Genomic DNA, 72,089 nt, shown 5'->3' with positions numbered 1-72,089 from the left:
TGAGGGCCAGGGGCTGCTCATTCTTCTCTCACTGTTTGGGGACATAAAAAGCTCAGGGTCAAATTTACAGGCCATTTTTATCTTCTCATCAGGAACATGTGATGTTTTTCTCTGTGTTAACTTTAGCACTGATTTTTATTCTCCTAATATGATTTTCCTTTTGCCTTAATTTGAATCATATTATTCTATTTATAAGTTTAGCACTTTTACCATGAAGAAGTCTTTGAAAATATTTAGTACTATTTACAAATTCAATTCAATTCCTTTAAATATGTTACACTGCATATTTCAATGTAATGAACATAATTTAATATATTAAATTACTAATATATTAAATTACCTTTTAGTACTATGTTTGACTTAACAAATAAAATCTTCCTACGTATTTAAATAACTCATGAATCTAATAAATTAAAATGATAAGTCTGCTGAACCTTATGTTCTTGTGAATATGCCAGTGTTACATACAAACTTGGCAAAATTTTAACTTAAAATGAAAAATATAGGGGAGAAAAAAATAATTTTCTACCTAGTTGTCTGAGTTCTTAGCTGTGACCTCTAAAGACCAAATAGCAAGTGAAAAACAAGCCAAAGTTTATTAACCTATATCCCTTATGTTTACTTGGGAGATACCAGGGAAAATGAGTAATTCAGATATGGCTTTAGAATTTTGGCTCCAAGACCATCTTAATAAGGAAAAGGGAGGTGGACATAGGTCTGGAGAGGACTAAACATTCTACTTGCTGTTAAGGACATTCATGATTCATGAGAGTTAGTCAAAATATCAACATTAGGGCCTCCCTGGTGGCGCAGGTGGTTGAGCACAGCCTCACACTGTGAAGCTCTCTGCAGCCTCTACAGTGTGGGTTCGATCCCTGCCAGCCGGGGAGCTACCCACATGGCCCGGCAGACCTCTCCTGTCTAGCCTGCTGTTCCCTTAGCATGTATTTTTTTTAATTTTATTTTTATATTCTCCATACAATTGCAACCCCCTTATTTTAACCCCAATCTCTCCTTTCCCCGCACCCCCCCATGTGTCTCTGGTTCATAGTTCTTTGTTGATTCTAGCATATATTTTGATAGTTCTTTGTTGATTCTAGCATGTATTTAGCATGTTGATTCTAGATGTATTTTGGTGGGTCTGCCTGTTCTGTTCCTCGCTCTGTCTCTGGTGAATCCTCTTGCCCGCCCACACATTTGGCTTGTACCCCAGCTCTTGTATAAATGAATAAATCTTAAAAAAAAATCAACATTAGTGGGAGTTTTCCTTTTCTCTATCTGATCAGGAGATAAAGTCTTCTGTCCTTTTGTGTTTGGGTCTTGGAGTGACGCTCTCACCTCGTGATGTTATGCTCTCTTGAGTTCTTGTATTTCCACAGGTTTTTTATTTTTTTTATCTGCCCATTTTGCTAGTTGAGGTCTCCCTATTTCCTTACTATTTTTTAATATCTTCACCAGTAGCTTAAGCTATTTCACTCCTCCCACAGGGGGTGGGTGGGGGGGGGAATGTGGATTTATTTGATTTTATTTTCACCTTTGCTGGCTTTTGTAAATGCTGGGCTCCATTCTGTTTCCACTGAGTCAGCAGGGTCCAGGAAGGGCCTAGAAGTCCAGACATTGGTATGGATTAGTAGGGTGGAGCTGGTCGCTCTTCTCTGGGGGTTTCCCTGCATTCTCAGTATGCCTGGCAAAGACAGCATCCTCCCAGAGGGTGGGAAGCCGGAGTGAGTGCAGAGCAGAAGGTACTCCAGGGGGCGCCTCCCAGCTCCTCCACAAGGCTGTCCTGTCTTTCAGGGGTGTGTGCTTGTACACGACTTCTGATCCCTCTGTCCCACGTCCGCTGGCTGGGCCAACAGCCCTACTACTGTTGCTCTACTTAAGACCACCATCCCCAGTTTCCTGTTTCCACCCACCGCTGTTCAATGTAATATGACACTCTTTAGTGTTCAACTTGCTGCAGGCTAGACTGGTCTCTGCTGTCCAAAATATAATCAACCCACTGCTACCTATTGTATTGTGTCTTAGACTTGTGTCTCTCTGGTTTGCTACTTCAAGAGCTGCAACCAGCTGGCAGCTGGAGGAACCCAGCTCTAGCTCACGAAACAGGCAGTTGGATGCTGGGCTCCTGAGGCCGGTAACTAGAGACCAAGAGTGCCCAGCTCTTGCTGACACAGCTGGCGGATGAAGGCAGGCCTCTCCCAGCTGGTGGCAGGAGTCTGGAGTCAGGATTCCTTGACTGGCAACTGGAGACCCGGAGTGGCCCAGCTCTTGCTGACACAACTGGTGGCTTTGGGCTGGGCTCCCCTGGCAGTCATGGATGTCAGGGGTAACCCAGCTCTTGTTGCTGGGAGCTGGGAGTTGAGGACTGGGCTCCTGAGCTGGTAAAGGATGCCAGGACCAGTCAGTCTCTCACTGTCAGTGACTGAGGACAGCACTCCCACGGTTGGCAGCTAGCAGCTGGGTTCCCACAGCTGGTGACTGACTCTTGCTTTCACAGCTGCCGGCTGGTGGCCAGCCTCCCACAGCTGGTAATTGGCAGCTGGGAGCAACAAGGCTGACAGCGGGCTTCTGGGGTGGCTGACTGCTGGGTTAGGGTCCCCCTCCTATGGATGTTGCTCCCAGCACATGTTGCAGCCCTCTGTCTTTCTTACTTTCAGGAGTTACTGACTTTGTTTTGCTGCACGACAGCCTAGAGTTCCAGGAGGAGGCGAGCCTGGAGCTTCATCCTGCCATCATCTGCCTACCCAGCTCTGTGTCTTAATTGCAGTGGTGTTGGACAAATTACACATCACAAAGTGACATACAGCTCTACACCCAAGGTTAGTTTCCAGGGTTTGATAATTATGCTATAGTTTTCATAAAATGTAACCACCGAGGGTAACTTGGGAAAAGGCTACAAATAGATGCATTATTTCTGCAACTTTTAATGAGTCTGTAATTATTACAAAATATAAATTTACACACACACACATAATGAATGAAGATACTTGGTATGCCATTAATAAGAAGACCTGTTTATGCCTCCTGCTATGATGCGATAAGAGGTACAAGACACAACACCGGTACTACGCTTCTCAAAAATGTTTAACCTGATCTAATGAGGAAAAACCCAGACAAATCCTGAACATAAGATATTCCACAAGAACTGGCTTCAATTCTTCAAAAGATGTAGTGCGTGAAAGACAGCAACAAAGACAGAGGAACTAACTTGATGAACAGCCATGAGGATAAAGCTGGTGTGGCACCTAAAGCAAAGAGAAAAAAAAAATCCTTAAATGATTTTGAGACAACTAGGGGAATTTTCTATGGAGGATTTATTATGTGAAATTATTAAATTAAATTGAATCAATTTTGAGTGATAAGGGTATTTGATTATGTATGCGAATGGTAGCATCCTTGGAAATTGCATGCTGAAATATGGAATGATTTAGCATAAAGTTTGCAATCTATTTTTATTTTTATTTTCTTTCCTAAGATTTATTTACTTATGCATACAAGAACGGGGTACAGGCCGAGGTGTGGGGGTGTGAGAGGATTCCCCAGAGACAGAGTGGGGAGCAGAACAGGCAGGCTGACTGAAATACACTGCTGAGGGGAGCAACGGGGAGACAGGAGAGGTCTGCTGTGCCATGTGGGTAGCTCCCTGGCCAGGGATCGAACTCATGTTGCAGTGGCTGCAGACAGCTTCATAGGTTGTGTCTTAACCCCTTGGGCCACTAGGGAGGCCCTACAATCTATTTTTAGAAGAGTGTGTATGTGTTTTCATTTTCTACTACCACAGATTGGGTGACCTAAACAAGAGGAATTTATTGCCTCACAGTTCTGAGACTAGAAATCTGAAATCAAGGTTATTTTCTTCTCTTTTTCTCAACTTGCAGAAGCTTGTTTTCTCTGTGTGTCTATATATATTTCTTCTGTGCATGTCTGTGTCCAAATTTTCTCTTTTTATAAGAACACCAGTATTATTGGATTAGAATTCATCTTCATGAACTCATTTTGATATGATTTCCTGTGAAAAGATTGTCCAAATATAATCATATTCAGAGATGTCAGGATTTAAGACTTCACCATGTGGATTTAGAGGGATACAATTCATCCCATAACTATATATATATATATTTGAGATAAATAAGATATCAAACATTAAAAAGTGGCAAATCTAAGTGAAGTTAGAGAGGCTTTGCCTGCACTATTTTTCAACTCTTCTGTAAAATTTTCTGTAATATTTTTAGTAAGGATGAATAAAAGATATTCTGAAAAAAAAAACTAAATTATCTCATATACACAATTACTCAAAAATACTCTTTGCCCCTTCCTGAGAGAATTATCCTTCTTACTCCATTGATAGCAAGGTGGTCATGTTTCCTGTTGACATAGGTAGCACTACATCCTTCTCATTGACAGAAAAGACAAGAAGCAAAGGAAGAGCAGTATGATGCTGTAAATACTATATGATACCATTTGTTCGAAGCTAGGCTTTCTGAGGATACATGTGTAGGACAAACATAAACACATGAGCTTCAGACAGTGTCTGTCTCTGAGAAGAAAGAAGAGGAAAGACAAGTGTGTTTGTTGATAACTTTCCTAAAAGAAAAGTTTTCCCAGAGATGGTAAAATGCTGCAATTTGTTGAAGCAAGTAAACACAGGTTTTCTATTAGGTCATATGAAATTGCCTCTTCTATATGTAAAAAAAAAAAAAAAAGTGTGTGTGCGTGTGTGTGTGTGTGTGTGTGTGTGTGTGTGTGAATGCAGGTCCTTTAAACTCCTGTCTATGTCCCTAAAATGCTGATATAGAAATCTTAACCTTTCTCCCAACCTAGTGTTTCCCCAAATAAGTCCCTGCTTCTCTCCAACTTGGGGAGATGGCCTGGAGACAGCGGTCTCCCTATTCTCAGGATGCTGGCTTCTGATTAAACCTAACTTCCTTCCAACAACTCTTGGCTCTTGAGTTTTGGCTCATGCGTAGCAAGTAGCCAGACTCCAATTTCCTGTAACAATAATAGAAAAGAAAAGAAAACCAAAAGTAAGATGGCAAATGAAATTAAGCAAATAAATAATTAGCTACAGCTTAAACACAATGACAGTGTTCCCTGTTCTTTCTGAGAAAATGTGTTTTATCCCTACACATAGAAAATGTGTTTTATCCCTGATCTGTCAGCATCACAGAAGGTAGGAAGTTGGGGAGATGCCTGCCCTCAAATATCCTCAGCAGAAAGGTGAAGGAGTCCCAAGTTCATGAATAAACATAATAGATGTTTTCTGAGGTACACACACACACACACACACACACACCCTTTTTGTTGATGTTGTTGCTGACATATAGAAGAGGCAATTTCATATGACCTAATAGGAAAACTGTGTTTACTTATTTAAACAAATTGCAGTATTTTACCATCTTCTATTTCTTCACTAACCAAGAGATAGTGACTTGCAGAAATGAAACATCAAGCAGCCAAAACAGTAGCAGGTAGATTTCTGACTTGCACAGCCAAGGTGTACAGTGCGCAGGTGGATTCCACGCTGATGGCTGGAGACCTGCTTACAGTACTGCCCAGGTTAGAAATACAATGAGTCTCTTATTCTCAGATTCTGTATTTGCGAACGTACCTATTAACTTAAACTTATTTGTGTAGTTCTTCCTGCCCGCTTGTGTCTATGCAAGTGTACTTTACTTTTCTGTCCCTCTCCTAATGAACTTGCTCTTTAAACATATATATATATATATATATAACTTATTTGTAATGATATATATATAACTTATTTGTAATGATAAATAAAAGAAAAAAGAAAAACAAACATTGAGCCATCCAGAGTCTGGGTAACAATCAAACAGAGGAGGCTGTTAAGGGTCAGGTCCCAGGCAGATCCAGGTGCCCAGCATGGTGGGAACTATGCAGACTCCATAATAGGTCAGAAGAAATAAACCCACACTAGCAAGCCACACCCAGGATTGATAATTGACCAATCACCACTGGAAAAGCTGCCCACCAATCAGCACTGACTGGGGACTTCATTAGCCTAAAGCTAACAGAACCCTGTTCTTCTTGCCTATGTAAGGACAACTCCCTAGCAAAGCAACTTGGGTATAAACTGCTGCTCGAATGTGTCATTCCCCAGACTACAGTCCTGAAGCCCCAGATAAGTCTTTGCTGTAAACGGTAAGATTTCTGCACATTTTTGCTGTGACACACAAGTTTAATGCTTCTGCTGTTGCCTCCAAACCGTAAAACTTCAGTTGCAACCTGGTTGCTGTAATTCTACCTGAGTTTTGTATCAGGGTAGAGAGCAACCCCCAAATCAATAAACCATGCACTTTCTCAGTATTTTGGAGACCTGTGCTTAGAGGTGAAATATTTGAGTAGCCCAACTCACGTGTTATCAGCTGAGTGTGATATCATCTTGATTCAGCTCTCACAAAGTAGGATCTTTATATTTTTTAAAGATTTTTAAAAATTTATTTATGCACACAAGAACTGGGGTATAAGCCAGAGGTTTAGGGGTGAGAGGATGCACCAGAGACAGAGTGGGGAACAGAACAGGCAGATTGACTGAAATACACTGCTGAGGGGAGCAGCGGGTGAGGCAGGAGAGGTCTGCTGTGCCCTGTGGGTAGCTCCCTGGCTGGGGATCAAACTCATGCTGCAGTGGCTGCCAATAGCTTGATAGTGCTGAGACTTAACCCCTTGTGCCACTAGGGAGGCTCCAAAGTAGGATCCTTTTTGAGATCTATTTACTGCCACATTTTGTGCATCTTGTTGGCAATCTCAGTGTTCATAAATAGCCCTAACTATAATGCTGAAGGGTTACCTAGTGTCTCTAAGTCCAAGTTTCTTGTGCCTGATAGAGAAAATATGTGTGTTCCTTAAGCTTCTTTCAAGCATGAGTGTTGTTGGCTCTGAGTTCAATGTTAATCAACAACACAAAATAGGGTATCTTTAAGCCAAAACACAAAAGTAGGATATACAGAGATGAGTTGATGAAAATGTGGCCAGGAGTTTGCAGGAACCTAAGCTCTTATTTCCCAAGGGGGGAAATAATTCAGTATTTGTTACTTCAATGGCCAAAGTAACCTGTATTGAATAAGAAGAATCAACTATAATTGGAAAGAGCTGCTTCGAGTGACAGACCAGACCAGATTCAACCCCTGAGTTTCAAATACCAAGAAGTCCTAATTTGGATTAGTAGTGGACGGCCCATACAGTTCTTATTCCAGAACTGTAATTGACACTATGCAGTGCAGGCTAGCACATGGTTCCCAAATACTGGAGCTAAATTTGGTGTGGTTGGAACAGGACCATGCGTCAGCAAAGGAGTTTCATGGATAATAAGCTATTCTGAGGCAATACTTAGTGCAAGAATAGACGTGGCCCCAGAATAAACCCGCAGTAAATAGCATCCCAGTTGACCTTTTTATTAAATCCATAGTTTATAGAGGAAAGGAAAAAAAAAAAACGGAATAGCAATTTAAAGAAATACTCATATTTATAAGATTTATTTATTTATTTATACAAGAACTGGGGTATAGGCCAGATGCACGGTAGGGTAAGAGGATTCACCAGAGACAAAGCGGGGAGCAGAACAGGCAGACTGACTGAAATATACTGCTGAGGGGAGCAGCGGGTGTGACAGGAGAGGTCTGCTGCGCCATGTGGGTATCTTGCTAGCTGGGATTGAACCTGCACTGCAGAGGTTGCGGACAGCTTCACAGAGCTGCGCTCAACTGCCTGCGCCACCAGGGGAGGCCCAGAAATACTCATATTTATAGTATACTATATTGGAAGCTCCAGTCATACACAGGGACTTGAGGTTAGCAATGTGTCCAGACTGGAGACCAGTGAAAAGACTCTATCCTCAATTTTGTAAAATTTTCTGCTTTAGCAATTCTGATGCTCACTGCTGGCCCATATTAGGTACTTGATAAATACTGGTAACATGAATGGGGCTACTGTCTATCTATTTTTCTTTCTACCTCCATCCCTTTTAATAACATATTTCTGCAGCCAGGAGTTAATATTAACTCTTAACATTTCTGATTAAGAGTTAAATCTTGGCAGCTGAGAGATCTTTGCTGTCTAACTTTAAGCAAATTATAATAATTGATTGATATGCCGAGTTTATACATTTGTAAATTTGGAATAGTAATAGTATTTAATGCAGATATGAGGTAGTACACTTAATAGGACACCCAGAATATAGTCATTGTTTGGTAAATACTAGCCAATATGATCAGAAATCTTCATAACTGTCATTGATTTTCTCTTTTAAGAATATGATATCTGGGGGTGATCAATACAAAAAAGGGCAGTTTCCTCTTCCCACGGGGGCTAAATTTGAACTATCTGAACTCTTCTGGACCTCAACCAGACACCACTTCATCTGGCATCTTTTATAATATCCTTTATAATAAACTTGTAAACCTGAGAGAGAGAGAGAAAAAAAAAGGGACGGAGGGAGGGAGACAAAGGATATTTGGTCTATTTACAGCTGTTCACATTTAGAGAACTTTATAGACAATAACTTGGCTAAAAAAAAAAAACAATGTGTTAGTTGGATTCCGTTTGTTCAAACTAAAACAGCAGGTACATTCACTGTTGGTCAACAAGCTTCCTGGAGAAACAGAGTAAGTGACACATTTTTTTTTTTTGGTTTGTTTCTTACTTCCTTTTTTTTTTCTTTCAAGAAATATTTTCTAAATGTGATGCGTTTGGGGAATCAGATATCTTACAGCAAGGCACCATCCCTAAGTTACTAACTTGTAATGTGTTCTCTGTATTTTTAATTCTCTCAATTCAAGCACTTCACAAAGCCTGGAGAATTTCTTGCCTGGGGAATTTCTGCAGAACTGAGAGCAAAAACCTAGAGTTCTTCCTGCCTCTTACAAAAACCTGCACACACAGGAAGCACTGATGGTGGGTGTCCCTGAGAAAAGGGGAGAGAGAGACAGACTGCAGGGAGAACATGGGCAGGGTGGAGAAGGGGAAATATTCTTCTGGACTCTGGAAGTGAGAGAGCTTTCAGCAAACCTGTCCCTGTGCCAACACACATTGGCATCTGCTAAGATGAGGCATAGAGGTCTAGTCTAGGCAAGATTCCTTTGTCCACAAGAGGCAACGCATTATTAGAGCCATGGAACCATAATAGAGCCACAAGACAAGTCCTATGCACTGCTGGTACAGGAGACTCCCTGGTAGTGACGAATGCCCCACCCTCATCTCAGCAAGATGAGGGGCTAAATACCAGATCCAAGTTATCTAAGGGAAAGCAAAGGACCAAGTTCCTGCATAAGGACTTTGGGATCCAAGATTTTTAAGACTCACACAGCAAAAGGAGAGACTGAGAGATTTCCTAACAGGGGACATGACTGAGAAATTGTCACCAGTGGCATGTGGCTATACCACTGAAAACATAATTAGTTTGGTCTAAATGCTATCAAATATTTTAAGGTGTTTGACTTTCTTTAAAAAATGACCCTCAAAAGGTAAGAATTATGAGAAAATCAAAACCAAGCAAAGTTTAAGTTATCTGTCACTGCAATTCATGGTCTAGGCTGGAAACAAAATTTTGTTAAGTGGAGGCTCCACTTCAGTGAGAAATGTTCCAAGAAAATATTTCCAATAAAAACTGCAAGTTAACACTTACATGAAAATCCTACAGGAAATTCCATTTTGGAGATTATTTTCCTCTCTTTTGCATTTCTGAAATAGAAGATTTTCATAAAAAGAAATGTGATCACCAGATCAGAAATGAGATGATTATATCAGACTAAGGTTGACTCATTATAATAACAGCAACCTTAATGATACCATCATTGGTTTTACTCTCTCATGTTATTTTAAATATAGAATCATATTCTAAAGACAAATTTCCTCGTTTTAGTGTTATATTTAGTATGCTAAATTTCATCATGATGATATTAAACTGTCTAATTAAACATGTTAAATAAACATGCCCATATGGGCACATGAATTTCCCTCCTCCCAAAGATTAACAATTAAATTTATATCTATTTTTCTGCATAAATTGAGCTAGAAAAATGAGCCATTAATATTTTTTAAATCTTTACACTTTTTTTTTGCTGAATATCTTTGAAATAAACAGATCATCAATTTTCTATTTATCTCTCTCCCTCATATTACCAGCTACCTAAAAGTTACTCAAAAGGATATATATTAAGATGACTATTGATGACACCAGAGTAGTTTCAAAGGTGTTTACTTTTTGGTTAAATAATAATTATTCATCGTCAGCCACAAAGAGAAATGTACATTAACATACATGTTAAATAAATAGTTCTCAACTCTGCATTATTGCTACTGATAATGTATTTTTTTTTAAATTTATCTATTTTCAAGGAAAAGAACTTCAGCTTTTATTTCTAGGGCTTCTTGCTTGATATTTTATATGTAAGCCATGGAGTATCTGGAAATAAAATCCTAAAAATCTAAATTATCATTGTTCATAGATTAATGTTTTATAAAGTTCCCCCAAACACTGATTTAGTAAATACTGAACTATTGCTCCTAAGGAAATAAAGGGTTAGATTCTTGAGAGCTTCTTTGCGGATTTTTGTCAACCAACATGCTTTGCGGTGCGTAGAATCCTTGGAAAACTTTCTTTTTTTATTATTATGAAATTAATTAATTATTTTCTTACATTGCTGCTCATTTTTGTACAGTATTTAATTTATCCCCCTGGGATACCATTTTATAGTCTGTGGGAAAATGTAATTCCTGAGATCAGTGTTGGCTTTTATCAATCAATTTCCTCACTGTCAGATCTTATTTCCGTAAGTGTCTCGAGAGTTAGGAAGTTCAATTGGAGATAAACCTTAATACCTCCTAAATGAGTAAACAGACACTATCTTTTAGAAAAGGTAGAAAATTAACCACAGTGTGCTATTGTTTGCCCAGGATATACCATATAGGAAAAAAAAAGTGGACTCAATACAGAATGGTGTTCAACCCGCCCCACCCCCTCCATAGGCTCATAAGTCTACCCGTCCACCAGTCCTGGACACAAGGTAGTCTAGCCACTCCTCTGCATTTAATTAAAATAGTCTTTGCTAAACAATTGTGCTCTATCTTTAAAAGTATATCTGTTCACCTGACACTAGATGTCATGTGAAGACAAACCTGGTCTTTCCCTTCATAGAGCTCAAGGCATGTCTATTTGCTGCTCAGCTCCACACCCTCTTCTGCCTTTCCCTGTGCTGGAGCCACCACAGACAGAAAAGCCAGTTTGGCTCTTCATGGGGTCTGGTGGAGCTGACACTTACAGGGAAAGCATCAGACAAAGTCTCAACTGAGGAGGGCTAGCAAAAACTTTCTGATTTCATATTCATGTTGTTTTAGAGTGGGTTTCAAAATGATCTACAAGTCCCCACAGCTAAAACAGAAGAGCTGGGCCTCCCTGGTGGCGCAAGGTGTTAAGCAAGGCACTATGAAGCAATCTGCAGCCTCTGCAGCATGAGTTCAATCCCTGGTCGGCCAGGGAGCAACCCACATGGCGCAGCAGACCTCTCCTGTCTCTCCTGCTTCTGCCCTCAGCAGTGTATTTCAGTCAGTCTGCCTGTTCTGTTCCCCACTCTGTCTCTGGTGAATGCTCTCACCCCCCACATCTCAGGCCTGTACCCCAGCTCTTGTATGCATAAATAAATAAATCTTAAAAAAAAAACATCAGAAAAGCTGAAACAGAACACAGAACAAATGTTGGGAACAGGCTCATTAGGTCTTGGAATCATCATATCTGTGCTGGGTATGTGTTGATTCTCTTCACATTTTGATGTGCTGCTCTTGAAAGCTTTAGAATAAATTAATTGATAGCAAACCTCTCAAACACCCTGCAATCTTTAATCCTACCATGGTGTATTAAAAGTTTATATGAACTACTCAGTATTTTTTCCTGGGTTTTGGTGTCTAAATAATTACAGAATGTGTATTTCTGGCTTTGTGATGATTTTCTAATATACACAAAACATGGAAATATGGATATTTACCAAAGATCTGTATACCTGGCTTTTCAGACTGGGACAGCTGGGTTTGCCTACGTCATCACTCCGCTGATTGGCAGGTGCTGTTTTAGGCTGTTGAGTTTTTTCTTGGGGAGATGCAAAGTCATCATTTGCAAAGTGGATTTCATCATTAGGACCATGTGTCTTTAATAACATCTTAAGAATTCTTTCAACAAAGAAAAGTATCTAAAGCCCATCAGACACAGCCACTGCCTGCTCAACATACTTGTCAACTTGGGGACTGAGTCCAAATACCTCTGGCATCAGTTGGAAATGGCATTTCAAAGCAGAATCCAAATAGCCAGCCCCCCAAAATACGTCACAATATTAGGGAAATAAGATTTCTTTATCAACAGAATCAAAATCAATCTGAAGAGAGATGCCAGATTAATAATTGTCACCAACAAGAATCCATATCCCCAAACTTCAAGAAATACTTCAGAAATACATTTTGTGTTTGGGCTGGTCCTGGCAAGGGTGAAAGTTCAGTGGCTTTAAGACGACTGAACAGATGGCAGGGAAGTCCATCTGGTGATCTGGGGAGCCCTGGAGAAGCCATGGAAGGAAAAGATCTCTTCAGCTAATAAATACTTGTCTGTCTGTCCGTCTGTGTATCTCTGTGTCCCGTTTGTGTCCATGTGAGCAAGGCATTCATTCTTAGTGTATATTACTGCTAAGAAGTTGAGAACTTAAATGAATACATTTGTGCCAGGTGGGCTGGGTGAATGGCTGTACATCGGAGACACCTGCCCCATCCAACATAATGCCTTCTAGATTATCTCTAGAAGATGGTGCCCCTCTGAGTAGATGACAGCCCCGATCAGGATGAGCTCCCCATTTTATAAAGCGAGCTAGCCACTCAGATTTTCAATATGAAAATTATCAATCATTTTTTAAATGTTGTTAAAAAGCACTCAGTTGGCTAAACCAAGACATTTTCCATGGACTATCAGCTTGTAGCTTCCACTGTGGGTTGTTTCATGTTAATGTTATTGACAATTCCAAATGTTTAGATGCAGTGTGTTTTGCGTGTGTGTGCGCGTGCACTCGCGCCTGTGCAAGAAGAGAGCAGTGTGTTTGAGGGTGATGAAACAGAGGCAGGTAGAGAGTACGAAACACATGGTTTAGCTCTTACATCCCAAGCCCTGGAGAATTTAAATTCATTCTGCTTTACTTCTGCTTGGCCACACAGCAAAATCTTCTGGAATAGCCCAGCACATAAATGGCATTTAGAATGCAGAACAGGATATGACCTTATTCTTGGTTCTTCAGTTATGATACCTTTTTCCAGAACTCTTCACAACAAGCACACCCTCCCAGAACTCAGCTCAAGGGAGTCCATAGACCGATGCTGCAAGAGTGTCTGGCTCGTCAGGCAGAATTCTCCTTCCCTGGGAAATCAAAGCCTTTTCCTGATAACTTGAGTTACGGGACTTGGCCATAGAAAGGTACCAATTCAAGATGCAAGATAGAGGAAACTTGAAAATATCAACTCAGGCCTCCCTAGTGGCCTTGGGGTTAAGTATCAGTGCTGTCACTGCTATGGCATGAGTTTGATCTCCAGCCAGGGAGCTACCCACATGGCGCAGCAGACCTCTCCTGTCTCACCCGCTGCTCCCCTCAGCAGTGTATTTCAGTCAGTCTGCTTGTTCTGCTCCCCACTCTGTCTCTTGTGAATCCTCTCACTGCCACCCTCCTTCCTGGCCCTCTGGCCTATATCCAGTTCTTCTGTGCAAAAATATATAAAAATTAAAAAATATATATATATATATATATCTCATGCTGGGTGAAAGAAGCTAGTCACAAAAGATCATATACTATATGCTCACACTTAAATGTCCAGAATAAGAACATTTATACAGATGAAAAGTAGATCAGTGGTTGCTCAGAATGGTAGGGGTGGGATGCAAATGGGGAGTCACTGTTAACAGGAAGGTGGTTTCTTTTTGGGGTGATGACAAAGTTCTAGAGTACAACTCTCTGAATAGAGAAAAAACAGTCAATTTTATACTTTCAGTTGGTGAACTGAATGGTGTGTGAGCTATATCTCAATGAAGCATTCACAAAAGTAAGTAAACAATAGACACAGGCCCACCCTCCTCAACTGGGAGGAGTCTTCTTTTTGACTTGAAAAGGAAAATTGAAGGAAGCATCACTCCTGTGTGACCCGAAACCTCAAGTCTGCAGGTACCTGACTTGTCTCATGCTGCTACAGGCCCTGAACTTCTATCCTGAGTTCAGATTCAAATTGTACCTGTGCTATCCAAGCATTGCAAACCTGAGAATAATGCTTGATATGTATAAAATAAAGGATGGTTAAGTAAACTCATTATGTTGAAATACATGTATTAAAATATAAACAAAGTGTGCTGTGTTAATTTATAGGCTTTCTTATTGATGCATTAAATGACAAGATCTGAGTATAGCTCTCGTAGTTTTGTTTCATTTTTTGTATTTTTCTAACATAATTTTGAAGTAGAGATGAGGAATCTCAACAGTTGAAACAGAAGTATGAAAATATCTGTGATTTCTTGACATAAGCTTTCAGTGATGTCTTTGCAGATATATCTCCAAAAGCAAGGAAAACAGAAAAATATAATCACTTGGGACTACATCAAACTAAAAAAATTTGCACAGCCAAAGAAATGATAACCAAGACAAAAAGACACCTTTCTGAGTAGGAGAAAAATATTTGCAAACCGTACAATTGACAAGCGGCTGATATCAAAGATCTACAAAGAACTCATATACCTCAAGAAAAAGAAAACAAATAACCCAATCAAAACATGGGCAGCAGGGTCGAATAGGCAGTTCTCGAAATACATACAGATGGCCACCATGAAAAAATATGTTCACCATCACTTATCATCAGGAAATGTAAATCAAAACCACAATGAGATACCATCTCACACCTGTGAGAATAACCCATATCAAAAAATTAAAACAAAACAAAACAAGTGCTGGTAGGATGGTGAGGAAAAGGAACCAAGTCTTTTATACGGTTGGTGGGAATGTAGATTTGTCCAGCTGCTGTGGAAAACAGTATGTAGATTTCTCAAGAGATTAAAAATAGATCTACCATTCACACCAGCGGTTCCACTGCTATGTATCCACCTGAAGAACACAAATAACCAAATTCAAAGGGAAACCTGCATTCCTGTGTTTACTGCAGCACTATTCACAAGAGCCAGACTGTGGCCAACCTAAGTGCCCCAAAACAGATGAGTGGATCAGGAAGCCACGATATATACACACAGTGGAATACTATTCAGTTATTAAAAAAGATTAATGTCTGCCATTGCAACAACATGGATGGAGCTGGAAGGAATTATGCTAAGCTAATTAATGCTAATTACCATTATCTTAATTTTGCTAATTAAGATAAGTCAGAAGGAGAAAGATAAATACCAGCTGGTGTATCTTGTGTATGGATTATAGAGAAATCAGATAAAGTCAAACTCAAAAAAAAGGCCTTGAAAGCTGATTATAAAAGTGAGGTATTCGGAGGGGAGAGGGATGGGCACAAAATGGGGCAAAATCACAATGGATTACGGTAGTGGACTGTGGGTGCTTTGGTGGTGAGACCACTGTGGTAACATACCTGGAAGAGGGGATCCTATACTTCCGAAGTACAAAGTGTAAATCACCACTCAGTTCAACGTACTGATTTTTTAAATGATAATATCTGACGGCATGATACTATCACGATGACAAAGTCCCAAGGAGTGCTAATATAGCTGTGGTTTGGGGTTCACATCTGTAGTAATAGACCCTGATAAATTTCTATGAGATTTTAGTGAAAATAAAGCATCATTTTTTTTTCCCCACTAAAATTCATAGATCCCTGGAAACTGGGAACTTCTTGGGGCTTTGAACCTGAGGTTGAGACCCTCTGGTAGTGGGTAGATGGTGTGACAGGCTGAAGCACTATGACCTGGGAGCAGCGTGGCAGTAAGGAGTCAGCTCTACAGTGACACTATGGTCTACCCCAGCCACCTGTATGACCTGGGCAAGTCTTCTGAGCCTCTGTTTCCTCATCTGTAAAGAGGAAACAGTGAAAGCGATCATTTAATAGTGTTGTCTGGAGGATGAGCTAAAAATATCAAACCTGAAACAGCATAATACCTGCCATACAAAAGAGGTAGTGCTAAATATGAGGTTTGAGTGTCCCTGTGGACAGTTTTGGTTTATAGAAATAGCCATTCACACATTCTGATTTAAAAACTATTCAGTTTGGGGCCTCCCTGGTGGCACAGCACTAAGCCATTGCCTGGCTTCAGCACTATGAAGCCACTGCAGTATAGTTTGATCCCAGGCCAAGGAGCTGACCCACACGTCACAGCAGACCTCTCCTGTCTCTCCTGCTGCTCCCCTCAGCAGTGTATTTCAGAAGATCTGCCTGTTCTGCTCCCCACCCTGTCTCTGGTGAATTCCCTCACCCCTGGCACCTCTGGACTGCACCAGCTCTTGTATGCATAAATAAATAAATTAAAAAAACAACAACAACAAAAAAAAAAAACACTATTCAATTTAGTGAAAGTACAAATGTAAAAACTCGTTTCTTTGTTAATGTTATAAGTCAACTTAAAAATCTTATTCTAAGTCTAGCAAATAATCTTTAAAAGGCTTTTGAATTCATAGACTCAACTACTTTCAAACATCTTAAACTGCATTTATAAATACAACGAAGGTTTTAAAAAAACACAAAACTCTAATTGTCCCTTCGCCACTCAGAGCTTGGCCCTGGAAACTTGGTTTCATTTAAACACTTGATAGAAATACAAAACACAAAAAAGCTTTACCTACCCCAAACTACCCCAGCAAAGTTCATTTTCCACAAGTTCCCAGTGATTATTATACAAGATAAAGCTGTGAACTCACGGATTAGGTGAGCTTGCAAAAATAAATTATCAAATTTTATAAATACTGAATGTGAAACTTATGTTCTCTTAAATGTTCCAAAAATTTACATGAATTTAATACATTTCACCTCCTACTCATACTTAAACCAATTACTGAAAACTATATTTTGAATTGGCATTAAAAGGATGTTCTGTAAATCCAATGGTACAAATTTTCTCAAAATACACATAATATCAAATATGCACAACTTTTTTCTTATCCCTATAATGTTAAATATTAAAAATTTTATAAAAAATTTTAAGTTATCGCCAACTTTTTCTCCAAGGGCAGTGAGAAATCATTGAATGCTTTTATTATTTGGTTTGTTTATTTATTTATTTCCCCTTTACCATCCTGTATGTCCTCTTGTCCCTTTCAACCTCCCTCTAACTTCTTATACTCAAAGACCTCACTTCGCTTATTAATGTCTGCTGGTTTTTGTTGGCATTTTACTTTGTTGAATTTTTCACTATTTAAATATGGAGTCCAGCATTTGTCTTTATAGTCCCAACTTGCTTTACAACATAATTCTTGAACTCCTTCTGCTTTGTTGTGAAAGGCAGCATTTCATCTTTTATGACTGGGTAGCATTTATATACCATATCTTCTTAATTAAATCTTCTAATGATGAGCACTTAAGCTTCTTATATGTTTTAGCTATTGTCACCCTTGCTGCAATAAGCAGTGTAGAGCATATAGTTTTCCAGGTTGATGGAAGTTCTTCGAATAGATGCTAGAAAGTGGAATTACAAAAGCATATGATACTTGTTTTTTAAGGGTCTCCTTAATGTGTGCCTTTCTCATAGATGTGAGATGATATCTCATTGTGGCTTTTTTAAAAAAGATTTATTTATTTATGCATACAAGAACTGGGGTACAATCCAGAGGCTTGGTGGGGAGATGAGAGGATTCACCAGAGACAGAGCGGGGAACAGAACAGGCAGACTGACTAAAATACACTGCTGAGGGGAGCAGCAGGCGAGACAGGAGAGGTCTGCTGCCCCATGTGGGTAGCTCCCTGGCCGGGGATTGAACTCGTGCTGCAGTGGCTGCGGATAGCTTCATAGATTGTGTCTTAACCCCTTGCGTCACCAGGGAGGCCCCTTACTGTGGTTTTGAGCTGCACCTTTTTGTGGAAGTGATGACGAACATTTTCCCACTTCATCTATTGGCTTTCAGGAGATCCTCTTTGGTGAACTGACTCACCACATGCCCTGTGCTCATGCTCCTAATCTTTTTCTTACAATAACAGGGCATCACATGAGAATAATGAAACCTGGGAGGAAACAAAGCTGCAGGTGTCTGCCACCGAGCCTAGCAGTGAGAGGCACAGAAGAGGTGAGTTACTCCATGTTCCTTACAGCTGTGCACCCCTTATCCTGCACAGTGCTGGGTCTCCAAACTTCTTGACTTGGGTGCATAGCCCTGAATCAGCATGTGTGGGAGTGCTTTGCGTGGGAGCCATTCCTCTTGTCAGTCCTGAGCCCCAATATTGCTGTAAAAACAGCTCAGTTAAAGTTTTCCTACACAAAGAGAAAACAGACAATTATAAACCAGAGACATCCTGCAGGGGAGCAGGAGGGAGAGGGATCAGAGGGAGGGAGGGAGGAGCACAGGGGACTGGGGTGATGGTGCACGGGTGCCTTGTGAAGGAAACTCTATGGGGACTCCACCTGAGGGTGGGGGAAAGCAAATATTGTTCAAAAATGAACAATGATGTAAAAAATAAAAAAAATTTAAAAAAAGTTTTCCTACACTTTCCACTGGGTGATTGCGCCTACTTTGTGCCATTATGGCCCATTTAGCCCTCAGGGGTTACTGACTTTGTTCCACTGCAATTTAGTGGTGAGCTTGGGAGGAGGCAACGCAGAGTCTTTGCTCTGTTGCCATCTTGCTGGACTCTACCTCCAACTTTCCAATACTTAATTATTTCTGGGTTTTGAGAGATGCTCATCTGCTAAAAATAAACATATCATCCTGCATAATTTATCCCACTGGTTAATTCTATCAAATATTTCAAAAGCAAATCCTGCTCCTATAGACACTCGTTCTGAAAACGGAGCAAAGAACATTTACCAACTCATTTTAAGGCCATTATTGCCCTGATAAAGATAGTTAGAGAAGCTATAACTAATATCCTTCATGAATTGAGATGCAAAAATCCTTTACAAAATCTTGGCAAACTGAACTCGTTCATGTACAAAAGGATTAGTCACTATGAACGTGTGAGATTGAGCTCACATAATTTTGGAGGTTACCTTCCCATGTAAATTTAGGGGCTACTCTGGCCGTAGACAATACAATGCTAACAGACTGCATTCGGGATTTCTCTTATGGTTTTGTCAGTCAGTCAGAACTTACTGATACTATTATTGTAATGAGAAACACAGAAGGAATATGTGGAAGGTGCAAATGATATTTAAAGGAGTCTAGATAGATGTGGGGGAATCAGTGACTTAAGTTCACACTCAGTGAGTATGAATTTTTTTAAGATTTATTTATGCATACAAGAATAAGGGTATAGGCCAGAGGCGCAGGGGGTGAGAGGATTCACCAGACACAGAGTGGGGAACAGAACAGGCAGACTGACCAAAGCACACTGCTGAGGGGAGCAGCGGGTCAGTCAGGAGAGGTCTGCTGTGTCATGTGGGTAGCTCCCTGGCCTGGGATCAAACTCATGCTGCAGTGGCTGTGGACAGCTTCATAGGTTGCTTCTTAGCCCCTTGCGCCACCAGGGAGGCCCCAGGTGAGTGATTTTGTACCTGAGAGAGAGCAATATGATGGAACATCCTAGAAAGACAGCGAATAATATGTAATAAGTGAAAGGCTGTCTCTATTCTAAAGGAGAGGAAGCAAGAAAGAAACCAAGAGGAGAGGCATTATCCTTTTAAATGAGCAAGTTCAGCCTAAGCAGACTATTTGTTTTAAGACATGTATATTACAGTGCACATAAAACTTTACAGTGAACATAGAACTTTGAATGTAGTTTACCCAGGGCAGAAGCTTAACAAGTTTCCTTTTTTTCCTTTTGGGAGAATAATTTCTAAATAATCATACTGTTAGGGGGAAAGGATGTCCTGAGATAATCTCATACAGGCTTTGTGGACTCCACCCCCACTCCAGACTAAAGCCATCAGGACATTGGGAAAGACAAATCCCATCACCACCAAGGGAGGGTGGCTGGGACCTGAGGGTGGAGTTGGGCAGCCAGGTTGGATATAAAAAACCAAACACGTGGGCCTGGGCTCTCTCTGGCTCGCGATCGCTCGTCTCCTGGCTTCACGGCTCCTGGCTGGCGGCCAACTCTGAGAGCGCCATTTTGGGATTCCTAATCGGCGGATCGGGTAGGACTCATTTAAAACTTTGTCTCCCACTTTCCTCCCTGAGCTGGACATTTCCTCATTTCCCCTTCCCTTGTAAATAAACCTTTTATGAACCTTTCACGTGTGCCTGCAGTAGAGCATTGATAAGTCCTTTTAAGCGCGCGGGTGAGGACCCACAGCCAGGAACCCCGTTTTGTATCGGGGTTGCTCTACAACAATACCATATAGTAATTATATGGCTCTTAATAGTCATATAATTTGAAGATCACAATTCGGTTCCCTGTCATTAATTTTTTTCATCAGTAGCCTATCTGGCCAGCTCCCAGTGACTTGATAATATTTGTAAAAATTCCCTGGCCAGACCAGCGTGGTTACTTGCATGCACTCTGTCTCTGATAACTTTCACTTCCTTTCGTTAAATTCAAGAACTTCCTGTGGCCCCAAATTGATGAGAGCCAAGTGGGTTGAACTAAAACCTTTATCATTTGCAGGCATTTGTGAAATGAATACCGTGATGTCTCTGTAGTCAGCCATATCAAATATGAGTGCACCGAGGAGAGTTTAAGCCTATTGCCAAGTGGATGCAAATCAGAGAAGAGTCCTGCCTTTGTGCAGTTAGGAATCGAGTGTTTGAATATAAAGCATAATGCACAGGCTGTAACCTGTGTCCGCAAACACACAGCTACCATTTATTGAGCAACTAGGGGACACACACACACACACACACACACACACACACACCCCTACAATTTAATTCTCACAAAAACCTGGAGGAGAATAGTATCAACTCTTTTTTCATCTAATAAAAAACTGAGGTTTCCAGCTAGGCCGACATGTCCCAGAACAAAAGATAAGAGGTTTTAAGAGTTCAGAGATGTGTATTTAACTTTATTGCGACCTTGGGCAAATGACTCTCTTTATAGGAGCCTTCTTTTCCTTACATGCAAAACTCCTCCTTCTTTGTTGGGCTGTTCTGAGCGTTGGATGAGAAGCTGCAGGCCAAGCACTGAACCCAATGTTAGGCTATAATAAAGGCTCTGGTAAGGTCAACAAATGCATTAAAAGACAAATGCCACCACTAGTAACCCTCATTGTGGACTCTAAATCGTAGAATCTGTGCTGACCAGACTTCACAGATTTTACTCAAGCCATCTAAGCCACCGATTCAGAAATTCAAAGGAAATCCTAAAGGCGCCCTCACAACCCCCTCGCTGCCAAAGAGACTCACCTTCCTGCAACAGGGTGGTCCCCAGGAAAGGGGGGGTTCCCTGCCCCACCCAAGGGAGGGTGGAGCTGAGCAGGAAGAGGAGAAGCTGAAGAAGAGACTGAGGAAGGAAGCAGGATGGAGCCAGGAGACCTGGAGGAGGCGCATGGAGCCTAGAGACACGTGAAGAAACTGCGCTTGTCTTTTGGTTGTGGACTGGGTGACACAGATGTGGGTGAGACCCATGGGGAGGGGACAATGGCAGCTTTTATCTTGATGTTGACTTTGCTCCTTTCCTTCCGGGCTTGTCTGGTTGTTTCTGGCCCTTTTCTGTGGGTCCCCACTGGAAGGTGCTTTAGACTGTGGCAGGCTTTGGGGCCTTGCTCTGGGCCAATCCCATTTGGATGGACTTTTACCCACGTGGGGACGGGTAACTCTGGATGCTTCATTTAGAAACTAGACTTGTAAGAGGGTGGTCCCCAGGAAAGGGGGAGGTTCCCTGCCCCACCCAAGGGAGGGTGGAGCTGAGCAGGAAGAGGAGAAGCTGAAAGAGGAGACTGAGGAAGGAAGGAGCAGGATGGAGCCAGGAGCCCTGGAGGAGGCGCATGGAGCCTAGAGACACGTGAAGAAACTGCGCTTGTCTTTTGGTCGTGGACTGGGTGACACAGATGTGGGTGAGACCCGTGGGGAGGGGACAATGGCAGCTTTTATCTTGATGTTGATTTTGCTCTTTTTCTTTTGGGCTTGTTTGGTTGTTTCTGACCCTTTTCTGTGGGTCCCCACTGGAAGGTGCTTTAGACTTGTGGCAGGCTTTGGGGCTTTGCTCTGGGCCAGTCCCATTTGGATGGACTTTTACCCACGAGGGGACGGGTCACTCTGGGTGCTTCACTTAGAAACTAGACTCTTTGCCTTACCTGACTTGTTTCCTAGTTGTATTAAAGTTCCTTCCCATGAAAGTCTCATGTTTTGTGTTGATGCGGCGGATGGCAGAACCCATTTAGAATAGGCAGGTTTGCGGGGTTTGGGCTGCCCCTGTCCCTGCCCTATAACAGGAGGACTGACTCAGCACTTGGCCAGGGGCATGGAGTTTCAAATTAAAGAAGTAAAACCTTTCAAGGAGTGGCCTCTTTGAGTAAGGCTGTCACATGCCAAGTCTCTTCCCCACGGGGACCCTCGGTGACAGACAGGAGAGTGTGCACCTCCCCCCGCCTGCGGGGGGGGGATGGTGCCAGCCCCGCCCTTCCCGGGTTGCGCCCGCCCCCCGTGCCCGCCCCCCGCGCCCGCCCCCCCCGCGCGGCGCTGCAGGGAGGAGCTGCTGGCGCCGCCCATACGGCCGAGCGCGACCCTCCGCACCATGCCCCGCATCGATGCGGACCTCAAGCTGGACTTCAAGGATGTCCTGCTCCGACCCAAGCGCAGCAGCCTCAAGAGCCGGTCCGAGGTGGGGCCCCTGGGAGGCCGCGCCGGGGTGGGCACCTTTCCACCGGGGCGCGGGGCGCAGGCTGCAGAGCCGCGGGAGGTGGTGACCCAGCCTGTCCCAGCGTGTGCTGGCGGGTAGGGGTGCTGGCCCGCTTTGCTCGCCCCCTGGAAAAGGGGGAGCCCTCTGGGTCCCTGCCAGGACCGGAGGTGTCTTTTAAGGGCCTCATTTCGGGCCTCAAATTCGAGATACGTCCGGTTGGGTGGGCAGGAGGGAAGTGTGCGCTGGAGCCAGTGCGCAGAGGGGCAGAGCGCAGGTGGCCGGCTGAGTAGACAGCTTGGGGGGAGATGTGGGGGTGCCTGCACGGAGGAAAAGGCGCAGTGGCGCCCGGGTAGGAAGGGGGAGGAAAAGCGAGTCAAGATCCTGGTGGTTCTGGCAGTGCCTCTAGTGCGGAGACCTGCGCTGCCCTGGTGTGCTTGTTCAGCAGCGGAATTTTAAAATGCCAGAAGCTCCAGGGCAAAAGTTCAGGGTTTACTTTCCGCGTTCAGTGAGTGGCCTGGTTGGAGAGAGGCTGGGGACCCATAAGCAGGGACACCCCGCTTACTGACAGCCGCAGGCCACCCGGGTCCTAGAGACCCTGAGACAATGTGGGTGCAGGTGTAAGGATGGGGGTTGGGAGAGGAAGCGGTTGCCTGGGGCAGTTTTGCTGGTTCTGCCCAGGGAAGTTTAAGCCTGGGGAACAGGTGGAGACTGGACTGAGTAGCCCTGGGGGAGGGCGCAGGACTGCCCTGGCCCACAGGAGGAAGGTCAAATTCTGAAGGATAAACTCGTTGCCCAGAAAGCAGAGTCCCTGGAGTGCCCTGTCCTGGTGACCCTGGTCAGGTCTAGTCTGCAGGGAGCTGGAGAGGAAGATGAGCAGACTGGGTTGAGTCTGGAGGTTGGGGCCTAGCCTGCACACCTGGGGCGGTCGCTGCCCCACGCATCATAAATAAAGCCCCTCAGGGAAGGATTAGGCTGCCTGCCTGTGGCCAGGCCTAACTGCAGTGCCTGGAGCTGCCAGCTGAAGGCTTAGTGGAATTAAGCCACTTTAGCCAAAGTCCAGAAGCAAGTCACTTTCTCAAGCGGGCTGGTTGGCCAGCTGGAGCCTGCGACTGGATGAGGGGAGCCCAGGGAGCAAGAATTAGTCCTTATCACCCATAACTGGGAGGTCTTTCAGGTGCAAAAGAACAGGCCAAATCTTGGACGAAAAAGACCATTTGGAGGGCAGGTCCTGGCCATTGGCCAGTGCCTCAGGCCAGACCAAGATGACACATGAGGCTTCGGAGACTCGGTATTTGGTGGCCTCAATATTCTTTAAATATTTATTCACAATTCACAAAGAGCAGCTTACTTTTGAGAAGAATGATGCATTTAAAGCGAGGATATGTTTTTCTTCACCCGGGAAACATCTTGAGAAGGAAAACATTTGCAGTTTATGCAATAGGATGAATTATTCTTTCCTAGGGAATAGTATGACATCATGCATCATTGGATTTCATAATTTGGCCTGATTATTAATGTTGGCCGAGCTTCCAAGGGCACCTTGCAATCTCCAAGTCCATGCTGGAGTGAGACCTCTGTGCCCTTGAAAAATGTCTTCTTGTTTTTACTTCTGTGGGAGTTTGCTGGCGTGGGTTCTGGAAACCTGAGTTAATGCTAGCATTGCCTTTCCAGTGGGTGCCCTTAAAGGTTCAGCTGCCTGGCTGGCTACCCCTCATCTGACTGCCTGCTTCAGTGGTGTTGAGGCATCTAGTTCGGCCTCTCCATGTTCCTCAGTTTGCTTATGGTTGCCTGGAATTTCTTGCAGGCAGGTGAAAACTTTTCTTTGCACAGATAGAAACCTAAAATATATGTCCCCTCATGAAGTAATACTTCATGCAACTAAGAAGCTGGCTGATCTTAACCAGGCTGTAGATCTGAGTGGCCCCGGGAGAGAAAACACAAAGGAGAGAAGCGTCTGGCTGGGGAGAGTTTTGACTGTGGACAAGATTTTATAATTGCAGCAGGTTTGCAATGAGCCAGGCTGCTGATGGATCATTAGGCAGTCAAGGGAAAGGCAAAGTGATCTTCCACTCTGCGGTTTATGTACTCCAACAAGGGCTTCTCCACAAGCATGACATAAAATGAATTAGAAGCCAACAGGGAGAACTGGCAGGTGGCTGTTTTGTGCTTAGAGCAGAGGTTGTCCGCTCCCACCTGTCCATCCATCACAGGTACCCATAGTGTCACAAGTCCCTGGTACAAAGGAATAAAGTGCCACAGGGCCTCCCTGGTGGTGCAAGGGGTTAAGACGCAGTGCTACGAAGGTCTCCCCAGCCACTGCCGCAGGAGTTCGATCCCCGGCCAGGGAGCTACCCCCATGGCGCAGCAGACCTCTCCTGTCTCACCCGCTGCTCCCCTCAGCAGTGTACTTCTGTCAGTTTGCCTGTCCTGCTCCCCACACTGTCTCTGGTGGATCCTCTCACCACCCCCTCCCCCCATCGCTGGTCTATACCCCAGCTCTTGTATGCATAAATAAATAAATATATTTTTAAAAAATATAAAAATAAAGTGCCGCAGGGCTACATGGGGGCATTTGGCTAACCTTTTCAGAGCCCAAGACTTGTTTATTGATTAAGGCAAGACATATGTTTTTATTTGACATATTGAGCAGTTGACATCATTCTCTGCCTCACCCCCAGAGTGTTTTCTTCCCTAGGTTCCTTCTGGTTTTAAATTTATGGGCTCATCTTTTTATTATTATTATTTTTAAAGATGTATTTCTATTTGTGCATATAGGAACCAGGGTGTAGGCCAGAGGTGCAGGGGGTTTGAGAGGATTCGACAGCAACAGAGTGGGGAACAGAACAGGCAGATTGACTGAAATACACTGCTGAGGGGAGCAGCGGGCGAGACAGGAGAGGGCTGCTGCGCCATGGGGGTAGCTCCCTGCCTGGGGATTGAGCTGAGGCTGCAGTGGCTGGTGATAATTGCATAGTGCTGAGACTTTAACCCTGTGCCACCAGGAAAGCCTCCTCATCTTATTTTTTTATAGCGTTTTTATGAGAACATTGATTTACAACACTGTATGTGTGTCAGGGGTGTCGGGTCACACCTCTACAAACACCTACCATCACCACACCCACCTCCAAAGCACCAGTGACTCCCCACTTTCCTTCATTGAACCCCCCCTCTCATCTTGAAGCCAGTAAGTTTTTTTTTTTTTTTTTAACTTCTAATGCAACCACAACTTTAGAAGTGGGTCAGTGAAGAGCATTTGCAGCAAAAAACTGACCACTTGCCCTAAGGCAGGAAGATTCTACATGAATATTCAGTCTCCTGAAAACTCCAGTTATTTGTTCGCCAGTGCTCCAGGGAGTCTGGTCCAGCCTCAGCGATCCACAGTAGGTAGACCAAGGTGGAGGAGATCCTGGCCGAGTGGAGGGGCTGACAGGCTGGAAAAAAGAAGACCTGGGTTGTAGTCCAGGCTCTGCACTAATTATTTCATTACCTTGACACTGCGTTTATTTCCTGGAGCTGCTGTGATCAAGTGCTGCATGCTGGGTGGTTTAGACAACAGACATTGATTGTGTCGCTGTTCTGGAGCCTGGAAGTCCCAGATCATGGGACTAATTCCTTCTGAGCTCTGGCAAGAATATCTTTTCCAGGACCCTCCTATCTTCTGGTTGTTTCCACGGAGCCTTTTGGTGTCTCTGGGCCTGGAGATGCATGATTCCAATATTTACCTTCATGCCCACATGACTCTCCCTTTCTTTGTGTCTGTGTCCAAATTTCCTCTTTTATAAGAAAGTTCGACATGTTGGAATTGGGCCCACCCTCGTGACCTCATCTACCAAGACCCTCTTCCAAGTAAATTCTTATTCACAGGTGCTTGTGGTGGGGACCACATCATCTTTTTGGAGAGATGCAATTCAAACTGTTACAGGGAACCCCAAAGTGAAATGGGGGCCTGACTGTGGGTCCTCACCCGCATGCTTCAAGGGGACTTATAATGAGACTCCACCGCAGGCACACACAAATAGGTTAGTAAAGGGTTTATTTACAAAAAGGGGAAATGAAGAAAGGAATAACTCAGGGAGAAAGAGAGAGCAATTGTTGAATGTGTCCTACCAGTTCCGCTGAGTTGGAACCCCAATAGCATGCTAAAAGCTGGTGAAAAACCAAGCCACCCCTCCACCCCCCACCCCCCCACATCCCACCCCACCCCACCAAGGCCCACATGTCTGGCTGCTTAACTCCACCCTAATTCCCAGCCCTCCCTTCGGTGGTGATGACATTATGGGATTTGTAGTCCTTGGTGTCTTGGCTCTCTTTGGTCTGGGGTGGGGGTGGGGTCCCTAAAACCTATTTGTGGTGTTTGTTCAGGACCTTCTTTGCCCCCAACAAAACCATAACAGCCTCTGTAAGTTTTGCTTTGTAAAGATAGAGGGTTTGACGAGCTAGACTTGCTCTTATGAGTGCATCAGTCACCTAGGAGATGCACCAACAAACACACACTGCCTCCCACACAGGGTTCTGCTTTGTTCATAGTGGGGGATGTGTATTTTGGAAATCATGTGGTGGTGATGGCTGTGAGGTGTACACACATGCCCTGGACTGGCCCGGGAGCCCTTTCCATGCTGAACCCAGGTTCTCTGCCAGTGTGCAACTTCTGTGAGTCCTGGCAACTGAAGGTGAAGCTTCCAGGGCTGGTCAGGTCACCCCCCCCCCACCCCCCACATTGCCCTGAAAAAGCTCTGGGGCCCAAACACGTCTTATTTTTGGCCCTCAGCCAGACCTCAATTTTTTCCTCCCTTTTTGAGTCAGAGGGACTACACAGAGGACCTGACTTTTTGACCCTGTCCTTAGACTTACATCTATAGGGGAGACAGATAATGAATAAAGTATTAGCTTTCATTGGTACCATCCATAGATCAAGACTAAAGGGGCGGGGGCCCTGAGCCCATTTGTGGCCCCCTGGTGGTATCAGTCTTGGTATCTGTCTTCACTGGACCAAACTGGTGGGTGGTGCGGTCCCTCTCAACCATGTCTAGGACTCAGGTTCCTGAATTGTGCTGCTCAGATGAAATGGAGCTCATTGAAAGACTTGCCTGGGTCTCTTCTTGGGGTGTGTTTGCCCCGGGGCCCTCCATGTGGCTGTTGTACTCACCTCCAACCTCAGATTGGCTACAAGGCAGGTGTTTGTGGGACTGTGTGTGTGTGTGTGGCTTATCATGCGGATACCCATGACACTATGTTCCAGTGCTTTCCACGTGATTCATGAAATTGTGTTTGTCAAGGAGGGAGGAAGGAACAAAATGTATGTAGCAGCTTGGTAACTTGACTCACAACACTCAAGTATTTAGGAATGTGGTAGGTGGGCCGCCATGTGTGCTTCTGAGCTCCCACGTGTGGGCCTGGAGGACTGACTGACGTGTGACGTGTTTTGAAAGCAGCAGAAACATGGTGTTTCAGATGTGTGTGGGGGGGTGGAGAGAATTGCTCCATGTTCTGTTTTAAGTCAGGCTTAGCAGAGAGGGAATTTGGAGGTGCTTTATTTGGTGCATTCACCAGCTGTGGTAGATTCAATGCCAAGTATTGTTCCTGGGAGGTTGAACTGCTGAAAATACTTATCTGTCTCAGTAAACAACTGGTTGTGTGTGTGTGTGTGTGTGTGTGTGCGCGTGTGTGCGTGTGAGAGAGAGAGAGAGAAAGAGAGAGAGAGAGAGAATAAGGTTAAGGTTGGGGAAGATAATTTTATTTCTCATTTGTAGAATTAAGAATTGTGAAGAATCTACTGTATGGAGCAGGCTAGACATGAGAGCGACAGTTCGTGGTCACGGCCAGCCTCTTCTGTGGCAAGGGCTGCTTTTTGTGTACTGCTGATAGGTTGGGGAGGGCCAGAAAACCCCCCTGGAAGCTCAGCTGGTGAGAGCAGCAGCTCTTCCCCTGCATCCTGGGAACAGGAATCTGACACTGAAGAATCTGATCAATTTTAAGCCTGTGAAGCCAAAATATTTGAGGGCCAGTTAGTGGCACAGAAGGTTGCAACTAATAGACCCTTACAGTTATCTTTCAGGGTACAGGAATGACTCACTTCTCTGAAGGAGAACTCTGAGAATCACAATAAAGGAAGTGGGAAAGGAATGGGCAGCTGCACAGATCATGCAGTTACAATGTCTCATTTCCCTGGCTGGCTGCAGTTGGAGGACAGAGCAGTCACCATCATGACATCACCGGCCCAGGAGGCCTTCTGCAAGCAGAGCCGGGTGGGGAGAAGACAGAGACCTGGAAAAGCAAAATGCCCTGCGGTGTCTGTGGTGCAAAGTGAAAGTTGGCTCAGACGCAAAAGAATAAAGGAAGGATTTGGATGATCACCGTTATTGCTGGTATACTCGGGAGGTCAGGATTAACGTAGGTTCAAGTTATTTCAGAAGCAGTACATTCATAGCTGTGCTTTTCCACGCATTCTCCTTTGGGGAGGCACCCACTTTGGTCTGTATCCAGCAGGGTTCAGTCAAGGAACCAAACGGTGCTGAATATTTAAAACTGGAAATTGAATGCAATTTTGGCGTCCTGAGATGCCAAAGTGTGATCTGGAGGGTTCTAGAAGTTGAGGTGGCAACAGCGAGAAGCTTCTCGCAAAAGGGACGGGGTATGTTACTGGAGCCCCACACTGAGATCATTCGAAAAGCTAGAACCGGACCTCCCTGGTGGCGCAAGGGGTTAAGATGCAACCTATGGGGCCTCCCCTGGTGGCGCAGTGGTTGAGCGCTGGGCTGTGAAGCTGCCCGCAGCCTCTGCAGCACCTGTTCGATCCCCGGCCGCCAGCAAGGGTCCCACATGGCGTGCAGACCTCTCCTGCCATGCCCGCTGCTCCCCTCAGCAGTGTACTTCGGTCCTTCTGCCTGTTCTGCTCCCCGCTCTGGCTCTGGTGAATTCTCTCACCCTCCCGCGCTTCTGACTGTACCCAGTGCTTGTATAAATAAATAAATAAATAAATCTTTAAAAAAGAAAAAGATGCAACCTATGAAGCAGTCCGCAGCCACTACAGCACAAGTTCGATCCCTGGTTGGCCAGGGAGCTACCCTCATGGTGCAGCTAGACCTCTCCTGTCTCTCCCGCTACTCCCCTCATTAGTGTATTTCAGTAGATCTGCCTGTTCTGTTCCCCACTCTGTCTCTGGGGAATCCTCTCACCTCCCCACACCTCTGGCCTATACCCCAGTTCTTGTATGCATGAATAAATCATTAAAAAAAAAAGCTGGAACCGAGGCCATGTAGGTCAAGGCACTGAGGGTCTGGAAGAATCACCCCGACTACGCCCATGCCTCCCTACCCTTATCTCCCCCAGTGCCTTCTACTTTCCAACCCAGTGACCCTACTGGCTGAACCCAGGCAGAAACCACCTCGGGAAGTGGAGCCTGCAGGAGGTGGCCCCTCTTTGAGAAGAGGGGAACAGGGCCAGGCAGGGGAGTGGATCTGTGAACATACAGACCAGGCATCTGCCCTGGGTCAAAGAAATGATTTTGACTCTGTTAGATCTCGGCAAGCCCATGGCCCTGCACACTGCTTTCACCGAGTCCACTTTTCCTGGCCTAGCTCTTGTTCTGGATCCTGATAGTGGATAGTGAAGAGTTATAGTAGAATTGGAGGGCTCTCCCTCCAGATATTTGCAAGTCACAGGAACAGGTTTTTCTGTGCAGAGACACATGGTAGCAATATACTTCTCCCTAGCTCTGTGAATGATGCTTATAAAACAGCTGAGGAGGGCCTCCCTGGTGGCACAAGGGGTTAAGCACCGCACTATGAAGCTGTCCGCAGCCTCTGCAGCACGAGTTCAATCCCCTGCTGGCCAGGGAGCTACCCACATGGCACCGCAGACCTCTCCTGTCTCGCCCGCTGCTCCCCTCAGCAGTGTATTTCACTCAATATGCCTGTTCTGCTCCCTACTCTGTCTCTGGTGAATCCTCTCACCCCCCACATCTCTAGCCTGTATCCCAGCTCTTGTATGCATAAATAAATAAATCTTTAAAAAAAAAAAACAGCTGAGGAGGTAGAATAGTTGCTGCTCACTGTTCAGAGTTTCTGGTTGTGGCAGGAGGAGACGGTGAAAGGGTTGTCTGCGGTGGGCAGGAAAGGGTGGAATGGATTTTACCTGGAGGGGAACCATCTCACGATTGCCTGGAAGTGGGGAAAGATCACATGTATGTGGGTGTTTAGGACTAGACTGGGGATAGAGTGTGGATGGCAGAGACTGTTGAAGCAGAGAGCTTCTCAGTTCGAGACTCAGCTTCATGGCAGAATAACCAGTGCCTTGTCTTGGCACCTGAGGAACTAAGGAGGTAAATTAAGCTCTTTCTTCTGGATAACAACCCATGACTTGGTTTCCTTAAGAACTCTGTTGTCTTTGAAACAGCCCCTGGGCAATCTGGACCAAGAGACATATTCTTCCCCTTTCTAGACTTCCCACTGGCTCTAAACCAGAAATACTGCAAATACCACATGACAAGCTAAGCATGTCTTTCTTCCTCCTGCCATTAGGTGGATCTGGAGCGAACCTTCACGTTTCGGAACTCGAAGCAGACCTACTCAGGGATTCCCATCATCGTGGCCAACATGGACACCGTGGGGACCTTCGAGATGGCAGTGGTGATGTCACAGGTAGGAGGGCTGGCTTTTACCGCCTGCTGTTACTCTGGGCAGGTTATCAGGAGCTGAGGCTGCCCTCGCTCTGAGCCAGGGGCCTTCTCTGCAACTGAACTGCTCAGCTCTGTGTCTGGCGGTTGCTGGCGACTCCCTCCTTTTCTTTCCTTTTGGATGAGAGTATCTGTAGTGTCTAGACCAGAACTGCATCCATTTCATCCTTGAAAATGCCCAGGAGAGTTTGGAAATCGGAGCTATAAAAAGAAATCAGACATTGTGCCATGTTATAAAGTTAGAGAAGTATAAGAGTCACGGCGCCTCTGAAACTAAGTCAGGACTGCTTCATGTGCCATCGGTACTGTGGCACTTACTACATTATCATGTGGAAAACACCCATTAGGTGCCAAGCACTGGATATAATACATATAATGTCACAACTCCACTCGCTGGGACCTTTACAGTTGGGGAAACTGAGTCAGAAAGCGAGAGGGTGGGTGACTGGCCTTAAGACACAAGAGCCGAGAATCAAATCTAAACTGACTACAGGATAAGAGATTTACCTCCCAGTTGAACTTGATGAGTAATAATATAAGCTCAAGATCCCTTTTGATCAATTACCAGCCCGATTTCCTATAAAGGGAGTAGCTAGTATCTTGGCTTTGGGAAAATAAAGGATAAATCATCGGTGGGCAGTTCTATCCATCCACGCTGCTGCAGGCCTTACAGCCTTGTGCAGCCTGGATGTGACATGTTTGCTTCTTATGTGCACGGGGGTGTGTGTCTGTATCCTTTGATGTTGCCTGCCAAGTGAGAAAATAAATGCAATTAGTTGAAAGAGCTTTTCCCTGTGAGCAAGTCAAAACCTTAGGAGGAACTGGGGTTCATTATTAACTTGTGATTTTTCAACAAATTATGGTAAAAAATGGAGTAGGGGTTGATCTCTGCCTCCACCATCCCTTGGATTGTCCTGCAGTCCTCCGTCCTCACTGAGCTTTGGGCCTGAGGCTGATACATTGCTAGAGGAATTTCTATTTCCTCTTTCCCTCTTTTCCATGCTCTGCTCTGTGATCAGCCATTGCTACTAATGGATTATGAGTTAGCATAAAAGTGGGTGGAATCTTGTTTAAGTCCCCTGTCAGATTATTAGTCCATGAAAAACCTGGAACTTGCTATGCTGTTCCATTTTCATAAGAAAGATTCCTTATTAGGGCCTCCCTGGTGGTGCAGGGGTTAAAGACAACGCTGTCAAGCTACTGCCAGCCACTGCAGCATGAGTTCGATCTTGGCGCAGCAGACCTCTCCTGTCTCGCCCGCTGCTCCCCTCAGCAGTGTATTTCAGTAGATCTGCCTGTTCTGCTCCCCACTCTCTGGTGAATCCTCTCACCCCCCACCCTGATTCTCTGACTTACACCCCAGTTCTTATATGCATAAAATAAATAAAAATCTTAAAAAAAAAAGATCCCTTATTAATGAGACACAGATCCTTGATTCTTCTATTTCTAGCATCCCCAGAATTGCTGCAAGTTGATAAGTTCCTAAAATGAGAAATTGTATTTTATGTATTGCATAAAAGAACTGGGGTGCAGGCCAGAGGTGCAGGGGTGGGGGCAGTGAAAGGATTTACCAGAGACAGAGTGGGGAGCAGAACAGGCAGATCTCCTGAAATATACTGCTGAGGGGAGCAGCGGGAGAGACAGGAGAGGTCTGCTGCGCCATATGTGGGTCAGCTCCCTGGCCAGGGATCAAACTCAGGTCTTAGGGGTGATAGCACTGAGACTTAAGCCCTAGGCCACCAGGGAGGCCTGAAAATGGGAAATTGTACATGGGGAAACTGGCCCAGAAAAATGATAGGCGTGGCCCTGAGCTCCGAAATCTGACTTGTGTGATGCTGGCCTTGCGCCATCCTGGCCAAGCAGTGGTTAACTTTCTTAAGTTTAAATTTGCTAAGCTCCATATCTGCCCTGGAAGCTCATATTACTGTGCAAACTTGTTCTGAGAACCAGTGTATGGAAAGTGCTTGCACAAAGTAGGCACTCAATAAATGTCAGCTAGCCAGCCATCTGGGATTATAATTTATATAATTCCTTCCCCCAGAAATACCGACTGCCTGCTGGGTTTAATTTATAGGAAGAAATGGTTCGATTGTGATCACAAAGAAAAGCTTTCAGGTGTAAACTGAAATTCTTTTGGGTTGGCCTCTGCCTCTGGGCAACCCTTCTTAAGTGGGAGCTACTCTTGGCCTAGCTCAGGGGCCCTCCCCTACCTCCTGGCAGAGGCGTCTAAATCCTGAATGCAGGGATGTCTGATCAGCTCAGAATGGAAAACCCGGTTTTGTGATTTCACCAGTTACACCTCTGTCTGTTTTTGGCTTCCAGGAGCGTATTCAAAACAGATTAAGCATGAATGGCAGGAACACCAAAGCTTTTGTCTTGTTGGATCACCCCTCCAGATGGAGGAAGGGAGGGGTAGGGCTCCTGATCTCTCCTCCTAACAGTGCTGTTTTGTTTCCTAGCATGCCATGTTTACAGCCATTCATAAGCATTATACCCTGGATGACTGGAAGCTCTTTGCCGCGAATCACCCAGAATGCCTGCCGGTAGGACTGCATCCTGGTTATGAATTACATCTTTTGGGGAGGGGGGTAGGGAAAGGAAATACACAGGGATTTCAAGAGGGTTGGGATGCATAGCAGATACATAGGCATGCAGTCTTGAAAGAGAGCTGGGGAAGATGGTGGTGAGCGTGTAGCAGTGGCCCCCATTTCATCAGTGCCAGGGAAATGCCGAGAAAACCATTCTGTATCATATTTTGTAAGGACGATCTGGGGTTTTGGTTTTGCCTTGAAAGGTGAAGTGTTACAGCTAAGTGCTTGAGCAACACCTGTGTTTCCCATGCTGGATGGGGTTGGGGGCTGCATACAGTCTGAACATGCCTTTTTGTTACAGGGCAGAGGCGGGGAACCCCAGGGCCTCCAAACCTGCCTGCTCTGAATGGGTTCTGCTATCTGCTGCATAAAGATACAACATGTTCTAGTGTATAAAAACTTCGATGGAAAAGAACTTTGATACAATTAATGTGCACTGATTAGTGCAACAGAGAGAAGAGAAAGAATATAGTTTCCAAATCAAGCTTCCAAAGTTACCCATCTCCTTGGGGGCAAATGCCCAGCCATGCAGGTTGACCCAAAGCAGGACCGCTGAGGCCCAAAAGCCTGCCACAAGTCTAAGTCGCCTCCTGGTGTGGGCCCATAGGATAGGGGCAGAAGGGGCCAGGCAAGTCTGGAAGGAAAAGAACAAAATCAGAACCCAAGTCAAGGCAAAGCCTGACATTGTCAGCTTCCCCTTGTCAGCCACCCACATCTTTTTCAGGTTCCTCCTTCCATGTCCTCCAAGTTCCTGGTACAAGTCCATGGCTTCTTCACATGTCTGTCTGCTCCATGTGCCTCCTCCAGGCCTCCTCCTTAATCTCCCTTCTTTCCCCATCCTGTCCTCTCTAACTTCTCCCTGCTTAGCTCCACCCCTCCTTAGGGTGGGGCAGGGAACCTGGAACCACCCCTTTGCCTGGGAAGTAGCCTGTTGCATTTTGACTGTAGAAAAAAACATCTAATTACCAGTTGTTTTGGAGTTGAATACACAATATATCCTCTAGGATGGCTATAATCAAAAAGACTGAGAGTATCAAGTGTTGGTGTGGAGATGGAGATGAGAACTTTGGCAGATTGATGGCAGGGTTGGATGGGGGTGCAGCAGCATTGGAGAACAGTCTGGCAGTTCCTCCAAAGGCCAAACATAAGTTACCCTATGACTCAGCGGTTCCAGTCTTAGGCATAGACCCAGCAGATGTCCGCACAAAGCTCGTACACAAATGCTCACAGCAGCATGATTCATAACAGCCAGCAGGTAAAAACAACCCAAATAGCCATCAACGGTTGAGTGAATAAACAAAATCTGGTATATCCATACAATGGACTATTATTCCACTATAAAAAGCAAAATACTGATTCTTGCCACACCCATAAGCACCAGGTGGGAACCTTGAAAACCTCTTGCTCAGTGAAAAAGTCAGACACAAAAGGCCACATTCATAATCTTATTTACATGAAATGTCAAGAATAGACAAGCCTCAAGACATGTAAAATAGATCAGAGGTTGCCTAAAGCTGGTGGGATGGGAGGCTTGGGGCATGAGTTGGGAGGTGAGGCCTGAGAGGTGTGGAAGAGTTGGTTCTTTTTTTTTTTTTGGCAGGGGGAGGCCGTGAAAACGTTCTAAAATTAATTGTGGTGATGGATGCCCAAATTTGAATATACTGAGGCTGAATAACTGAGGCTGAATAATAATTTGAATAACTGAGGCTGAACCCAGCACTTTAAGTGGCTGAGTTGTATGGTTTGTGATTATAGCTCACTGAAGCTGGTATATAAAAGGGGAAAGTTTGAAAATAACAAAAGCCCCAGTAGAACACACCTGCTTTTCTTCCTGGTGCTTCGGTGATGCCTCCTCATTGCCTGTAGGGTCGGGGAGAGGTTCTTTTCTATAATCACATCATCTGTGGTTGGACCATAACTGCATAGTCCACTGCTTTTTTTGTTTTTTAAATATTTATGCATACAAGAACTGGGGTGCAGGTCAGAGGTGTGTGGGGGTGAGAGGATTCACCAGAGACAGAGTGGGGAACAGAACAGGCAGACTGACAGAAATACACTGCTGAGGGGAGCAGCAGGTGAGACAGGAGAGGTCTGCTGCGCCATGTAGGTCACCTCTCTTGCAGGGGATCGAACTTGTGCTGCAGCAGTTGTGGACAGCTTCGCAGCACTGAGACTTAACCCTTTGCACCACCAAGGAGGCCCAGTCCACAGCTTTTTAAGATTACATTTTGTTTTTGGTTTTTATTGCTATGCCGTCATTATTTATGGATTTTGATTAGTGAGAAGGTGGTTTTGGAGATAAAATAACTCTGATTCAGTAGCAAGTCAGCTATTTTCCCCATATTGGGTTCAGATGGATTATACTCGCTTCACTTACCCCCTCTTCTCTGTAAAGGTTTGGGGAATAGAGTTTTGAGCAGCCTGTTTGTTGCAGTCCTGACTTTCATTACCAGGTGTGATGATTCTGTTCCAGGGCAGGGAGAGGAGCACCCCAGACCCCCCAAACCTGCCTGCTCTAAATGGGTTCTGCCATCCCCCACATCAATACAAAACATGAGACTTTAATGGGAAGGAACTTTCATACAACTAGGAAACAATACAGGAAAGACAAAGAATCTAGTTTCTAAATCAAGGACCCAAAGTTATCCATCCCCTCGTGGGTAAAAGTCCACCCAAATGGGATTGGCCCAGAGCAAGGCCCCAAAGCCTGTCACAGTCTAAAGCACCTTCCGGTGGGGACCCACAGAAAAGGAGCAGAAACAACCAAACAAGTCTGGAGGGAAAAGAGCAAAATTAAAATAAACACAAACCCACCATGGTCCCCTCCCCACGGGTCTCACCCACATCTGTGTCACCCCGTCCACGACCACAAGGCAAGCGCAGTTTCTTCACGTGTCTCTCGGCTCCATGGGCCTCCTCCAGGTCTCCTTCTGTCTCCATCCTGCTTCCTCCTTCCTCAGTCTCCTCTGCAGCTTCTCCTCTCTCTTTTTGGATGGGGCAGGAAACCTGGACCCTCCCTCTTTCCTGAGGACCACCCTGTTACAATTTGACTTCCTGCCCTGCTTCCCACTGAATTAAAGGCTAATGAATAAGAGAGAATATTAAAAACTCAGCAATACTGAAAAAAACCTAACCAATCTGGAGTTCTGTGTGCTCATCTTTAAAAGAAGTGAAAGGAAAAATAAAGAGGTGGCAAAGCTCTCGAGGGAGGAAAGGATGTATGGTTGGGGCCCTAATCAGACGGTCCCCAAGAGAAAACTGGAGTAAGTGTATAGTGTATATAGTGTTGCTGTTTCAGGACAGGGTGAGGGGCACCCCAGAACCCCCAAGCCTGTCTGCTCTAAGTAGGTTCTGCCATCTGCCACATCAAGACAAACATAATCTAATGCATAAGGAAGGTTAATACAATGAGTGTGCAATAGAGAGAAAAGTAGGGGAAAAATATAAACTAGTTTCCACATGAAACACCCAAGTTTACCCATCCCCTCATGGGTACATGCCCAGCCAAACAGGGTTGACCCGAAGCAGGGCAGCTGAGGCCCAAAAGCCTGCCCCAAATCTAAGGCACCTTCTGGTCAGGACCCATAGGGAAGGGACAGAAGGGGTCAGGCAAGTCTAGAAGGAAAGAAGCAAAATCAAAACCCAAGTCAAGATAAAGGCTGCCACTGTCAGCCTCTGCACGGGTCTCTCACCCACGTCTCTGTCTCTTTCAAGTGTCTTTTTCCATGCCCCCCAATTCCCTGGTGCAAGTCCAAGGCTGAGAAGCAAGCGCAGCTTCTTCACATGTCTCTGCTCCATGTGCCTCCTCCAAGTCTTCTCAACCCTTCCTTGTTCTCTCCAGCTTCTCCCTGCTCAGCTCCACCCTCCCTTGGGTGGGACAAGGAACCTGGAACCTCCCTCTCCCTGGAGATTACCCTGTTACATTACTATCAGTTTATACGTGGTACCTGGGTTGTAGCTCTATTGATTGTGGGGGGCAATAACAAAGGATAGTTCAATATGTGGCTTTTGGCTTAGAGATTTGAGTTAAAATAGAAATATTCTTACAGCAGCGAGATGCAGGTGCTGGCACATTCCCTGGATGAGCTGCTCACAGGCACAGAATACCGAAGCCAAGTCCCAGCGAGCAGATTTTCAGCGGAGGCAGGGCTGGGTTGGAGGGCACTGGTGCTGCCAGCTCGGGGGACAGATATCACGGAGGAGGGGTAACGGTGAAAATAGGAAGGCATTTTATCACTAGTTTTAGACATCTTTCCCTCCCTCTGCATACCTCCTACCAAGATGCTGGGAGCAACAGCTACAGCCTTGGCCCGAGCACCTGAGTTGATGTACCGCCTCGTTCCTACTGCCTCTGCCTTTCTCCAGCAAGGGGTGCATTCGCACCAGCAGCCCCACGGTTCAGAGTTCCATAGACAGAGCTTGAGGACATTAAACAAAAGCCACAGATGATGTGTCCTGATGATTTACAATCTTTACTGTTAAGACTCCAAGGGGGAGGCCTCAAGTTAAGGTCTCCACAATTTAATTGGGGGAAAAGAGAACAGAATCAAGGTTCAGCTAACTGAACCTTGAGTGCTTTTGCCCCAGCTGTCCTGTGCTTCCCAAGCAGGTCCAGAGTGGATCTGTGGATCTATTTGATCAAGGTAAACAGAAGGGCCCTGTGCTGTCTCCAGAACAGGCGAATGGTGGCTCAGGGGCTGACTTCCCAGACAGCTGTTCATGTTCTGCCTCCTGGTTTATTTTCTACAGCATATAGCTGTGAGCTCGGGCAGTGGGAAGAACGATCTGGAGAAGATGAGCAGCATCCTGGAAGCTGTGCCACAGGTCAAGTTTATTTGCCTGGATGTGGCCAATGGGTATTCAGAGCATTTTGTGGAATTCGTGAAACTCGTCCGTGCCAAATTTCCAGAACACACTATTATGGTAGGTATGGTGGGGGAGGTAGGTATTTGCTATGGTAGGTATTTGTTCCCCTGAAATGAGGGAGCAAAGAGTGTTGTTCAGTGTTAGTGTTGGGGACACTATATTCTTTCTCTCGGTTGCTCACTCTCTCTCTTTTTTTTTTTTTTTTTTTTGCATAGAAGAACTGAGGTATAAGCCAGAGGTGTTGGGGGGTGAGAGGATTCACCAGAGACAGAGTGGGGAGCAGAACAGGCAGATCTACTGAAATACACTGCTGAGGGGAGCAGCAGGTGAGGCAGGAGAGGTCTGCTGCACCATGTGGGTCAGGGATCAAACTGGCCAGGGATCAAACTCAGGCCCTTGAGGTGGTAGCGCTGAGACTTAACCCTTAGGCTACCAGGAAGGCTAGGGATTATATTCTCTTTCGAGCCTTCTTTTTTTTTTAAAAAAAAGATTTATTTATTTATGCATACGAGAACTGGGGTGCAGGCCAGAAGTGTGGGGGGTGAGAGGATTCACCAGAGACAGAGTGGGGAACAGAACAGGCAGACTGACTGAAATACACTGCTGAGGGGAGCAGCGGGCGAGACAGGAGAGGTCTGCTGAGCCATGTGGGTAGCTCCCTGGTCGGCCAGGGATCGAACTCGTGCTGCAGAGGGTGCGGATTGCTTCATAGTGCGGTGCTTAACCCCTTGCGCCACCAGGGAGGCCCCTGAAGTCTTTTTATTCAGACAGTAGTGGAGAATCATTAGATAAAGGGTAGCCAGCAGTGCGAGGAAGGTGAAAACTGCCTCGCCTTAAAAAATAAAGTTCAAGTGTTGGCTCCTTCGCTCTGCTAAATATCATCAAATGTTTCTTTACTATGTGGTACTTTTCAAAAAGGTCTTTGTCACTCATTAACAAAGTGCTTTTTAAAAAATGAAAACATAGAACTGAGTTTCTGTTTAACACGTTATGTCATCAACACCCACTACTGTTTGCCAATAGAAAAGTTATGTAAGAGTTGAAATCTCCATTATGGACATTTTGCAATAATTAACTATTATTTTCAAATCACTTCAGGTGGTGTTTCCTTTAGAATTTTTGTTTCTTGACTTTTTCCTGCCTTTTTCTGAATTTCCCTAATTATTAACTAACCTCAATTGTCTGGTATTGTTGGGAAGGTGTATTTACAGAAGAAGGGAGTAGAAGCTCTGGGGTAAATCTGCACTTCTAGAAAATCTATACTGTAATTATGCGTGTCTTTCCTGCTCTTAATTAACATGGCAATTATAGATTATCTACTAGATAGAAAACTTACTTCCCTTTTTCCTTTTTTTTGCATTTTGAACTTTATTTCTCTTCAATTTCATCTTGTAAGGGAGCTGGGAGAGAGGAATTATTTCTGTTCATAAATGAAATCTTCTGTTAAAGGATTCCCACGGTTTTGAAAGGTATTTTCATGCTTTCCAGAGAAGCATGAGAAGAAAGGATCAGGGGTTGTGCTGGGGTCTGCCGGCCCTACCAGCATCAGAAGCTGGGTGGGAAACAGCGGAGTTCATGTTACCCTCTAGTGTTGCCAATGGCATTGGCTCTGTCCTCTTTACAGCATCTCTATGAAGAGTAGGGTCTGTTGTCCCGAATGTACCAGTGAGAACTTTTGCTCTTCTGCTTCGGCATTTTTACAGTCACATCAACAGTAGCAGTAAAGTTGGGGTTTGAAGCTAGGTTGGCTGATTGCAAAGTCCAAGCTCTGCCCTTGGCTTCTTGTTAACATAACCCAGCCTGCCCTTGTTAACTTTGGCGATAAATTCCCTTTTTTCACTAGGTGATAAGTGTGTGACCAGCAAGCACCCTGCTTCCCAGTTCTGAGGTGTGGAGGTTGACTTTGGGACTTGTGCTGGAGGGTCATGAGCCTACCCTTTCTCATGACCCCGTGATGGGTAGGTGAGACCCCAGTTGCCGCCTACTTCTGGGATAAGTTTTTATTTGGGACATGGGAAAGAGGGAACAGAAGGGTGGGCTCCAGTGAGACCAGAGCCGGAGCCCACCAGTCCAGAAACAGCATTTGACATTAACAAATCCCGGGGGACAACAGTAGGCTGGTAGAGCGTGTGACAGGTGCCTGCTTAGGCCACCAGGAGAGTAGGAATAAGCCGGGTCGCTGTTGACATTGTGTCTTATCCAAGGTGGTGGATCCAGAGCGTTCCTGTTCACCTGCTTTAACTGCTCCGAGGACCGAGAAATGTGAAAAGCTGTGGTTTACATGTACCAGCATTTTAGGGTGTAAGAGTTAGTTGTGAGGGTTGAGCATCATAAAATTATGCTTATTTAATGAGCAACTCAGTGACTGCTTTTTCCTTTAGTAATTCATTTATTAACTTGTCAGATGGGACGTCCAGAAAAGTGATGTAACATGGGTGTTTAATAAACAGTCGTAACATAAGCAGCCCTTCCGTGGGCATGCACTCAGGTGCCCCTTCTTCACCTCACATGAAAACCCCCAGCCCTGGAAGTCAGTCCTTCCTGGGTGTCTGGTTCTACCTCCTACCTGTGCAGTCCTCGGTAACACCATTTCATTTTGCCTGATGACCTTATACATGTGGTAATTCTACTGCTTATCTTTTTTTTTTTTTAAAGATTTATTTATTTATTTTACCCAAGAACCGGGGTACAGGCCAGATGTGTGGGAGGGTGAGAGGATTCACCAGAGACAGAGCCGGGAACAGAACAGGCAGACTGAAGAAATACACTGCTGAGGGGAGCAGCGGGTGCGACAGGAGAGGTCTGCTTGCCATGTGGGACCCTCGCTGGCCGGCCGGGATCGAACCGGCGCTGCAGAGGCTGTGGACAGCTTCACAGTGCGGAGCTCAACCGCCTGCGCTACCAGGGGAGGCCCTCTACTGCTTATCTTAACATCATCTTTTGCTCTGCAGTGTGTTGAGCTCCACCCACATGGTCTCAGATACAGGGTACAGTGTTTCCTTGTTTCTGGAGCACATTTTAACCCCTTCCAGATGCCACACATGCCCTTCTCCTCCTTGTTCTACTTTCCCTCTAATTGTAAGGCCATGAAAATTGCCACCTGGGCTGGTTCCCTGTGGGGGAGCCCTGTGCCTTCTGCACCTCATTTTCCTCACCTGTGCAAAGGAGTCTTGAGGACAGAAATGACTGGAGGACAGTGGAGGGATCAGATGGGGTGGTGTTTTGGGGAGTTCAGTGTTCCCAAATGGTCGTTTGTCAGTAGTGATGAGGGCGTGTGCTGAGAAATGAGGTAGAAGAGCGTGGGGAGGGATGGAGCGTTGTTTTTGTTTGTTTGAAGAAGTCGGAGGAAACAGGTCCCACTTCTTTCCCAGGGATAATGACAGCAGAGGCCCAGTGGAGCCCGGAGCTTAGCATGGCTGGCTTTAAACGGTTGGCTGCAGTTCTAGCTCAGAGCAGCCCTGGAGAGCTGCCTGCTTCCTGTTGTATAGACTTGAGAGCCTGTGTTCCACCCCCAGGGACAAAGCCCGGGTGGAGAGGGCAGTGTAGGGGGAGGCTGGCAGGACATGGTCATTGCCAGTGCAGAGCCGGGAGGTGGCAGGGTGATGAGGCGGTGAGGGTAGTTTGCCACAGAGTTCCCACTGCCCTCAGGACAGCCACCAACAGGAAGTTCTCTCCAGCCCTGGCTGGCAGGCTCAGGGATGTGTTTGCATCATTCTGTTGGTTTCCCCAGTAACAAACAGGAGACTTTTGGCAAGGTAGATGTTTATTCCTAAGTCATCCTCTACCTGCATTTACCCTTGCAATCTGGATTCATTGAGAAACTTCCATGCTCTTACCCACTTGGTTTCAGGAAATATTCTTTCTCTCATAGCTTTTGTAGCCATGGTGAGACTGCATTATCATTTGGCCAAAGTATTAGAGCTGAAAAGTACATAGTACAGTACTGATTATTACTGCCATCGTGACAATGCAATGGCTAGAAAGGGTGTCGGGAACACTGCTGGTTGAACTGGCAGCACTGGGCCTCTGTAGCCGGAGGTGGCAGTGCCCGGTGCATCCTGCATTCACCTAAGCAAGCCTTGCCACATGCAGGGAGGGAGGAAGCAGGGACTGCTTTGGCAGGAAAGGGTCCTGTAAAGGTGCTGCCCTGGCCATATGCCTGGTGGATGGAGAAGAAGGTATTCTAGTATGTTCTAGGTACTGTGGGAAAAGGCACCAACATGGATGATGCATTTCTCTTAATAACAAATCTTTGAGTGAGGATAATAGCATCTACTGTTATTATAGTCTCAGAGAGATCAAGGAATTTTTCTAAGATTACACAGCCAGTAAGAGGTGGGCCTGGGGCTCAGAGCCAGGCCGTCTGCCCCTAGGGCCTGCTCGGACTCGGAACTGATGGCTCCTGTGTTGGTTCTGGGGAAGACTTTGGTGCAGGTGGCTCTGTGATGTCTGCCCTGGGCAGGTAAGTCTGTGACAGCTGATCTGTTCAGATTAGACTGCAGACGCAGCTCCTTGCAGGTGTTCACAGAGAGAACTTTACTAAGAATAGGGACTTGACCTCTCAGGCCCAGTGACCTGCATTTCCTGTTTTCTTCCTCTTTCTGGAATTGGTGCGAACTGGACTTGTGGCTAAAAGCCACATTGGGCCACAGATTCAGGTCATTTCTCTGAGAGTCACATAGTAAATTCAGTTTAAAGTGCTATAAAGGGTGGCTGTTGCTTTGCAGCTTCTATTTGGTTCCACTGCTCGGTGGAGGGACATTTTCCATGTGTGTGGAATGTTCCATCACGTTATAGACAGAGTTATTGTTTCACAGGTGCAGAATTCAGTTCGGGCTGACTGAAGGGCTCTGGAGATGCCTGGTGCATGGCTGCCCCGGTGAGAAGGCCCTCGCTGCCACTAACTTGTGTACTTAAAGGTAGTTAAAATGGCACGTTTTATGTTATGCATAATTGACTACAATTTAAAAAGCTCAAAAAAAAAAAAAAAAAACAAGGTAGAATAGAAGTCACTCTTAAGTGGAGGGACTAACGTTGTACTGAGCACACCGACAGAGAGCTGGGCACTGTGCTGAGAATTTTATAAACCTTTCTTTGTAAGCTTTACAATGATAATAACAGAAGATGATGTTGAGCCCCTATTTTATAGTAGGATAAACTGAGGGTCAGAATGGAAGTGATTGCTTAAAATTACGTGAGAAGTGAGAGGTTCAGCATTTGACCCCAGGTTTTTCTGCATGTTTTTCCTGAACTTTTTTGCACTTTTTGCCATGGTCTAAAGGAAAACTAGAAAAATTGGGAAAACACTTTTGGTTTTGGAATTACCCCGAAGGACTGAAAAATGGTTTTTTCCAGAACTTGGGATCTTGTGTGGTGGCTTGTTTGTCTTTCCCACGTGGCTCACATCAGGGAGGAGCAGTCCTAACCCAGGGCACAGAGAGGAACTTGGGCAGTGCTCAGCCTCTCTGGGGTGGGGGTACCCCGACAAGGGGCCTCACTTCTATGGCAGCTGCCCCAGGATGGCGGGGCGTGAACAGCCCAGTGACTGAGCGGGACGTGCTGCTTTGTGCCGTCCCAGCCTGACAATCTAGTATCCGCTGTACCCAGGAGGTGCCTCAGGCCTAGATAAGCCAACTCCTCACTAATCACCCCAGACCAGTACCCCCACCCCCCAACATCACCCCAAGCCTGGAGGCCCAGGGGGCCAGGGCTTTCATAGAGCTGACCACACTCCTGTTGCTCTCCTCAGTTCTAATTTTGTCTTTTCCTTTTACCCCTTATTTTGGTCTTTCTTGCTTTCAAAGTTGAATAGACAACTTTGTTCCTGCAAATAGACACAGTCATCCTCTGCCTGTGGCCAGCGTTCCTGAGTTGTCTTCATGCCCGAGATATTTCATAACCGCTGGGGTTTTTCCACATGGCAGCCCTCTCTGCAGTGGCTGAGCTCAACCTCCGGTTAAGGAGGCGCACAGTTGCTGAAGGGAGGGTTCATCCCATAGAAGCCTCTACCCCCCCAAACAGCATCACCTTCCTTCATGCTATTAAATTCACTTTGACACATAAGGATGTGCCTGCCACGTGTCACCAGCCAATTGAGTGAGTTTGTTTTGCCTCATGTAGGCCCTTGAAAATAAAATGGTTGTAGAAGGCCCCAGATAGGGGGAGAAAATCCTATCTATGAAAATGATGCTATGCAGGATGCTTAGAGTCACCTTTTTAAGCTTTTCATTTATTATTTTCATTTTTAGTTTTAGATTTTGGCATGTCAACCGGTCAGGAGGAGTAAAAGCTCAGAGTCTTATCTCTCAGGCACCTATGAAGTTCTTTTCCAGGTATAGAGCTTATGCTGGACCTTCTTCCATTGAATTATTTAAACTTCATGTGCTTTCTATGGTTATAATCCAGACAATTGTAAAGAAGAAAATGAACACAAGTCAGATAATTCCTTCGCGTAGACACAATTTGTTAGCATTTTAGTGAATGTTTTCATATATACATGTTTGTTTTTTTAAACATAGTTGGTTTTGTTCTGTTTCCTTCTGTTTCCACTAACATTTTACAAAAAGCATTTAAGCCGTGATACTGGACTTAAAACCTCACATGAATGGGGGATGGATTTTGTTGAACCATTTTCATCTGGGAAAATATATTTGCAGTTTTACTCTGTTGTACACAGAGATCAAGTACATCCTGATCGCTAAAGCCCTTGACCTCATCTACGATTATGTCCTTGGGAGAGAATTCTAGAAGTAGGCTTATTGGATCTAAGGGTGTACATATTTGCGTTTGCTCTATATGGACTAATTGCTTTCTAGGAGAACTAGAAATTGGTATGAAATTGGTATGAAATTGACATTCTTCTGGCAGTCTTCCCCTTAGCATATAATGTTTACAATCACTGATAATCTGTGAATTGAAAATCACTGATAATTTAAACTTGAACATTAGGTTGAACACATTCCTTTTTTTATTTTTAAGTCAACATTTTTCTTTTATTGGTTTGTTCATATCTTTTGGCAATTGTTCTGTGAGATGTTAGCACTTTTCTTGTAGATTTGGAAAAGTTCTTAATGTTATATGAAACCCCTCTCATCAATGTAGATATTCTTCCTTACCTTCCAATCTGGTCAATTTTGGTGCTTATACGAATGTGGGTTTTATTTTTACGTAGGTAATTTATATTATTATTTTACTTTTATGCTATAAGTTGTCGAAGTTTTCTTAATTTAGGAAGTTCCAATTTTTGTTTAATTCTTTAATCTTCATAAAGTTCATTTTGGTAAGAGGTATAATAATCTATATCCTGTTTCCAAATGATCTCTTTTCTCTACACTTGCTATTGAAATATTATCCCCTTCCTTCTGTCTTTATCATTTACCGCATTTTTGTACATTCTAATCCTCTTTCTAGGCCGTCTACCATTTTCTTTTTCTTTTAAATATTTATTTATTTATTTATTTATTTATTTATTTATTTATGCAAGAACCGGGGTACAGGCCAGATGAACGGTAGGGTGAGAGGATTCACCAGAGACAAAGTGGGGAGAACAGGCAGACTGACCAAATACACTGCTGAGGGGAGCAGCGGGCAAGACAGGAGAGGTCTGCTGCGCCATGTGGGACCCTTGCTGGCTAGCCGGGATCGAACTGGCATTGCAGAGGCTGCGGACAGCTTCACAGCGCTGCTCTCAACCCCCTGCACCACCGGGGGAGGCCCCCGTCTACCATTTTCCATTGTCAGAGGCTATTTGGGTTAAAGTATCCCTCCTCACCACCCTTTTCTAAGATCCTTTTATATAAAACTAGCAGTCACTTGTCTAGGTTAAAAAAAGAAGAATTTCCTCTGGGAAATAATTCAGCGAAAAGACACTGGGGCTTCAATGCAAGAAATGAGTAGAATGAGCAGGGATGCACTTCCCCAGAGAAGGCTTTGCACAGTTGTGAAAATTGAATCCGGCATCTTGCCAAGTATTCTACGTGCCAGCTGAAAAATCCACAGGGCAGTGAGTAGTCATACAGGAACAATTTTTGCACTCCCAGACGCCTGAAGGGAAGGAACTTGTACTATTTCCAAACCAGATGCAGCCTTCTGGTTTTTAGACCCCACTGCTTCCTGATCACATGTTTATTCTTAGGGCTACATAGCTTCATGGTTTGAAATTCAGTGCTGAGCCTATTCAGTGCTGCTGACCCATAAGCTCCTCTGCCCTCCTGGGTCTAGATGAGGACACCCAGGTATTTCCCCAGCTGTGGGATGCCCAGCCCTGGGCCCTGGGCCCTGGGGGTTCCATTGAAGTTCTTCAGGGTTTTACAATCTGTGAAGCATTTCATGCTGAACAATAAATATTTTTATCAGCATGAAATAATCATGCTTATTTTATGTATTTGGGTCCTCTGTAAGATGCTGTCTTATCTATCAGTGAAACATACAAAAGACCTGACCTAGAATATTCCCAGGTCTCTTCTAGCTAAAAGTCATAGAGTCCTATACTTTTTTATGCTACCATTCCACCCAAATGTGCTTTCAGGTGTCAAATTCTCTATTGTTCTTCAGTAGAGAAGGAAGCCAGGAGACCTTCCCAGCCCATCAATTTCAAACTGAAAATACTGCAAATCAACTCATTGGGTCCATATTTTTCCTCTCCTCACCTCCATTATTTTCTAGGTATTCATGTGAGTGCCTTACTCCTCTATCTTTGTACCACCAGCAAGAGTTCGTGACTGAGCTGTGTTCTTTCTTCCTCAGGCAGGGAACGTGGTGACAGGCGAGATGGTGGAAGAGCTGATTCTTTCTGGAGCAGATATAATCAAAGTGGGAGTTGGGCCTGGTAAGACTTGCTGGAAGCACAGTAGAGGGTGTGTGGGATGGGAGATGGGGCCTGGGGCTCAGGGGCTGGTCCAGAGTATCAGAAGGGACGCATGAGGATGCATATCCTCAATTTTAAAGCACTTTCTTCCGGGAGTATCATTGAACTTCAGAAGTTCCTGATCAGAAATGTCTTTGACTTGCTCAGATGTGCTTGGGTGTGGTTAGAATGTTAGGTCTTGGCCTCAGAACATTAATATGGAAGAAAAGAACGTAGATTCATTTATGATCCCATACCGCTCTAAGAGGAAGGTGAGGGGTGAAGAACCAGTGGAGCAATTAACTGATATGAATGATGCAAATTTTTGTGAATGTCTGAGCAGCTCTCAAAAGTACAAACGAGATGTGCTGTTTTGAGGCCACGTTTGCACTTAATGCACGGCCCAGGCAGCTGTCACCTTTGGCTCCACACTTGATGTGTCTGTCACAGATTTTGCCCCTGTCCTTTTAGGTATTCTCAGAACTGCCCATTGGCATTTTGAGTGGAAGACCAAGGCAGAGCCTTTGGCCTTATGCTGGGTGGCTCCATCTCTCTTGCATTCAGTTGGTGGTCACTTTACCTGTGTCCAGGTGTGAGCATGAGTGTCCATGTTTTTAAATTCTTCATTGCCATGGGTTTTTTTTTTTTTTTCCGTAGAAGAACTGGGGTATAGGCCAGAGGTGCAGGAGGTGAGAGGATCCACCAGAGACAGAGTGGGGAGCAGAGCAGGCAGATGTACTGAAATACACTGCTGAGGGGAGCAGCGGGCGAGACAGGAGAGGTCTGCTGTGCCATATGTGGGTAGCTCCCTGGCTGGGGATCGAACCCAGGCCTTAGCAGTGACAGCACTGAGACTTAACCCCTAGGCCACTGCACCAGGGAGTCCCTTCATTGCCATGTTTGAACATTCTCCCTTGCGCACCCATTATTAGCCAAACACTAAAACTGGAGAGAAAGATAGAAGACCTCCAATTTCACATGGGAATAAAAAAATCAGCAAAGATTAAAAAAATATCATCCACTCCAAGGACACCACCAAAAAAGGAAACAGAACCGATACGGAAAGAGTGTGGGAAAGCACTGCTGTGAAGCGGGAGAACGCCGCTGTGTCGAGTTAATCAGTCCTGAGGGAACACACTGTCTATGGAGGGCCTTTGGGAGGAGCAGCTCTGGAGTCTCATGCCAGCTCCTGAGCTTTTAACATACGGGGAGATTTTCTTTTTTTCTTTTTTTTTTTTTAAAAGATTTATTTATTTATTTATTCAAGCATTGGGTACAGTCAGAAGCGCGGGAGGGTGAGAGAATTCACCAGAGCCAGAGCGGGGAGCAGAGCAGGCAGAAGGACCGAAGTACACTGCTGAGGGGAGCAGCGGGCACGGCAGGAGAGGTCTGTCACGCCATGTGGGACCCTTGCCGGGGCAGCCGGGGATCAAACCGGCAGCTTCGCAGCCCAGCACTCAACTGCTGCACCACCAGGGGAGGCCCTGTGTAGATTTTCAAGATGGAGCTTTTATATTGCTGCTTCCTAGGTCATTCCATAACATATTTTCAGCAAGAGGAAAATCACTTCTTCCCTGAGTGGCTGTTACGACTGAAAAGTTGAAGAAAGGCTGAGGTCCAGTTCTTACTTGCAAGGAGCTTCCACTTAGCATAGACTGTAAGACTGTAATAAACTGGCTTCCCCCAAGTTTCGGCTAGTAATAGACCAGGAAGGCTTGTGTCCCAAAGCAGGGGCACTCACCACCTGTTGATGTGGTGGGCAGGGGTCTGGGTTAGCTTGGCCAAACTTCCTTGAGTTCTGCTTACTGCTTTGTGCTGAATGGGTCCTGTGCAGGATGGGAGGGTGTGTGAGCAATCTTGTGGGGCTCTAGAATTTGGCCACACAGCCCCCACGTGTATGTTCTGTGTCCCCAGCAGACTTACTGTGCTCTGTTGCCCCTTTTTTTTTAAAAAGATTTATTTATATATACAAGAGCTGGGGTACAGGCCAGAGGTGTGGGGGGTGAGAGAATTCACCGGAGACAGAGTGGGGAGCAGAACAGGCAGACTAATGAAGTGCACTGCTGAGGGAAGCAGCGGGCAAGTCAGGAGAGCTCTGCTGCGCCATGTGGGTAACTCCCTGGCCAGGCATCGAACTCATGCTTCAATGGCTGACGTAGTGCTGTGTCTCAACCCCTTGCACCACCAGGGAGGCCCTGAGTGATGGGCTTTCTTCAAGCCTGATGTATTGGAGCCACTTCTTTAAATTGGTTGGAGATGATGTTTAAGTTTCACAGATTGGCGACAAACACCAGGTGTTCTCTATCTAAATGATATCATCAAAAAGGGGTCGTTATCGAGCAACTCCTGGGAACTGGGAAAACGCATTAAAAATGGGCACCCCTGCCCCTCTAAAGGAGCAAAAATATGTACTCAATTTCAACTGTTGGCCTGGGGTTAACTGACACCATTCCCCTGCCTCTTTGGAAACATCTTCCTTGGCTGTTTCCAAGGAAGGCAGTTGACCTGGCCTTTGAAGGCCCCCCTAGTGCAGACGGCGGCGTGCCCGCCTTGAGGAGATGTCAGTTGAGTGGGAAGGAAGGGGAAGAGCCAATTCTGAATCCAAGATGATAAAACTCCAACTCCGCCTCGCACAGTGCACATCAGGTTGCTGGGGCCTGTTACAGCCATATGCAGGACGTGGGTCCCCTGGTTTCTGCTTTCCCTGCTGAAGTCAGGCTTAGGTGATTGGATCCTGTCCCTAGTGACCCGTGGGAGAATATACGGGAAGGTGTGATGTCACTAGTGCTAGCAGGGAGCTGCAGAGGAGGCCCGGCTGCAGCGCCTCACCCCCAGCTGTGGCAGGCAAAGGAGGAGTTCACGCCCAGCTTTCACACTGGCCCTGGGGTGTCCCCGAATCCACACCATTAGCCATCTAGGAACTACTGAATCAGGGGCGAGGCAGTAGAGACAGGCATGAGGGTGACTCATTCATTCTTGAGCTCATGCATTCTTCCAGTGACTATTTATGGGGCCTTATTATGTACGCGGCTCTTTTCTCAGCGCCCGATCTACAACAATGACTATCCACGGCGCTTACCATCCAGCAGAGAAAACAGATCCTCGTTCCTACACAAATAATTATTTGAGTGCCTCTCTTTGAAATGAGCGCTGCGATGAACAGCTTCCCTGAGGCAGTGACATTTCAGATGAAACCTGAAAGATGAGAGGGGTTGGCGAGACTAGGGGGTCGGTCCAGAGGGGGATGTTAGGACAGAGAGAACATCATGTACAGAGAGTCCCTAAGGTGGGAAGACTTGTTCTGCTGGAGGAGCCGAAAGGTCACTGTGGCTGGAGGGTGGTGGGCAGGAGGGAGGCAGGTGGGCCGTGAGGAGCTGGATCCTGGGGTCCTGGTGAGCAGGGATGCTCACTTGAGCAAGGGTGAGACTTGAGCAGGGGGACACACTAGCCCCTTGGGACTTGCCTGCCCCTAACTGGGATGATGCTGTGCAGATGGTCAACCAGGAAGATTTGACCTTGGGGAAGCAGAGGTCGGGGGACTCAAGGTGTGTAGGTGGCTGATGTGAGCTCTGAAATGGAAGCTGATTTCAGAGTCCAGGCTGCACCGGGACCCTAGGAGATCAGTGTTTTGTTTCCATTCAGCAGATGAGGCCATGAGGCTTAGTTGGTTAGGAATCTGATAATATCAAAATTCCCTCCCCTCCCTGGCCTTCCGCGTACCCCTCTCTGATGGTGCCAGAGGCTGCTGGTGTAGCATGTTCTGCTCATTCATAACCTTTGCTCTGGTGTCCATTCTGCCCTCCCTTAGGTTCCGTGTGCACCACCCGCACCAAGACCGGGGTGGGCTACCCCCAGCTGAGCGCCGTGATCGAGTGCGCGGACTCTGCCCACGGCCTCAAGGGGCACATCATCTCTGTAAGTCTCTGTTGGGGCTGGGGTTGGATCTGGGCTGCTGTTCAGGGGACTGCAGCATGGCCCTTGACCCCCAGTGCTGAGGGAATCCTGCTTCCCAGCTGGGTATCCTCTGGGCTTGGGAGTGAGTGGGCAGCACCATGTAGCTGTGACATTCAGCAGAGACACGGGCTCTACTCCCAGCATCCTCTGCAGCGAGGGGGGCAGCACTTTGTAGTAGTAGTAGTTGGGGGAGTAGTGCAGTAGGGGAAGAGGGGAGAGCAGAGACAACAAGAAGACCATGTGTGAGTTTGCTAGGGCTCCCTGACAAAGCGTCCGAAACCGGTGGCTTAAACAAGAGAAATTTACCGTCTCATTTCTGGAGCCAGAAGTCAGAAATCGAGGTGTTAGCGGGACCATGGAGGCTCTGGGATGTCCAGGCTTCTGGCATTTACTGGGCTTGTGGTACCAGAATTCCAGTTTCCACGTGTCCTGGTATCTGTCTTTGTGTCCACATTTCTCATTTTCATAAGAACACGAGGCATTGGATTAGGCACCCCTGTACTCCAGGGCAGCCTGTGGTGTGCCAGGTGTCACCAGCTGGTCTTGGATGAGCAGAACCACAGCCCCTGTCTTGTACTGAGGGTTGAATGAATGAAGGTCAAGTTAAAGCCTCTCACCAGCTTATCCATGCTTCTGCTCCAGCTGGATTGACATGACTACCATTCAAACCATTGCAGAGACGCCTCACATCTGTCCCATTCTAGATGAGATGCTCAGAACAGAACAGACCATGTTGGCTGTCATTGAATAGAACAATTCAGCTTCCCCTTAATATGGATGAAATCCTGAATTAGTGGCAGCTTTTTAAGGGTCTTAGAACAGTGTGGACTCATTTGAATAAATCAAATCTTCAGACCTTTTCACTTGTACAATTGCTAAACTCAGTTCCCACATTAAAGAATTGATAGGTGAGGAGAGCGCTGGGGCGCCCCGAGGTCACCACCTCAGGAGATGTTTTAAGTGTGATATGAAACCACTGCCATCCAGGGAGGGCCTGGAAAGATCTTAGAATATTGTCGTATGTCCTTGGGCAGCTTCTAGGAGCAAGGAAGGCAAACAGAATGTATACTGATGGGAGAAGAGACGGTGGTACTAGAAGACACTTACGAGCTAAGAAATATCTGGAGGATATGGAGAGATAAATCACTGCACCTTCCAAGATGATTCTGAACAACCACACAAACTATTCTTTAATGCCCAGAAATGTATGGCTTTTTCTACTTAATCCATTTCTTCTATACAACGTGAAGAAAACAAGTGCAAAGGATAGACTACAGGTGCTTTGCTGGTTTCTAAATTCCTGCTATGAGTGAGACCATCCGGTGTTTTTCGTCTTCTTTCTGGCTTATTTCGCTGAGCATGATCCCTTCCAGCGCCATCCATGTTGCTGCAAATTGCATGTGTTTATCTTTTTTGAATGCTGAGTAATATTCCATGGTGTATATGTACCACATCTTCTTGATCCAGTCATCTATTTTTGGGCATTTGGGCTGTTTCCAAAGCTTAGCTATTGTAAACAGTGCTGCTATAAACATAGGGGTGCAGGTGTTCTTTGGAATTGATGTTTCTGTGTCCTTTGGGTAAATACCTAGGAGTGGAATTGCTGGATCCTATGGAAGCTCTATGTTTAGTAGGTCCAGAAATCTCCACACAGCTTTCCACAGTGGTTGGACCAGTTTGCACTCCCACCAGCAGTGCAGGAGAGTTCCTTTTTCTCCACACCCTCGCCAACATTTGTTGTTGCTAGTTTTTTTACTATGTGCCATTCTCACTGGTGTAAGATGGTACCTCATGGTAGTTTTGATTTGCATTTCCCTGATGACAAGTGATGTTGAACATTTTTTCATATGCCTGTTGGCCATTTGCATTTCTTCTTTGGAGAAGTTTGTTTTTAGCTCTTCTGCCCATTTTGTGACTGGGTTATTTACTTTGTTTTTTTGAGTCTCTTCAGCTCGCTAAGAGCATTCATTATTCTATGAGGACATCAGAAGTCTGCATACTTAAATCTCTAGAAACTTCTAAATATTGATTTTACACACGATCATCACCAAAGAAATCTTTCAGGATCAGTACAATCCTGATTACTTTCTGAACTGTGTAGGTTTTTCTTCTGATTCATCCATGAAAAATACTTGTTTTAGAATTGAAAAATCCCCATACTTTGCCCCCTCTTGTCACCGATGAAGACATGGAGGTGCCGCTGAAAGCCATCTTCCCTCAGCACCCACGGGCCCGAGGAGGAGACAGTGATGATCACTGAGGGAAGGGAAGGGCAGGGCAGCCGTAGTCTCTTCTGACTTGCTGGAGGAGCAGCTGTCAGTAGTTCTCCTGAAGCCTCCTAATAAAGGTTAAAGGCTCCATTTAACTAAGCCTCTGGCGGGGCCTCCAGGACGGCCTAGGGGTTAGTCTCAGCGCTCTCACCGCTGCGGCCTGAGCTCGAGCCCCTCCCCTCCACATGTCTTCCTAATAAAAATCTGACACCTCGATACTCCCGAGTGCCTAAACCAAATGTGAATCAGTTGTGATCAACAAGTACCATGCGACCAAACACCCCTCCATATGTAAAGTATCTATTAAAGTACCTTGAGTTTTTAATTTTGGCATTTGATAAATCAACTACACCAGTTCTTTCCCTATACTAATGACTGTTTTAGTTCTTTAACTCAGCCTTAATAGTCCAATACAAATCATAAACATACTATTAAAAAAGAATTGATAGGTGATTTTATTAAAATGCAAATGCAATACATTAATATCCTTGGGGATGACGCCCTATTAATTTTGACCCAGCATTTCAACCTGTTGAGGTCTGCTTGCTAGAATCAGTGACTGAAGGTTTATTTGGCTGCTGACAGTGTCTGAGGCCCTCTGCTCAATATTCTTTCCTTCAGCTTTTTCCCCAGTGAACAGTGAACACCATTTATTGAACAACTAGCGTGTACAGGATGTCATACACATTGACTAAGGGAGGTGTTCATTTCATCCAGGACGTACTCTGCTCCCTGCAGCCTTCTGTTGGGCTGGCTGCATGAGAGTCCGCCTGGCACCTTTTTAAAATAGACGCTCCTGGAACCTGTCCTAGCAAATTAGACTCATCATAAGTTGCCCCAGAGCATTACATGTAATTCTTCAGAATGGTATTCACTTACTTGTTCATTAATGGTAAGAGAGTTCCCAGATGGGCGATAAATTCATTTATACCCAGCAGATGAAAGCCAAGAGTGTTCAAATTTACACTCTTTCATATATGTCCTTGAACGCCATTTCTAAATCAGTGGAGGTCAAATTAGTAAAGTTTACTGGGCAACTGTCGCAATCCCATATTTGTGTCTTTCTGGAACTTATAAACAGTTCACATTTACAGGACCTTTTGGGGGTGAGTGGTGACTGATTGAAGGCAGTTACTGACCTCCTTACATGCACCCAGTTTGCAGCTAGCTGTTTCAGCACTTCCTTAATAATGCCCGGGCTAAGCATCAGATCTTGTTAGAACTTGTTAGAAATATTTGGGCCTCATCTCAGAACTACGGAATCAGAAACTCAGGAGACGAGGCCCAGGATCCTACCTTTTAGGTAGTTCTGATGTACTATCAAGTTTGAGAACCACTGGCTTCTACTGTGGGTGCTCAGCAGGCAGCAGCTGGGCCAGTGTCAGAGCAAGGACCCTGAGTTTGCATTTAGGAACAGTGACAGCCTTGGCTTGTCATAGGATTCCCCAACGCAAGGTGCTTATTTGTTCATTAATGGTAAGAGAATCCCCAGATGGGGTTCATTCATAGCCAGAAGATGAAAGGAAGTTCACAGACTCACACAGGATCTCCATTCTTAGCTTCAGCCCATTCTGTCTGAATCTCGGGTTCAAAGCATCTTCTTGTCCTGTGCCCGCTTGTCTAATGGAGACATGCGAGCAGGTTTCTCCCATTTGCCAATAGTCCTAAACGCTCTGGAATCCTATCATATGTTTTCAGTCCTGCTCAGTTTTCTTCCAGCTGTCTCACTGTACCCATTAGTCACTAATTGAATCAGCATATTTGTGCTGTTGAAGGTGCAAAGGAAGCCCAGCATGGAGTTCGCTGAGCAGCTTACCCTCAAGAGGCCGCACTGAGTCGGGCTTCTGTGTGTTGTGGCCCATGTGGGCTTCTAAGAGGTTTTCTAAGAGCTGAAAACCTCAGGACACCCCCTGCGAAAGTGAGGGTTGAGGTGTAACCCACCAATTTTATCTTGTCATCTGCTAGGGACAGCACACAAAGGCGAGAATTTTAAAGCTGAAAGCAGTTTTAGAAGAAGTCATGGCTGTCATTTATTGAGCATCTACTATCTGCCAGGCAAAATACACATGTAACCTCGAATCCTTGAATCAACCTGGCTAGGTCACTTTAATCCCTATTTGACAAGTATATTTGTATTCTCCAGGGGAAAACAAAAACCAATTGGTGTGTGTGTGTGTGTGTGTGTGTGTGTGTGTGTGTAGAGATATTTATTATAATGAATTGATTTACATTATCATGTATGGTAAGAAGTCCCCGGGATCTGTGGGGTGAGTTGACAAGCTGTAGAACCTAGGAGAGCTGATGGTATCATTCCAGTCTGAGTCTGAAGGCCTGAGAACCAGGAGGAGGCACTGATTCAATTGAAATCACAAGACTGGAAATGCTCATTTTCTGTTTCCACGGCAGTCAGTTAGGAAGAATTCCCTCTGGGGAGCCAACGTCTTTGTTCCATTCAGGTCTTCAACTGATTGAACGAGGCCCACCCACATTAGGAAGGACAATTTGCTTTACTCAGTCTACCTGTTTAAATGCTAACCTCCTCTTCACCCTTATAGAAGCACTCAGAATAATGTTTAACCAAATATCTAGGTGCCTACTGCCCATTCAAGTGGACTTTTAAATTAACCACTCTAGGGAGGAAACTGAAGTTTTGAGACCTTAAGTAACTTGCTCAGCACCACACTGCTGAAGGGGCCAAAGCAGCTCTAAACTCAGTGTGCTTATCCCCAGTGTTATACTCCTGCCCCCACCATCCTGTTTAGAAAATGAGGAGACTTTAAGAAGGTGAAGTCACGAAGAATGCAGGGTTGGCACAGGAGCTCATGTCTATTCCTTTCCCCATGACATTGTGTTGGGAGACTTGAGGTTAACCTGTTCTTAAAGCCAGTCCTTTCTCCACAGGATCCCCAAGCAAGACTTCCAGCAGAAAACCAGAGAGAAGCATTGAGGAACAAGGGGATTTTAGCAACCAAATGAGTTTACTGGCCACTGATCACCAGAAATGGCCTGAACATTGTAGTGCTTCAAAGGATCTTCTGATTAGGGTGATTGGCACTCAAGGTCACCATTCTAATCTGCATTTTATAAAGACCTAGAAAGTATGCTTGGCAAGTCAGGCAGCCCTGCATAGTGAGGAGCTGTTAGTGGGGAGTAGAACTGATCCCAAGTGATCTCCAGTTCCCTCTGGCTCTACACCCAGTTAGCAGCTCTCTCATCCACTCACTGACCCCTCTGTGGAGAAGGAAAGATTGGTCCCCAGATTTCTTAATATTTAATTGATTTAATGTAGCATTTTAGAAACACCCCATTATTGGCAAAGACCTGAATAAGTTCCATTCAAATAATTTCTGAGACTTGGAAAATTCCCCCAGACAATAGAGTTAGCCTAGAAAAAGTCAGAAAATATAGGAGAGAAAATAAAGATTACTAGAACTGCCTTCATAAAATAACTACTGGTAATGTTTTGATGTATGTCTGTGCTTTTAGACATGTTTGGAGTTTTTTACCCAACATCCTGTGCCAATCCTGGTCTTCTGTTATTATAGCTGTGTGACCTGTGTTTTTTTTTTTTTTTTTAAAGATTCATCTATTTATACATATATAAGAACTGGGGTACAGGCCAGAGCCATGGGGGTCAGGGGGTGAGAGGATTCACCAGAGACAGAGTGGGGAACAGAACAGGCAGATTGACCAAAGTACACTGCTGAGGGGAGCAGCGGGCGAGACAGGAGAGGTCTGCTGCACCATGTGGGTTGCTCTCTGGCTGCCTGGGGATCGAACTCGTGCTGCAGTGGCTGCAGTGAGCCCCATAAGCTGCGTCTTAACCCCTTGCGCCACCAGGGAGGCCCTGTGTGACCTGTTATTATAGCTGTATGACCTTAAGCAAGTCTCTTGACCTCTCTGAGCCTCCCTCATTTTTCCCCTTACCTAAAAAAAAATCACCTCCAGAATCTTACCGTTGAATAAAAAAGTGAAATTTCTATCAGTCCTTGGCTCACAGTAGGTGCTTGATCTGAATTCCCTTTACCTCCTCCACGCTTGCTTGCACCACCTTCTATTTTAAGGATGAACAGGTATTTTTAAGAAGAAGCGGTTTTTTGAAAACTCAAAAAAATTAAGAGGTTTTTGAGAATTCACATATCAAATCACCCCTCATGTCATGTGAAGCCTTTTGTGCTAAAATATGTCCGCACTCTTGAAAAACAAAGCAGGTAATCCTTTGAGTATTTGCTTATTGTGTTTTTCTTCTTTTAAAAAAAATATCCAGCACTTCAGGATGTTTACAAATGAAAACACATGTGTGTCCCTTGTTTTGCCCCCTGAGAATGTGACACATGCTATACGCAACTTTGGGGAGCTGTAAAGGGTCTGGGGGAGGGCAGCCTTTTCCTAAAGCTTTATGTGACTTGACTGCACTGGGTTAAATGTGCAGTCAGCCTGTTGGGTCTGCCTTGTCTGTGCTGTAAATGCAAGGTAAGCAGAGGGGGCAGTAGGTGTGAGTGTCTTTCTCTGGGACACATAACGAAGTCCTGTAAATTGTGGGCATCTTGGTCCACTCTGGAAAGGGAAGAAGCTTGTTTTCTTGGGGTCCCAGTAGCACAGGACTTCTGAGGCAAACCTCATCACTGACTAGAATAATATGAAGTTTTCAGAACCTCACAAATAACTTACAAGCGACTGAGGAAAAGACTTAAGGAGAGAGAGAGTTTTAAGTCAGAGATAAGGATCACTTAATGGGAGCATGAATGTACTTAATTTTTTTTTAAAGATTTATTTTTATACAAGAATTGGGGTACAGGCCAGATGTGCGGGAGGGTGAGAGGATTCACCAGAGCCAGAGCGGGGAACAGAATAGGCAGACTGACGAAATCCACTGCTGAGGGGAGCAGCGGGCGAGACAGGAGAGGTCTGCCTCGCCATGTGGGATTCTCACCAGCTGGCCGGGATCGAACCCGCGCTGCAGAGGCTGCGGACAGCCTCACAGTGCGGCTCTCAACCGCCTGTGCCACCAGGGAGGCCCCTACTTAATTTTTTGAGGATGTAAGTTTGGAAACCTTTTGTGTAGAACTCCCTTTAATAAAGAGAGGAAGCATTTAAAAAACATTTGATAGGGCAAAGGAAGGGCATGTAGGGATAGTACCTTTGCAAGAGAAATTAAATATGAAGCTTTGACCCACTAACCAAATACACAGAGCCCAGGTCTGGTTACTCTCTTTACATGGGGGACTTTGGCCCAGTATCTTAGGAGGAACCTCCTCTGAAATAGTCCTATCTCAGTGCCCAGTGCCCTGTGCCCTGGGGCGTCAGGGAAGTCATGTGAATGACACCTGGTGGAGGAAATACCTGCGGGCAGTAAATACTCCTAAAGAGAAAAGGCAGTAAATACTCCATCCCTTGATCAGATGCATACAGAAGCTGTGTTGGAGTTCTAACTCCTGGGCCAGGCCGAGAGACCTAAATAAAGCAGACAGAGAGAAAAGGACTGAGTCACAGAGACCCTGGTTCTTAGCTGGGGGTGCTGGGATGTGCTCCAACTCCAGAGCCTCACACGCCTTCCTGAATTTGTAACACAGGCTAGCCCAGGTGGCCTGTTTTCTGTGCTCCAGCCTAAAGGTTGACCCCTCCCCTAGCAGGCCCCACTTTCTGAGACCTTGGTGTGTGTCTGAGATCCACACTGACCTCTGGGCCTGGCACCCCAGCCCACATCCCTGACTGTGCTGCCGCCTCACCCCAGCCTCTGCTGCCTCTCCTCTCCCTGTGGCTCTGGGTGCTTCTCCTCCTTGCACTGGACACAGGAGACATTCAGTAGCAGGGAACAGCCAGGACCTTCGCGTCCCTCGTGTTTGTAAGAGGCACAATGGGCTCTGATCCTGGAGACCCCGACCTGGGCAACCGGGAATCCCAAGATCAGACTGTCCTGCTGGGCATCAAACCAGCCCCAGGCGTGGGCATTACTGGGGAGAAGGTGTCAGGAAGGCCTGTTGGATTTGAAGTAACTGGGCGCATTGCATGAAGGTAAATAGGAGACACATGGGGTGCCTAGAAATAGACATTAACCCAAATGTCCTTTTCCAGGCTCTTAAAATAATTTAGCTCTTGTATTGACTAGACCTCGCCTCCCACCTGGCTGGGAGGGAGGTGACTGTGGAAGGGAGTGTGGACAGCCTTTAAGGGGCTGTGGAGGTCAAGGGGGAGGCACTGCCCAGCCCCAAGGCTGCTGCTGTCTTCTGCTTCTGGTCGCTGAGGGCAGGCAGGAGCCGGGAGAGGAATGGGTTCAGAAGGAAGGTTTGATGTCAGGGGAGAAAAGTTGATCAAAAACATTAACTGGGCCCCTCAGCAGTGTGTTTCAGTCAGTCTGCCTGTTCTGCTCCCCACTCTATGTCTGGTGAATCCTCTCACCGCACCCCCCCCACCTCTGGCCTGTCCCCCAGCTCTTGCATGCATAAATAAATAGAAATTAAAAAAAAGAAAACATTAACTGGGGATGTCGGACTCTGGGCCCAGAGGCTGTTGACCTCCATTGCCCTGGGGGGGTGGGGAGGGACAGCCCCTGTGAGCCCCAGACTGACCCCTCTCTTTGCTTTTTTTCCCCCTTTGAAGGATGGAGGCTGCACGTGTCCAGGAGATGTCGCCAAAGCCTTTGGTAAGGGGACACGAAGGGAGAGGGTAACTCCTGCTGAGCACAGGCTGGGGGGCGGGGGCGGTATGGACCCCTTTGAGGAGGCAGGATTGAGGATTGGGGGTGGGGGGAGTTCTGGGCATGTCCTAGATGTGAGGCCCGATTGGCCAGAAACGAGGTAAGGGGTTCTGATCTGATAGATGGCAGAGCAGGCCCAGTGCCCTGGGGTCCTTTTGGGGGTGACACCCACGAGCCAGGGCGGGTGAAGTGGCTGAGAGGGCGGGACTGTGGATGGGGGTCCCCCAGACCTGTGTGCAGGAACTTAGGGAGGGTGTTCCGGTCTGACTTGGGCATCCCTTGGATTGGGCGTATCACCTGCACTTTGTCACTAGGCGGCAGCAGTGTCCAGCCGTGAGCCTGTCATGTTCTGGGTTTTTCCAGGACATCCAGCCTCTCACCTTGCTGTGCCCTGTGCCCCCTCTTAAACTTTGCAAACTGCTTTCAAAACTCGGAGCTGGCTGCCTGCTGCGGCCTCGCAAACTGTGAAAAGGTGGGAGCTCTGAGGGCCGCGCCCTCCTTCCTTAATGCTGGGGCCAAGTGCGCTGTTGATGTTTTGTTCTTTTCCTTTTTTGGTTTTTGGTGGAGCAGAAGTGTCATCTGCATTCCTAGGGGGTGCCGGTGCCCTTCCTTCCTGGTGTGGGACCACTCTCAGGATGAACTTCAGAGCTCATCCCATGGAATGCCTGAGCATTAGGCATTCATTCCTTCATTTACTTTATTTTCAATAAAACATTGACACGAACCAAAGGAGAGCAGGTGGTTTTTGTAATTGGATTTTTTATTGAGGTCATGTTGGTGTCCAGCTCTGCCTGTGATTCAGGGGACGAGGCTCCCACCTGCTCTGATGCATGTCTCCCCTCACGCCTCATGCCACCCCTCCCCTTTGCTCCCACCTTTTACCCACCCCCCCCCACCCCCAAGTAGCCTCAATTCTGCAGTCAGATTTCTAGGTTCGTTTTGGTTTAGTTTTGTTAGTTCCTTTGTTTTGTTTGTCTATATTCCACACAGGACTGAAATCATCTGACATTTCTCCTGACTTATTTTGCATAGCCTCAATCCCTTAAGTTCCATCTTTTTTTTAATAGCAAGAGTTCATCTTTTTTGTCTTTTAAATCATAGTGTTGTATTCCATGTGTATATACCACGTCTTCTTAATCCACTCACCTGTCCTCGGACTCTTAGGTTGTTTCCTTAACTTGGCCGTTATACAGAGGGAGCAGCTGGGTTTTGTCCAACTCTGGATAATGTCATTAAAATGGGCATCAGGGGCCTCCCTGGTGGCACCAGCGGTTAGCACTATAGGGCAGGCCACAGTCCCTGCAGCACGAGTTCAATCCCCAGCCAGGGAGCTGACCCACAGGATGCAGCAGACCTCTCCTGTCTCGCTCACTGCACCCCTCAGCAGTGTGTTTCAGTCAGTCTACCTGTTCTGCTCCCCACTCTGTCTCTGGTGAATCCTCTCACCACCCGCCCACCTCTGGCCTGCACCCCAGTTCTTGTATGCACTGATAAATGTCTTTAAAAAATAGGCAACTTTCTTATTACTTCATCCTATTCTAGTCCTGTATCTTGGCTGTGAAGAGAGCATATAGATCAACTATTTAATTTGGCTTCCCATTTTATATTGAGGGGAATGACACCCGAAAAGGTGAGTGGCAAGGTTGGGGTCTCACAAATTGGGGCAGAGAGCTCAGGATTCCTGCTGATCTTACAAGCATCATCAGCAAGGACATTTTACTGCCTTTGGGCTTCCTTCTGAGGCTCACCCAGTGCTCACTGCACATAGCAGGTGCTGAGTACGCTTTGCCATGACTGTTACGAAGGTACCTGTTGGAGACAGATGTGGGTGTCGTTCTTGCCTTGGAATCACTCTCTGGCGTCTTCGCCTCCACTCACCTCCCAGGGTTGCAGTCACACCTGTGCTGAGAGGCTCCATGGAGCAGCGGGCCTGTGTCAGGGAGGATACTGGTAGGAGAGGGTACAGGAGGATCTAGAGATAAATAATTGGCCACCACATCAGAGCATTATTTGAGGGGAATCTGTGTTCTGTGTTCCTGCTGCTTCTCTGCTTTGCAGTAGTGGCTGCAAAGGCCCTCTGCTTCTGCTTTGTGGGCATGGAGGCCTGGCCAGACACCAATTTTTCTCTGCCCCTTTAAAATCACAGCAGAGGGCTCAGTGGCCAGCATTACCGGGAACCCTCCCTTCCTGACACGCTTGCTGCCAAATCGAAAGGTCCTTGTGTGCCCTGCTTGCTTGATGTTGGGTCCAGGAGCCAGCCCCTCAGGGTCCCTTTCTGTGTGTGAACAGAAGGGAGGGTAATACAGGACGCAGACCTCAGTGTTCTCTTATAAAAATTGAAATGATGAAAGAGATCAAGGTCACTCGTCAGGGGTTCTGTTTTCTTTTCCTCATCAGGGTTGGAACGTCACCCGTCACCCTCTTCTCTCATCTTAATCACTTGCTCCACCTGCCTGTCCTCTGATAGCTTTGTTTTCTAAACAGGACTTAGGAGAAGTTGCAGCAGTTTCTTAACAGTGTTTGGAGAGCCTGTCTGCATAATCTTGCGCCTGCGAACAGGTTGGGGACGGTGATTATTTGTCTCTTCCACATATACCTTTTACTTTCTTGACAGCTTGTTATTTCATATCTGCCATGTGCCATACACTGTGATAAGCGCTGGATACAGCCCTGCGCCAGCCTTGGTCCTAGGCCAACATTGCCTAAAAGGAAACTCACCCAGGTCTCCTCCACCCCTATCCCAGAAATGTCATGTCATTCTCTGGAATACTAGTTTTTCTGAAGGTCTAATATTCATTGCAACAGTGTACAGGCAGAGTTTCAGATATAGGTTGCTCTCCTGTGTCCAGTCTCTAGTACAGGAATGTTGGTCTGTTTTGAGGGCGTTTCATGGTTTTCTGAAGCAGATTGGGAGGGTGCTGAAAACACCCCGATGGGGTCCTTGTAGAGGAGTTACTGTATCATGTATGAGATTGGACAGTGTGCTGGCTGGGATGCCAATTCTTTTTTCTTTTTTTTTAAGATTTATTTATGCATACAAGAACTGGGGGTACAGGCCAGAGGTGCAAGGGGTGAGAGGATTCACCAGAGACAGAGTAGGAAGCAGAACAGGCAGATTGACTGAAAATACACTGCTGAGGGGAGCAGCAGGCGAGACAGGAGAGGTCTGCTGTGCCATGTGGGTCACCTCCCTGGCCAGGGATTGAACTCATGCTGCAGAGGCTATGGCTAGCTTCACAGTGCTGTGCTTAACCCCTTGTGCCACCAGGGAGGCCCTAGGATGCCAATTCTTAATGTCAGTCTGATTATAAGAATTAGATCTCTCTTTGGAGGGTAGTCATTGGTAGTCATTATAGCCACGGAGGATTAGCCATTATATTAGCTGCAAGTCTTCAATAGGCTGCTGTTGTTTCTCTGAGTATGTCTACTTATTACTTGGTGTCCTTAAATTAAAAAAAAAGGGGGGCCTCCCTGGTGGCGTAGGGGTTAAGTCTCAGCACTATCTGGGGCATGAGTTTAATCCCTGGCAGGCCAGGGAGGTGACCTACATGGCATAGCAGACCTCTCCTGTCTTGCCCGCTGCTCCCCTCAGCAGTGTATTTCAGTCAGTCTGCCTGTTCTGCTCCCCACTCTGTCTCTGGTGAATTCTCTCACCCTCCTGCACCTCTGGCCTACATCCCAGTTCTTATAAGCATCAATCAATCAATCAATCTTAAAAAAAAAAAAAAGCTATCTTGAGTATAGTAGGAGGAGGGAAGAGGAAGTTGAGGTAAGCACTTAGACCTCCCCAGAACCAATAACCTCTGAGTTCTTTTCTCTGTGGATCTGGCCCCCGCCGTTGGGACTTTAGGAGCTGGAGCTGATTTTGTCATGCTGGGCGGCATGTTCTCGGGCCACACCGAGTGTGCTGGAGAGGTGATCGAGAAGAACGGGCAGAAGCTCAAGCTCTTCTATGGGATGAGCTCCGACACGGCGATGAAGAAACATGCAGGAGGAGTCGCTGAGTACAGGTGAGGGGGAGAGCCAGCCTTTCACTGCTGAGGTCGTAACATGTCTCTCGCTTCTTACAGAAACGAGATGAAAGCAGGTCTCAAAGAATATCAGTTCTGTTTGCATGATGGTACCGTGCGAAGGAGCTAGAAAACATACCATGCCTCTTTTTAAATAGCTCTGATTTTTCCCAAGTAACATTTGCAGTGTTTGGCAACCTCAAAATTCTGGAATGGGTTGGCATTGTGATATGGGGGTAAGCATGGGGTGACCCCAGAACTTTAGGTGTGGGGAGGAATAGGCGTCCTTCTGATAGAGCCTTGCTGCACCAACCCTGTACCTTCCATCTCTGACCAACCTGAACTCAGGCTGAACGGTTGCATGAGTTTGATCTCCAGCCAGGGAGCTACCCACATGGCGCAGCAGACCTCTCCTGTCTCGCCCGCTGCTCTCCTCAGCAGTGTATTTCAGTAGATCTGCCTGTTCTGCTCCCCACTTTGTCAGGTGAATCCTCTCACAACACCCCCCCCACCCCCCATTCAAGGCAGACTTTAATGGAGGACTAGGGTGCTGCATTTAAACTTTCATCCTGGAAACTTCAGACTAGAGCCGTGTGATTCTGCGCTGCTTCTTTGCCTGCTGTATGGCTTTGCCCTCTAGCTGTTGCATCTGTTTTGGGTTCTAAGATAAATAGATAGTAAAGACGGGGTCCCCCAGCACCTCTTACTGGACTTTCATCTGGCACAGGCAGCATTTAATTTAATCCTTTCGCTGTGTCACTCACTGTAGAAGGGATGCTCGCTTCTGCTTACCTTTTTATCTTTTACTCCAAAAGCTAACCTGGTCTTTTCTGTTTCACTTCCATTTAATTGTCTACCTCTGTGTGTTAAGAATCTATAAAATATATCCACCCATTTGCCCTGCTTGACAGGATCTGCCATGGCTTCTTTTTTTGGGTTTATGCTGATGACGAGCTATGCAGTGAGGACTGGACGGATGTCCTGCATCTCCAGAAAGCAGCAGAGCCTGCATGGGGGTCTGATGGCCTTTCTCCAGAAAGCCTTGGCTTCCCTGGCTTTTAGACGCCATCCTAGCTCTGGATGGACACTCACTCAGTCTCCCCTGGCTGACACCCGCCATTCCTACCAGGGGATTCAGGTGTTTTGAGGTCATGAGATTCAGATGCATTATATAAGGTTCAAATCAGGTTAGAGGCAGAAAGCTCAGAACTCCAGCAAGATTTCCAGGCAGGAGGGAGCTTGGGAGGTGTGGGATATTCTCCCAGCATACTGTTTTTTAGTAGGTGCTGGTGGGCTGTGTTCAGTTCTCATCACCTCAGCCTTTATCTCTTTCAGGGATAAAGAAATATATTAGGGTCTCTCTGGTGGTGCAAGGGGTTAAGTCTCAGCACTATCACGCTATCAGCAGCCACTGCAGCATGAGTTTGATCTGCGGCCAGGGAGGTGACCCACATGGCGCGGCAGACCCCTCCTGTCTCGCCCGCTGCTCCCCTCAGCAGTGTATTTCAGTCAGTCTGCCTGTTCTGCTCCCCACTCTGTCTCTGGTGGGTCCTCTCACCCCCCTTACCACCCCCATTCAAGGCAGACTTTATTGGAGGAATAGGGTACTGCATTTAAACTTTCATTCTGGAAACTTCAGACTAGAGCCATGTGATTCTGCCTGCGCCACTTTGTTTGCCTGCTGTGTGGCTTTGCTCTCTGGCTGTTGGATCTGTTTTGGGTTCTGAAATTAATAGATAGTAAAGGCCAGATGAGGCTCTACTGCAGACAGAAGCCAAGGAGCCCAGAAGAAAATCATCTGTAATTCAGCAGACTTACTTGAGAAAGTGTGAGCTTCAGGAATATCAAGACTATTTGCGGAGTGGATTCGAATCATAGACACGGAGGGAGAAGGCTGAAGGAGTTAGAACTTTAATCCAAAGCAGCCTCAGCCCCGCTGGCTCCCTCCTTTCTATTTGTCTCTCTTCATCTTGCTTCTCTCTGCCTCCCTCCAACTCTTGTCTCCTTCCTTTCTTTTCCCTGGCAGTTTTCAGCCTCACGAGAATGGTTTCCCTCCGCTGACATTATATTTCATTAAGGCAGAGTTATTTATGCTTCGCTAGTTCCTTCTCACCCATTAACCATTTAGTGCTCATGCTGTCCTTGGGAGACCTTTACTTTACCGACGATAGGACTTGAGCATCAGCAATAAATGACTTGCAGGAGGTGCCATCACCACTGGGCGAGCTTGGATTATTCTGTGTCTTTGTCTTGACCTTTCTGTGCCTTTCACCCAGAGTAAGAACAGAAAAGGTCTGAGATGAGGAACCTCTCAGGGCAGAAGTCCTGGTATGAAGAATTATATGTGCTGAAAACAGCAGTAGATACTGGACTTAGATCAGCTCTAACCCTGAGGCCTCCCCTGACTCTCTCCCTGACCCCCCACACATTAACACATTCCCTGCATGGCCTTTTCTTGCTTCTTTGACTTCTTATCTTCCACTTGACACTAAATACGTAGAGACCGCCCTTGGAAGGGGTTGCCCTCTTAAAGGGCTTCTAGGCTTCTCTAGAAGCTCTAGGCTTCTCGTTGTTCCAATTCCCTTGGACTCTGAGTAAATTTTTTTTCTTCCTGTGCCACACGTTGCAAGAAGACACACTACCAGTTAGCAAAGAAGCAATGATGAGACTCTGGATCATTCCAATGAGCCCCAGAAAGCTTTCTTAAGAAATGGGAATCTCGTAAGAAAATGAAGTGGCAGCCATTGCAGGCACATGTGAGTTGATGTGGGTCTCTGGCCACAGGAAGCAGTGACTTGAACCTTCTTGGGTGTAGCCACTGACTGGCCTTATGCCCTTGATTGTCTAAATCAGCTGCTAAGAAGCACCTAATCTAGCCACTGATTTCAGTAGGTACTTTTCATCCACAGGTCATTTTGCATATATAGATTTCAATGCATAAGAGTTTGTACCTTTTTGAAATTCCAGATAATGAGTTTTTTGATCCAGAGGTGCTCTTTTTCAGTTGTAGAGACCAGCTAGAGAAAGTTCGAGTATGTAGTTCTTAAAATTCCAGGTTGTCCCCTCTTAGATGAGGGACAGTTTTGTAGAGTGGATGTTTCCTTCTTATCTCCTTCAAAAGCAAGTCTGACTGTGTCTCCATTTGGCAATCAGGGCATTTGACATGTGGAATCAAACAGCCTGGTGAAGAGAGGGTCAAGGACTCAGCAAGGATGCTTAGATCTTGTTTTGTGTCGGTACCATAGGCCTTCTGTATTTCTAAATGTTCCCTTGAAAACATGAACGATGCAGCCCACAGCCTTGACACTTCCTGTGTTGACAAAGTCCTTAGTTCTATTCCAGTTCTGCCTTCCGAGGACCTCAGGAGGGCAGGTGTGGTGATATGTCTGAGCTCATGGAGGCGAGCTGGCAGAAATGTACCCAGCAAATGGGGCCCCCCCAAGAAAGACAGGTCGTTAGCATGGGGTGCAGGTTTGCATGGAAGGCTTGACATCTTCCTCTTCCCCTTTGAAGACAATCAGTATCTCCCTGGGGTGCTGGCATGGGGAGGACAGGCTCTGGACTTTTTCTGTTGACCTGGGAGGGCTGGAGGTAACCACCAGGTCTGTTCTTCTCCTGGGGCATTTTGGGACCTGGAACAGCTAGAGATTGCTGTGCCAATTAAGGTAAAATAGAAAGGTGAGCTGGGTTCAGGTTGGGGAAGGGCGGAGGCACTCTGCTGAGGCTCCTGTGGGTCTTCAGAATCATCTGGTGTGGGTGGAACCTTCCTTCCCGGGCTCTCTGGGTCGCCGGTGGTGAGACCTGGCCCATTTCTATCCGAGATGCTGGCCTGGCCAGTTTGGCATTTGTAGCTACGTGGGAGTAGGGCCAGAGGGTGGCGGGTGTCTCCCCAAGGTTCTCCAGGCCGTCTCAAGTGCTAACGCTGGGAATTTCAGCTGAGTTCTTAAGCAAAAAGAACTAGACTAATAGAAAAACTTTCTTTTCCTTCCAGAGCCTCTGAGGGCAAGACAGTGGAAGTGCCTTACAAAGGGGATGTGGAAAACACGATTCTGGATATTCTTGGGGGACTCAGGTCTACCTGCACCTATGTGGGGGCCGCCAAACTCAAGGAGCTGAGTAGGAGGGCGACATTCATCCGGGTGACCCAGCAGCACAACACCGTGTTCAGCTAACCTCCAGGAGGAGCTCCCCTGCCAGGCACATGCGCTTTCCTCTCCCCCCTCCTGTTACATCAGAGCTTCCGGCTGCTCCCCAATGGCGGAATGTCTCCCCTTCCTGCCACCTGGAGGCGTCAGGGCTCCCCTAGTGCCTTCTGGGGGCTCAGAAGCAGGGCACTGCTTGGGTCCGTGGTCAAAGCCCAGCTGCCCGTGCAACTCATAACCTCATCGTTAAAACTCACGCACACTTTCTGGTTTTTTTTTTAAAGAAAAGGTTTCACTTTAATATAATGCTGTTATCTTAAGACTTGCTAGAGTGCTGGCATTTTGCATTTGCAAGCAAGCTGTAGGGGCCATGGGCATTTCCTGCCTCCTTCCCTGATAGGCTCTGAGTTCCTGGGGAAGTTGAGGAGGGGGGGTGGTTGGAGGGGGGCAGGTCAGGGCCAAGGAGATTACTGGCATCCAGCTGCTCCCTCCAGCTTTGGTTGCTGGAAAACAACAAAAGCTCTTGACTGGAAAATGTTACAAGTTTCCCATTTGAGCCCTTAGATAAGTTTGGCAGTTTTAAAGAGATCATTGCAAAACCAGGGAGAGAGGTGGAGCAAAGGGATCTTAAAGAAATCTATTGAAACCATAGAAGCAGGAGTCAGGGAACTCTACAGCCCGTGCCCTCCATGCTCCTGATTTAGCTTGAGGTCACCATGGTCCCCTTCGGCACATCAGGCACCTGCTACACCCTGTGGCCAGGAGGGCAAAGCCTGTCAGCCCACGTGGCACCCCTGTGGGCAGCCCTCTTTTTCCATCTAGCTGCTTGTTTTGAAAAGCCAAGCTGGGTGCCTGGCTCATTCAAGTCTTTAGGGAAGTGAAAACAGAATTATTGTAAAAGCCAAGAACTTACCGGGATCATTTTGAAGCAGAGGCTGAATATGCAGCATTTCTAAGACACCATCTCCAGCCTCAGCTAGTCCATCTCTGCCTCCGATTGCAGTGGGCCTGGGGGTGCCGTGGCGGAGTCTGTCTGTCCATCTATCATGCAAGACATGAGATTAAACACGTAGCTTGGCTGCCCTCCGGTAGGCCTTTCTGTACCCTGTGCAGCGTGGGGAGGGAGAGTCTGTGAATTGTTGTCATTCACCTGGGGCCTCAACCTGGAGGCCCTCAGGTTGTTTTCAAGTTTTCTCCCCCTTGCAGCTTGTAAAGCAAAGGTTTCTCCCCTAATCAGTTTGACCTACGAGGTCAGTCTCACGGCTATTGGACCCTGAACTTGTCAGAACCAGAACTGTTAGCATCTATATTAAAGCAGCAGGATGGCAAACATTCACAGTCACTCAAGTCATCGTCTCAGGCCCGCTCCCCCCAGACTTGCCCACAGCTCCCTGTGCACCTGTCCTGACTGTTCTGGAAGAGGTGGGTCTGGATGGTCCTTCTGGGCAGGGCTGCAAGGCACTTAACCAGTGCCCATGTTAGGACCTCAGCTCTAAATTTGTAAGAAAATCCTGGTGAGGTGTCCCCAGACAGCTAGCCAACAAGACAAAAAAGGTGTCCGTCCCTAAGCTAAGCAAAAACTTGGCTTTACAAACCCATGGGTCCCTTACACCCCTGCAGAACCTTAAGGGTGGGAGGATCTGATGGCCACACATGCAGAGGGAGTGGGGGTTTCCCTGAAAGTTCTAGATCCTTGAAGAATTACTCTCTTGGGCAGCTGCTCCGTTGCAGAGTTGACTTCTGAGACTGGACACAGGGTAAACCTGTGGTGCAGACTGGTCATGTCCTGGGGTGGGGGGTAGGGGGGCTCTGCTGGTGAGTTTATAACAGATGTGAACTCCAGGAGACAGGAAGGAACTTTGCACCTGCAGGTCACCAGCCAGTTTACAGCGAACCTACAGGATGCATGGATGATGCTCTATGAGCCTGTGAAGCTGCCAAATGCTGTTTAGACAAACCTCTTATGAGCAGCTTGTTCTGATGGGAGAAATAAACACGGACAAGCCAAGACGTCAGATGCTGAAATGTGCCTTTTCTCTCAACCTCGTGTCGAGCACAACCACCTCACCCCACCCCCCACCCCCCAAGAAAAAATTAAGCAGGCGAGGCAGTGCCAACGTCACTTCCCGCCACCACCGACCTACCTGGGGTGCCAGGAGGGTAAGGAAGGCGTCACCACCGCATTCTCAGCCTTGTCTCCGAGGCCCCCACAAAAGCAAGGACACATTTGCAATTGGCACTGTTATTTTATTAGTACGAGTATACTGAAACAATAAACTTGTACTGGTATACAGACAATTTATTTAAAACAATTTTGTTCAAATTTTGAATCAAACATTGTTTTATTATAATAATGAAATAATTTCTACCTAGAAAACCTGCAAGCACCATCAAAGGAAGGGACCATAAAATTCAATAAACAGACTCGAGTGTATCCTACAAATAGACACACCACGATTAGAAAATAGAATATGAATTCTTTCGTTTTTTTTTTTTAATATTTGTTTTAAAAAAGCTAGTGCAAGTACAATATTTTACACTGGAATTACAGAGAGTATGCACGCATATGGAAAAAAGTTCTCCTGTCACAATAAAAGCTCTTAACTATGTATGCACTTAAAATTTTCTTTTCAATAAGGTGCAAAACATCATTCCTTCTCTCGTTCTCCTCTGTACTGGCCATGTCAGTCTGATAGTGCCCTCAAAGGTCTGGTGTCTCTTTTTCCCCCTGGCTGATGGGAGGCATAGGATTGAAGTTTGGAGGATAATGATTCAATGGTACGAATCTCAGAGATGGCTCTGGGGGCCAGGACCCCTCTGGCTAGAAATCGGACAGTCTTAACCGAAAGCCACCAGGAATCCTGGCGGGGCTCTTGAAAGCGCCTGACAGCTGACAATTTGGGGTTACAGGGGAGGGGCGATGGCTTGGAGAGGACAAAACATCCCCCAAAGGCCCAAGAGGCAGTATTCACATGAACCCAATGCACAGGCATCAAGTTGAAGGTGTCACTGACTACAGATCTTACCCCAGTCCTGCGCCAGAGAGGCCTAAGAGTCGGTGGCTCGGTAAGACCCAGATGGTGCCGATCAAGCCAGCTTCTCGGCGACTGCTCTTTAAAGACAGCAGCCCGTCAGCTTAGC

At 46.1% G+C, this 72,089-nt stretch overlaps 1 protein-coding gene across 1 annotated transcript; it reads left to right on the top strand.

Moving 5' to 3' along the window:
* Positions 1–22,794: 22,794 nt before the first annotated feature.
* On the top strand, positions 22,795–68,978 carry GMPR (guanosine monophosphate reductase; the record flags this gene model as incomplete). Its single annotated transcript, XM_084228923.1, has 9 exons — positions 22,795–22,881; positions 31,419–31,538; positions 34,033–34,116; positions 38,914–39,087; positions 47,776–47,857; positions 51,684–51,790; positions 60,700–60,742; positions 64,647–64,806; positions 68,798–68,978. 9 exons carry the CDS (start codon positions 22,795–22,797, stop codon positions 68,976–68,978), a joined length of 1,038 nt encoding a protein of 345 aa, XP_084085049.1.
* Between the last annotated feature and the right edge of the window lie 3,111 nt (positions 68,979–72,089).

This window comes from Talpa europaea, assembly GCF_964194135.1.
Source record: "Talpa europaea genome assembly, chromosome: 2".
NCBI classification, from domain to species: Eukaryota; Metazoa; Chordata; class Mammalia; order Eulipotyphla; family Talpidae; genus Talpa; species Talpa europaea.
This window is presented reverse-complemented; position numbering and strand designations above follow the sequence as displayed.